The sequence below is a fragment of the Peromyscus leucopus genome, chromosome 16_21 (assembly GCF_004664715.2).
Source record: "Peromyscus leucopus breed LL Stock chromosome 16_21, UCI_PerLeu_2.1, whole genome shotgun sequence".
NCBI lineage: Eukaryota > Metazoa > Chordata > Mammalia > Rodentia > Cricetidae > Peromyscus > Peromyscus leucopus.
The window spans coordinates 34,847,615-34,908,562 of NC_051084.1; the positions used below are offsets into that span (position 1 = coordinate 34,847,615).

The window sequence follows — 60,948 nt, forward strand, 5'->3', positions numbered from 1 at the left end:
AGGTGTCGATTGACATATCAAAGCAGATGCTGGCTGCCGAGTTCTCAACAACTACCTGTTACAGGCTTCTCCTGGCTGGCATACCCCAGCCCCTACCCTAAACTCTCCAGCCCAGGGAATGGGCTGGACCCTTCCTCCAGCTTCTCTTTTCCTATATAACCCAGCCATCTTGCCTAAGCCCGTCTCTTCGTCTCTGGGCTCGCAGATACTCTCTTTGCTCCCCCACCTCCGGCCATGGCCATGTCCATTCTGGACCCTTCCAGCTGCCTCTGTCTGTGCTCTCCCTCATATCTACAACAAACCTCCTCAGCCATACCTAGGGAGCGTCATGTCCTCACTTCCATTTTTTCATTCAGGTTTGTCCAGGGCCTCAGGAGTCCAGATGGTAGACGGTGTTTACGTCTCCCCCCAGGGAAGGGATGTTAGGGGCACACATCTCTCTCTGGTCTGGACTGATGGTTTCTAGGCCAGTTTGTGAGCAGGAGGCTGGTTTGGGTTTTTGTTTTTTTCTCTTCCTTTTGCTTATTATATCAGCCTTGGGGTTTCTTTCCCCTGAGACGTTTCCGGTTTAGACTCTCTGTGGGTATCTGGTTTCTTGTTTGGGGACCAAGGGACTGCTTTGACTGAGGATGGTATCTCTGCCAGCACCTTCACCTCGGACCTTCAACCTCCAGAGCCGAGGGGAGTGAATGCCTCGTGTCCATAACGCCACCCTACCGTCTGTGCTCACAGCAGCTGGATGGGCTCAGCTGGCTTCTGGCCCTGAGCCGAGCTCACCAGGCTTCAGCCTCTTCCAACCCTGGCTTTCTAGTCTGCCTACAGGGACGTTCCCCATGGCTTTCCGCTGTGACCACTGCCTTGCCGCCCCCCCCCCCCCCCATCTCTTCGTTTGTCCGTTGTTACTGTTTCTGGAACGATGGGGCTCTCAAAGCAAGAATGCACAATTAATGTGACCAGGAGCTCCGCCCCTTCCCACTGTGTGGACTGGGGGTTAAGGGAGCCCTGCCACAAGCCAACATTTCTCCTGAGAGCGCTCCCTGAGGAGAGACTGTCAATGGATGCTGGGAGCAGGTAAGAGCAGGGAGCAGGTGGGAATAGCATACATATGCACACACAAACGTCTCTGTTTGGGCTTGCTGTCTAAGTGGGCACAGGAGGGAGATGATGCTAGCCGCTGCCCCTTCCAGATCTGGCATGGTGTCTGCTCCCCGTTGCTACCTGGCCAGCAACGCTGGAAGACGGAAACCAGACTTGTGTTGGGACCACGAGCCAAGAGCTCACTTCTGATGACTGTCCCAAAGCAAACAGTGTGCCCCGTTTGGGGAGAGGAAGTAGATGAAGAGAGGAATCTTGATTTCTCAAAGGTTTCGACGTTTGCTTTGAAGACTTGAAATGGATTCTGGTTTATTGACTATTGGGAGTGGCTGCCTGGGATTTGGTTTCTGACAGGGAGGAGCTGGCCAGGACTCCCAGGCTCTTCTTATCGTTGTGGCTCTAGGTAACTCTAGACTAGTGGTTCTCAAGCTGTGGGTCACAACCCCTTTGGGGGTGGGATGTCCCTTTCACAGGGGTCACCTAGGATCATTGGAAAACAGATTCCTTACAAAAACATTACAATTCATCACAGTAGCAAAATTACAGCTATGAAGTAGCAATGAAATAATGTTATGATTGGGGGTCACCGCAACATGAGGAACTGTTTTAAAGGGTCTCAGCGTTAGGAAGGTTGAAGACCACCGCTCTGGATCTCCCATCCCAGAGAGACCGCATCACCTTGGACAGAAAGTGAAACCTTCATCAGATGATTTGAGTTCACATTACCGGCTACCCAGGAGCTTCATCAAGGGTTAGGGATTGACTGTTACTGTTGTGTTGCCCCAAAATTCATGTTGGAATTCTGGATCCCAGGAGTTTAGGATGCTGCTCAGTAAATAGAGTATGGTCTAGCAAGCGTGGAGCTCTAGGTTCAATCCCTGGCACCGCATAAAACAGGCACGGTATAAACCAAACTCTGGGGAAGTAGAGGCAGGAGGATCAGAAAGTCAAGTTCAAGGTCATCCATGGCTACAAAGCAAATCTGGACTGGGCTAAAGGAGACCCTGTCAAAAAATAAAAATAAAAACAAAAACAAAAAAACAAACAAAAAAACCTCAGTGTGTCTGATACTGCCCTCCTGCACTGATGCATGGTCATGGTATGTTGTGCTTGTCAGCTGTCCCTCTTGAAGGGTCCCCTGGGTGGGATGTGGCCAGCTTGTCCTACCCTCCCCCCATGTGACTGGAGTGCCCCTCCCCCATGGTGAGGTCATTATTCCCACCATCTGCTCTTTGTTTTCTCACTTTTCCCATGGTGGCCTGCATCTCTCTGCTGCCAGGCCCCAGATGGAACAGGACCACTCTCTCTTTGAGCACCAAGGGGGATTTATGCTTATGCAGAGCTAGGGTCCAGTCCCTCCCAGAGCTGGCCTGCTGGGCAGAGGACTCTCAGACCCGGGGCTTTTCCGTGGACCAATGAAAGTGGCTTGCTTTGTGCTCAGTCCTAAGGAAGGCAAGAATTGGGGGACTTTGTGTGACATCTGTGATGGAACCTATTCTTTGAGAACCCGAGGGCCAGGGGAGGCACTGGAGAGAAACTTAGAGCATCAGGGCACAATGGTTCCGAGAGCTGAGAGCCAGGACAAGCGCTCAGGTCCAGAACTCAGTCAAGACTTGGAAAAGCGGAACACAGGGACGGCAGAACTCCTCAAAGCTGATGATGGACAGTCATAGAAAGAGGTATCTCTTGACGTAGGAAAGGGGCTGAGTTCAGGCCAAGGCTGAGAATAATCGGCTTAGTGAGGACTTGCCGGAGAACTAGACATCTGTGCTCAGTGCTGGGGCAAATGGCAGTCTAGCTTCACCCTTCCCAGGCCTTGGTAGATGGGCTGGGTGGTTTTATGTCAACTTGACATAAGCTAAAGTCATCTTAGGAAAGGGAACCTCAATTGAGACAATGCCTCCATCAGATCCTGCTGTAGGCATTTTCTTAGTTAGTGATGGATGGGGGAGGCCCGGTCCATGGAGGGTGGTGCTGTCCCTGGGCTGGTGGTCCTGGGTTCTGTAAGAAAGCAGGCTGAGCAAGCCAGAGGGAGCAAGCCAGTAAGCAGCACCCCTGCATGGCCTCTGCATCAGCCTCTGCTTTCAGGTTCCTGTCCTGCTTGAGTTCCTGCCCTCACTGCTTTTGATGAGGAACTGTTACATGGAGCTGTGAGTGAAATAAAACCTTTTTCTTCCCAAGTTGTTCTTGCTTGTGGTGTTTCATCATAGCAATAGTTACACTAACTGAAACAGTAATGGTAGCTGCGAACATTCTGGGAATTCTTTTTAGTTGTCTCTCCCCCCCCAGCCCCCCCCTTTTTGTTTTTGAGTCAACTCTCCCTATGTAGCCTAGGCTGGCCTGGACCTTGTGAGTCTCCTACTTTTGCCTCCTAAGTATTGGGGTTACGAGCATGTACCCACTACATCTTTCTCTCTGGATGCTTCTAAGCAACCCAAACCACGAACTCTGTTCCAGACCCACAGGGTCCCTCTCTGAGGACAAGGGGAAACGATGGGTTTCAAAGCTGGTCCAGAACCAGCTGTCTTAGTTCTCACAGTGCTAATATGGACCTGCTGGGCCAGAACCAACTGAGGTGGGCCCAGCAACCCCGGGTTTAACAAACCCCTGGGATAGGACAGTATGAGAGCCAGAGGGAGATCTGAACATCTATCTGGAGGGCAGGGGGCTGGAGAGATGGTTCAGCGCTTAAAAGCACTGGCTGCTCTTCCAAAGGACCCAGGTGTCAAACCCAGGTCCCACATGGCAGCTCACAACTGTCGGTAACGCCACTGTTAGGAAATCTGGTGCCCTCTACTGGCCTCCAAGGGCACCAGGCACACCTGTGGTGCACAGACACATATGCAGGCAAAATGCCCATACACATCAAAATAAAATAAGTAAGAAAAATTTTAAAATTAAAAACTAATGTATCCAGGGCTCGCAGACTGGCTCAGTAGTTAAAGGCAATCACTGCCAAGCTTGACAAACTGTGTTTGATCTCAGGGTCCATCCCACATGGTAAAAGGAAAAATTGATTCCTGTAAGTTATCCTCTGATCTACACACGGATGCCATGTTGCACACAACAACACATACACATGCACACAAACACAAATAAATAGCGAATAAACAAATCCTGGTTCAGAGGATTTTTTTGTTTTGTTTTTTAAACAGGGTCTCTCTGTACATAGACTAGCCCAGGCTAGCCTAGACCTTGCACTGACCCTCCTGCCTCTGCTCCCCAAGTGCTAGAATTGCAGATGGAGCCACCTTGGTTTTGTTTGGTTTCAGATGTAGTGAAAAGAAAAGCATTGAGTTTGACATCTTCTTCAGCAGCCCCCAGCTCATCTCCTCCTGAGCCCTGAAGGAACAGTATGGTCTTTGGACAGCGTTTCATACATAAGGGAGAGAGAGTCAATAGCTGCCATTCCATAAACATCTCCACACTGTTCTCAGCCTCAGCTCTGGAGGCCAGCTCCCATCTCCTGCCACGCCCACCCCCGCCCCCGCCCCGTTCGTGCACACACACACACACACACACACACACCCATCTTGCCAACAATTGTAAAACCCTGACAAAGCCCAGCTTTTGCCCTCAGCTGCATCTCAGTTCCATTCACATCATGTTCACGCCCTGCCAACCCTTTTCTTGGATTTTGGCGCCTTCCTGGTGCTAATTCAGGAGGAATTAATCTCTCATTTGGAGCAATAGACCAGTGATGGGATGTGGGTGGTGTGGGAACTTCTAGGAATCACAGCATTCCTTTTGTTGACTTCCTTTTAGCATCCTCACTCTAACGCTTTCCTCCGCCCTTCCTGGGGCTCCTGCCAGCTACTCAGCCCTGTCTTGGGTCACTAGAATGTTATGCTCACCCAGATGTTTCCAAGCAGATGGCTGCAATGTCAAACCAGCAGGGCTGTGAAGACGGCTGCTACTCTATGATTCTACTGCTTTTCCGGCATGTATGTACCTGTGTTGTATTCAGAGGCGACACCTGGCATCCCTGGTATCTATCTCAGTACACCCATCTCCACTTCCGTTCTTTTATTTTCAAATCTCTTTGAGATGGGATGTAGCCCAGGATGTTCTTGAACTCCCTATGTAGTCAAGATCCTCATGCCTCTGCCCCCTAAATGCTGGGGTTGTTGGTGTACGCCAACACACCTGGCTTCTTCAGTGATGGGTACTGAACCTGCAGTTTCAAGCATGCTAGGCAAACACTCTACCAACTGAGCTATATCCCCAGCCCGCATCTCCACTTCTGAACACATGTCACATGTCACCACGTGGGCCCTGGTCTTCCCTTGGTTATGAATCACCCTCCTCTTCTGCATCCAGCTCTTTGCCTCCCAGTGTCCCTGGTGACAGCACCACAGGCTTCCCCTTGGCTCCTTCCCAGTCTGTTGAGCTGAGAGAGATGCCTTGGATTTATTAAAATCAGCCCCGTATCGGAGCCAGATGTCCTCCATAAAAGAGGCCGCTGCCATGAGTGATGATCTCTGCTCAGCTTCCCCGAGTCCCTGTCTATTCTAATCTCATTCCTGGTTCAGCCTCTGCTCTGCCTCTCCTCCCGAACCAAGCATGAGGTTATGCATTGGTGCGGACTTCTGAGTCTCAGTGTTTGCTGGGCTGTTCTTCCAAGCCTTCTCTATGGAAACGCGAGAGGACTCTGGGATACCAAGGTCCTGGCGGGTGTGGGCCAAACCTCCTAGGAGGCCAGAGGCGGGTGCCAACCTTGCAGAGAGGAGAGCTGGTGGGGTCAACTTTCTTTGAGGCTGAGTGGGCAGAGGTGTAGGGTAAAGTCCACCCCAGCTGTAGTGGTTAGTAATCGTAACGGTAATTGGCCAGAATAGTGAAAGAAATGGTAAGGAGTGTCAGTTGGGCAGCATGGTGCAAAGACCTCTATGTGGGCACATTCACAGCTTCCTCTCACCCCATGAGACCATTGGGCTTCGTCAATATTGCCTTTAGTTTGTATTTCAGCTGAAGCCTTGGGAGGTCTCAGCTGTTGGAGGATGGCTTTGAACCTGGACAGTCAGGCCCTGGAGTTACACACTCTTATATTTTCCCCCCTCTTAAAAAACTAAGTGGCTTTTGAAACAGATCTTACTCTAGAGCCCACCCTACCTTGGAACACACTAAGTAGCCCAGGATAGCCTCAGACTTGCAGTGATCCTCCTGCCTCAGCATAAGCCCTAATGTATGTATGTATGTATGTATGTATGTATGTATGTATGTATGTATATATGTATGTATGTATGTCCCCCCCAACAAAGTCTCATTTCATTCTCTTTAAAACAAGGTCTCAAAGGGTTGGAGCAATGGCTTAGTGGCTAAGCACTTTATCCTCTGCCAGAGGATCTGAGTTCAGTTCCCCATACCCAAGTTAGGTGCCTCACAACTGCCTATAACTCCAGCTCCAAGGGATCCAAGGCCCTCTTCTGGCCTCAGTGGATCCTGAACACCTGTGGCATACATTCATATAGCTACATACACATAAACATGAATAAAAATAAATCTTTGAGCCAGGTGGTGGTGCACGCCTTTATTCCTAGCACTGGGGAGGCAGAGGCAGGCAGATCTCTGAGTTCAAGGCCAGCCTGGTCTACAGAGCAAGTTCCAGGACAGTTAGGGCTACACAGAGAAACCCTGTCTCAAAAAATGAAACAAACAAAAACATCTTTCAAGTTATTCTGCACAATGGTTTTATGGCTGCAGAGAATCCATCATGTGGAAAACCATAATTCATTTACCCATCCTATTATTCAACACATGGTCAGGCCCCAATTTCCCACCATTATAAATCTTTAATGTTTAACAACACATCTTAGTGCAAATTCCTGTGACCAGATCTGCTGGAGAGCTGGGAACACCCTTGTTTCCAAACTGCCCTTCAAAGTCTCCTGTCAGTGTGTGTGTGTGTGTGTGTGTGTGTGTGTGTGTGTGTGTGTGTGTGTGTTTCCCCACTCCTGGAGTTTACTTTTTTGCTTTGTTTTGTTTTTCGAGACAGGGTTTCTCTGTGTAGCCCTGGTTGTCCTGGAACTCACTCTGTAGACCAGACTGGCCTCAAACTCAGAGATCTACCTACCTCTGCCTCCTGAGTGCTGGGACTAATGGCATGTGCCACTATGTCCAGCTAAATCTTTGCCAATTTAAGAGGCCAGGGTAGTCTGACTTTACCCTTCTAATCTGTGCTTAGTTTCGGCTCTATTCCCACACTTGTTTCCAACTTGGGACAGGAGGAACTGCATCTCGGGTTCTTCTCATGTCTCCCCCCCTCCCATTTTGCTCTGGCTGGCTGGCATCAAAGCCAAATTCCAAGCACAGCCTCCCAGGGCCACTGTCTATTCATTGGTTGGCCGGGATCCCACCAGCACTGTTCACAGAGGCAGATGTCCGCAGGGAATCCACACAGCGGGGATGATGAACAAACTACTTTAATTGCCCCATCACCGAGGACAGGGACTGTATCCAGGGCACTGACACATCCATGCCCCCCCTCCAAGGAGCATCACAGCTATTCTGAGGGCAGGCTTGGGGACAGAAAGACCGCGGTTTGCAGCAGGGCTTCCATATCACCTCGCTCCTCCAACCAAGCTGTAGCGTCCTCGTCAGTGAAACGGGTTTGTCCAGTGTCTGCTTCCTGATGTGAGACCCTGGGCACGCTGATGTGGGTCAGATCACATTGGCTCTGGGGGTGGCAGTCAGTGGACATCCAGGCTCTGTGTTACAGCCCAGTCGTGGTTTTCAGTAACTACCTGCAGGGCAGGCATTCAGGCCTTTTCCACCCCGTGTGTGTGTGTGTGTGTGTTTGTGTGTTGTGTGTGTCTGTATGCACATTTGCATGTGTGAGAGCATATGTGTGCGCATGTGCACACACTCACATGAGTGCTCTTGAAAGGCTGCTGCTGTCCTGGTGGGGATGTTCTTTTCAGCCTGAACCCCTCCCTGTCGTCATTCTCCTGTACCCCCTCCCCCTTCCTTTCTCCCTTCCTGAGGCCTCTCCTGCTGAGGCTTTATGATTGTTCTTAGACTACGCTGTAAAGCCAAGGTCAGCAAAGGAGTAGGTGGTGATAGCCCGGCTCCTGAGAACATGCTCACTGTAACCTGCTCAGTTGTTTCAGCGAGGGCTCCTTTAAGGGCTATCTCAGACACCAGTTTCTCTGAAATAGCACCCTGACATGTTTATGCCCAGCCTACTCCAGAGTCCCCATGCTCTGTACTGCTTCTCACACATAGGAATTCACAAGCCAAGGACCAGGGGTTTTGGTGCCCACAGATTTTATGTGGCAGGGGTGTTGGTGTCATGAACTCTGACCTACAGTGTTTCACGGCTGCTCCCGTCTCTCAGCCTTCCCCCCATTCCTTGTCTGGGGCTTTGATGAGGCACAAGGATGGTGAGGCCCTTGAACGTGACCCTGGGGTTTTCTCCCCAGCCTCTTCCCCACCACCCTCTTATGTCTGTCTGCCTCTGTGTCTCTGAGACCTAATGCTTCTCTCTGTGGAGGCCATAGACTGTTCTAGAGAATGCCAGGGACTTAAAGTAGTTTTTAAATTTATTTATGTGTATGTCCATGACTGCTTATTGTATGTGCACCACAGGGGTGAAGATGCCTTCAGGGGCCAGAAGAGGGCATTGGAACACCTGGAACTAGAGTTACAGGAAGTAGGGAGCCACCTGATGTGGGTGCCGGCAGGGAGGGAGGGAGGGCCCAACCCAGGTCCTCTGCAAGAGCTCTTAACCACAGAGAAGAAAAATCATATGAAGATTTCACCCTTAAAAACGGTTCTTTAAGCTAGAATAAAGGGCCAGGCATGGTGATGCACGCCTTTAATCCCAACGCTGGAGAGGCAGAAGCAAGCAGATCTCTGTGAGTTCAAGGCCAGCTTGGTCTACAGTGAATTCCAAACCAGTCAGGGATACATAGTGAGTCTTCTCTCTCTCTCTCTCTCTCTCTCTCTCTCTCTCTCTCTCTCTCTCTCTCTCTCTCTCTCTCTCCTCTCCCCCGCCCTCTCCTTCAATTCTTTATGGGGGCTGTAGCTCATCTTATAGATCCCAGCATCACATAAACTAGGCATGGTGGCACATGCCTGTAATCCCAGCACTCAGAGGTGGAGACAGAAGGATCAGAAGTTCAAGGTCATCTTCTATGACTACACAACAAATGCAGAGCCAGCCTGGCCTATGTGAGATACCACCTTAAAAAGTTCAAAAGGGGTGTGAGCAGGCATAATTCTATGGAGGAATCATAATGTTGATCAAAGGAACCAAGCCTTTCTCAGTATCTTAGATAAACTAACACAGTCATTTCTCAAGAGCAGCTGGGACACATCTACTCTAAATGTACATGGGGACACACTGTTGCAGGCTCCAGGCTAGACAGGTCCCAGATGATCCAGTTGCTTCCTCAATGTTTGTAGGTAACTATCTCAGGACCTCATGGTACCCAAGTCCTCCCGGTGTTGATGGGTTGTGATGTAGGGCAAGAAGAGTCAGGAGCCCTGAATGGGGTGAGGGGAAGGGTGGGGGGGGTGCAGAAAGAGGCTTCTGGCCATGCTGGTGGCTGAGGGTGGTGGGTGGGTGGGTGTCCAGACCTCATTACTGTGATTAAGCCAATTTGTTTCCGTAGGGATCATTTGTGGCAGGAAGCCCAGCCTGGCGGGGTGGTGGTGGTGGTGGTGGTGGTGGTGAAGTTGACTGTATCCAGTTCCCAGAGCAGATGGGCCAGTGATAGCTGTCTTGGAGGGGGAATCTTCAGTTTTGGGTGTGATTGTGCAGGCTGGAACATTGAAGGCCAGGATGGAAATGGTTTAATTTGCTAAGGTTTGGACTGGGGAAAATAAGGAGACAGGAGATTGTGTTATGCCCAGATTGTGACCCCAAAGAGACCACCAAAGACCTTGGATGTCCAGAATGCGACAGTAAGGTTTAATTTGTAGATACAAGTCTAGACAGGGAACTCATTCCTACACCCAATACAGTGAGGCAGGGAGGAGTTGCTCTTTCTTTGTGAGGCTGGCTTTTTAAAGGCAAAACCACAAGCCCTTCAGGAGGGTTGGGGGCGGGGGTTGCACAGGTGCAACTCGAATTGGTTTATTTTTATCTCTGTTCTCTTTTAATTGGGTGAGGGTATGTAACCTTTGAATTTACTGGTTGTTGGTTACAATTATCACTTTGGGGGCAGTCCAGCACAAGTCCCAGGCTTTGTCCTTGAGCCTCCATGGGGGCTGGCTGGCCAAGCACGTACTGACTGTGGGGGCTGGCTCAGTGGTCTAGGCTCTGTCCTTGACTCATGCATATAACTCTAAGTTGGTGAGGAGTCCCAGACAGTAAACATCTGGCTGAACTTTGAGAAGTCAGAGTACGTGCAGAAAGGGAGCTACTGCAAGGACTATGTCTTTTGTTCATGGCCCTCCCAGAGACTGCTTGCTCAGTCTCAGGAAACTGAAATTGAGGCCTGATCTCTGAGAGAAGACTGAGCAGCCTGCTATGGCGTCTGCTCAGTCCTTTCAATTGAGTTTTGGGAGGCAGGGAGGTCCCGTCCATTCATGTTGTATCTCACCATCGTCACTCTTCTGGAGCCACTGTCCTGGGGTTCAGCGCCCTTTCACCTCTCCACAGCTGCCCCCAAGCTCCTAGACCCCCAACCCCCCCCCCCAGGTTGCTCTTCCTGTGTCCCAACATGAACTTGCCCTTCTCTCTGGGGAAACATCTGTTTCATCCAGGAGCATCTCGGGAGGCAAGAGGGCTTGCCAGTCGCTGCGTCCAGAACGCCCTCGGATGCCCAGGAGTTGGTCACTACTTGGAATGTGGGACTGGGAAGAGGTGGGACCTTTAAGAGGTGGGACCCGGTGGGAGGTCTTTAGGTCATTGAGAGTGCACTTGAAGGGGACAGTGGGTCCCAGCCCCTTCTTCTTCTTTTATTTTCATGTTCTGACCATGATGTAAATGGTTTGGCCCACAGACTAAAATGTCCCAAGCTTATGAACCAAAACAAACCTTACAAAGTAGTCACTTCATAAGCTGACCACCTTAGGTGTGTGTTCTAGTAACAGAAAACCGACTTGCATAGGGCTGACATCTAAGTCACACCAAGGTCATTATGGCAGAGACACTCAGCTGCAACTTGAAGGGACTCCATTACATTCCTCAGACGAAACGGTTTTTTAGGCATCTTCTCCCGGGGTTGTTGAAGTTTTGTTGAAGGCAGAATGAAGCCTTAAGTAGTCTCTTGGCATGTTAAGAGGGCGAATCAATCCTTTAACTGACTTTTAAATCCCTAACAGGGCTTTTGGTGACAGGGTTTGTGGGCAGTTACACATTTCAGCCCTAAAGGAAAGTGAACCCCGATAAGAGAGGTGACTTGTCCCAGGTCAGGCTGTGGCAAAGCTGGACCTTGTCACCAGGTCCTCTGATAGTGGGTCAATGCTCCTGTCCCCACCCCATAATATCTGAGTGTCTCAGATGTCATGATTCCATCTGGCGCCACCCGCCAAGCAGGGTCACCAGACCCACCCTCCTGGGGCCATAAATAACATTCTTCAGGCCCTGACACCTATGTTTACCCATACTCCTCTTGGGCCATTGGCCCTTGGGAGTGGGTGGGGGAAAGCTTCATAACATACGTCACCGCTTTCTCCTTGCTCTGAATGGTTTTTCTTCTGTTCATTTTTATGACTCAGTTACCGCTGAGAACAAAAGGCAAGAATCGCTACGGAATTCACTGCATGTTCGTTTTTATTTAAATAAGTCAGGCAGGCCACCAGGAGGAGAGTTTCACATTCTAGTCCATGTTGCAGACTCTGCACACAGGGTTGTCAGCTCTCTGACAGAATGGGGCATTGGAGGGTTATCTGTGGCCACAAGGAGAACATCTGGGTCAATGACAGAGAGAGACTGTGGCTGAGTGTGGACTCACTGGAGGCAGAACAGAATGTACCCCCAACCCTGCCAGCCACACACACACACATGCATATTCTCCTGAACACACATGTATATGCCAAGACCATTCAGGCTGGGAAGGAGATGTCCTGTACGATGTCGTCATGGGACAGGACACTGTGTCCAGGTACACGGGCACAAAAGGCAGCCTTCGTAGGACCCACCAGGAAGTGGAGAATGATGGTGAGACACAGGAAAAGTTCAAGCCCAAATAGAGTGGAATTTGGTGACACGGACCTACTGTTTGCTTAGTAAGAAGCCGGTCTACAGCATGAGCAAGGCTGTGAAATAGCACCATATCTCTGTCTTTAGGAATACCTAAGGAGTCCATCCCCGATTCCCCACAAGGACACAGGTCAAAGGATCTTGACGCTCTTAAGACACTGGAATATGTTATAAGCTCTGCCTTGTACTTTTGAGGTAAGGCATGGGTCCACTGTTTCAGAGAATGTTTGGAGTCGGGAGGGGATGTGGTTACGCTCCGGAAACTCACCTCCTTCTGGCCGTCTACTTGAGCCACGCCGCCGCCGGATCTTCACAGACACCAGCCCCGGGCCCCGATTTTAGTGAGGTTCCCTTTCTTCCCATGTATCAGGTTGGGAGGACCCATTTGGCTTCTTGGAGGTCTGGTCCCTACCCCTTTCTCTCCCTGTCTCAGAACCATCCCTCTGCCTTTGTGGTGGGACTAACAAGAGACTGGCCTTGGGGGATGCTCCTGGCCTGCAAAGTCCAGGACCTCTCAAGGGACAAGCTCATGGTCATCTGAAACAGGCTCCAGTGTGGAAGAGGACAGAGGGATTTGGGGCATGGGACTGAACCATCTGCTGCTCCTAACTCTTCCTACCCCCTTATGGCTAGAGAGCCAATGACTTTCAGTGGGTGCATTGACCGCCTGGATGCCCTTGGATCTTTGGAGCCAGATCAGCAGTTGACCATCCTACCAGCAGGGCCATTTTCTCCATCTAGCCCTATGCTAAGGGCCCCTAAGCACAATCCTAGCACATCACCCGAAAAGATGCCCGGCAGTTTTCCCCGACCCTGTCCCTCTCCAAACCTGAGGGTTTGCCCTGGATGCCTGGGCCTCACGGGAAGTTTCAAGGCTATGTCCACCCACCCATCCACCCGCCTGAGCTGTCCTGTTGCAGACATCTGAGCAAAGGTGATACAGCAGAGAGCCCTCATATTGTACTTCTGATCGATAATAGGCCCACAGAATCTCTTTAGCATCCTGGGCTTCCATGAGCTGGTCCTGTCTCATCTTCTGCGTGGTCCTCAGGTGTCCTGATGTGTGTGTGGCATGAGAATCGTTCCTATTATTAATGCCACTATTATTTGTACTTCTTGACCAGGGTACAGTTTTGGGTCCTGTTTGTTCTTTCCACAAGATAAAGTTGTAGTGCACACAATATTGTCAATGTCCTGAGAAGTCCCAAAGGTCCATGGTGGGGGATCTGTCCTCAGAGAGCTGAGACGCGGAGGCTTTGGCCCCTGGGACAGGGAGAAAGAAGGAAACTCCCAGCTCAGCCCCTCCCACCTCACATGTGGTGCAGAGAAGGGAACGTGGCCTGCATGGGGGGCATGGAGAGAGGATAACTGCAACCCTGAGCCTGCCCACAACACCCTGTCCCCACCAAGGACCAAGAGCTGGCGTCCCTTCCACCCCAGTCTTCTACACACTTGTTCTCAGATTGTCAGAATCCAGAGCAGAGGCTCGACTGACTCTGAAGTCCACCTCTGCTTGGGACCCAGCAGCTGAGCAGGCAGATAACCCCCACCTATGGGGAGTGTCCTGCCACTGTCCCTTCCCCACATCAGAGCCCGCCTGCTTCCATGCTACACATCCGGTGTCTGTCATACTCCGTCACCGGCTCAGCCCTGGGCCCTGACAGGGCTAGATGCAGCAACTGTCCAGGAAAATCAGTGGCAACCAACCCCCACTGCAGAAGTTCCAAGGCTAGCCTGGGGTCTATACCTCGGCTTGCACAGGGAAGGAAGAGCTTCTGCCCTGGGGAACCTAACTGCTTCGTCAAGAGGGTTCTGCACCCACCTCCCTTCCCATGGTGGGGCTTACAGGGGATTTTCAGACAACCAGTTCTGAGCAGGAGTACAGGCTGCTCTGGACACTCAGACCCTAGGCTGGGGCTTTAGGTGTTTTCTTTATAGAGTCTGACCTCTGAATCCATATGTAGCCGCACCTTGAACTTCTGGTCTCCAGCCTGTTTCCTGAGTGCCGTCACGCCGAGCTGATGTGCAGGGAACTTAAACCAGGCCTTCGTACACAAGAGGCAAACACTGTAGAATCTGGGCTACGGACCTAGGGCCCACAGCAGCTTCCGAGAGTCATTCCACATGGAGTTCACACAGAAAAGCAGTGAGGTCCCTGGGGGCTCTGAGTGACTCTGATTCTCCTAGGAGAGGTCCCCTCCTTCTGGTCTACCCCTTCACCAAGAGCCAAGGGCTCCCTGCCGGTATCAGCCTCAATCAGCACTGAACAGGGCTTCTACAGAAACAAAGCCCCAAACAGCCATAAAACAAAAACAGCACTAAGCCATAAATAACTTAGAAAATCCCAATAAAATACCCACCTATCTCGAGATGAGCATGCCTCTTCCCAGAGCCCTAAAGTGGACATTCCTTTCGGACACTAGCTGTAACCATGGCAACCTGAGGGCTGACCTGGGGCACCTAGGAGGGAAATGGCGGGCTGCTCAGGGAAGTTGAGTCCTGGTGAGACTTTCCCCTGCAGAGCACTCTGAACCTTGGCTGGCTCTTGATGAGGCCTGGCTGGAAACAGTAGGCCTATGAGCTGTCTTTTGCTTTCAGCAATGGAAGCTGGGGCCTGCTGGTTAGGCCTCAGGCGGCCTTCAAGGAGTGAGCAGGATGGGGTCTTTGGACTGCAGTCATGGGAAGGTAGGCCATGCCATCTCTAAATATTCTGCCTCCCAGCTGTGGCGTGTGGATGGATCGGAGGAGGTAGCCATGGCAACCCCAGATGCTCAGCGGTGGTTCACAGACCCATCATTCCCTTCCAGCTCTGGGCAAAGGGTCCTTGTCCTTACATATACTCTCGCACCACGGAACCCTAAAAATGTAATTTAGGGCTCCTGTTTAGATAGGTGGTAGAGAAAAAAAAAAAAAAAAAGCAAAAACAAACAATAAAAAAAACCCATTGTGGCCGGGCGGTGGTGGCGCATGCCTTTAATCCCAGCACTCGGGAGGCAGAGCCAGGCGGATCTCTGTGAGTTCGAGGCCAGCCTGGGCCACCAAGTGAGTTCCAGGAAAGGCGCAAAGGTACACAGAGAAACCCTGTCTCGAAAAACCAAAAACCAAAAAAACATTGTGAGCAAAAACAAAGACAATGGGGAAACTTTTCTATATCAGCGTGTGTGTGTGTGTGTGTGTGTGTGTGTGTGTGTGTGTGTGTGAGACTATGTGTGTGTATGACTGTGTGTGAGTCTGTGTGTATGAGTGTGTGTGTGTGTCTGTGTGTATGAGTGTGTGTGTGAGTGTGTGAGTGTGTATGTGAGTGTGTGTGTGTATGACTGTGTGTGAGTGTGAGTATGTATATGTGTGCGTGCATGTGTGTGTGTGTGTGTGTGTGAGAGAGAGAGAGACAGAGAGAGAGAGAGAGAGAGAGAGTTTAAGATGCTTTTCTGTCTCTCTCAATGCTGTACACACATGTATATCTTATTTTTCCTTATTTTTGTAGTGCTGGGATCAAACCCAGGGCCTTGGGCATGAGAGCTCTGCAAGGGCTTTACCACTGAGGCACACCCCCAGCCTTGCATGGTCTCTATGTGCACTCTCTGTGTCTTGTTCTACACAAGCTGATACCCATGAGGAACCAGAAAGGCTAATCAGACCATTTTGTATCCGTTGGTAAACAGCCGTTGTTCCCGCAGGAGCTTTCAGATGTCCCCTTCCTCATCCCAGGCTGCCCTCCTCCTGCCAAGGACTCAGTCAGATCCCCAGGCTCTTCTGACTCAGAGAGGAAAAGGTTAAACACTCAATATAGGAGGAGATCTGCGTGACTGGAGAGGGCCGACGCCCTCTGGTTGTTAAATATTTGGACTCTGGCCCACACAGCCTACATGCCTTTGTGTGTTCCATGTATGTTTCTGTGACAGTGTGAGACAGAGCCCGGGAAGTGTGCCCATCCGTACACAAGAACCTGCCTGGGCCTGCTTGGGACACTGTAGGTCATAAGGTGTGTGGGAATGACCGGTACCACCAAGGAGACGGGGTATTGCTGTTCTCAGAGGAGCCCCCAGGGTCCTAGCTGTGGCTGTGTTGGGGAAACCACCTGGCCGGAGGCCTACAGCTACAGCCAGGGCCTATGTTCCCATCACGGCTGCCCATTTTGACTCTCGGCCAGGGCTGTGTCTCACTGCCAGGCCGGGTGTAAGGGAAGCAGGGCCAGCGTTTCACGAGAAGGGATTCCCAGGGTCCCCGCGCATCCCCCACTACGTGACCCAGAAGGTGCCCCGCTCCTCCAGCAGGCTGATGGAGCGGTTGGTGAGCGAGGCGGCATCCCTGGCCAGCTTGTAGCCGAAGAGGCGCATGGCCGGGCCGCAGGCAGCCTGCACCACCTGTGCCAGCTTGAAGGGCATGCTGAAGCGCCACTTCTCGAACTGCTCCGAGGAGTTCTTCTGGGTGGAATAGACGTCGCTGCTGTCGCGGGCCGCTTGTGTGTTCTTCTGGATCCAGTCCTCCACCTGTGGAGTCAGGGGGATGCCCGCGAAGCTGTACATCTCTCTGGCCTTTTGCAGCGGCCTGCGCGCCACGTCCTCGTAGCGGACCAGCATGTAGCGACCACGCAGCCAGGCGGGCTGCTGCAAGCCCAGCTCTGCAGACAGGCGGATGCTCTCACAGTTGCCCCGCAACCGCTGCACTTCATCCTCGCTCAGCCGGTCCTGCCCCTCTGCCAGCCACTTCTTCCAGCTCTCGTACTTGCCCGCGAAGGCCACTATGCGTGAGGCCAGCACGGCCCGAGGGTCGCGCACTAGCTGGATGACTCGCAAGTCCAGCCTCGGGTCCTCGGCCAGCGGCTGCAGGAACTCCAGCTGCCGGATGCGCACGGCCTTGAGGGCCATGTGGTCCTTACGCCGGCAGGCCTCTGCCGCCAAGGTCACATTGAGGGGCCCGCAGCGACGGTTCCTGCAGTGGTACTTCTCGAAGACCTTCTTGACGAAGGGCGTGCACACTGGATCCTCGCAGAGCGAGCGGCTGGATCCCCGGCGGAACAGGAACCGAGTCAAGTGGTCCTCGGGCGGCGGGCTGATGAAGGGCTCCAGCACATACAGGTCACACAGCAACAGCTGCTTGAGGACATCCCGGTAGACCAGCGCAGAGCCCGCCGCGCTGGCGCCCCCCTGCTGGAAGAACACGGTCCGCTCGATGTGCCACAGCGGTTCGAAGAGGTAGAAGATGTTGCCTTGCTGGTTGAAGAACTCGCCCACGAACGAGGAGCCCGTGCGCGTGGTGGCCATGAGGAGCACGTGGCGCCGGTGCCCTGCTCCAGCCTGCTGGGAGGGCTTCTCCGCTGCAGCCTCCTCTGGCCCCTGGGCCTCCATCACTGGCTCCACGCCCAGCTGCAGGCTGAGGTTGCGCAGTCGGCTCTGCAGCTCGGAGAAGGCGGCATCCAACTCGCTCAGGGACAAGAGAGATGCATTTTCCGATAAGAGCAAGGCTGGGTCGGTGCTGTTGGCATCTGCCACAAATTGAGGGATCTGCTTCAGCTTGTCTGAGACCCTGAGTGGGGGTAAAGGGACAAACAACAAGGTCTGTGACTGATTTGGGAGGCCAGCCCCTGTGCTAGTCTAAATAGCCTTAGCTGGGTCTCTCCTGAGCAGGCCCAGAGGCTAAGGACTGAGTGTGGTTTCTTTGGCACAAACCCAGGAGTGACTCAGTGGAAAAAGGAAAGCAGTTCATGATGGCTACACACGGGCCCACTTTCACTAAAGAACTCCCTTTGCCCTCTGGCAGGTCTGGCTTGTCTGGTACAAGTCAGAAGCAGTTTTCATGAGAGTTACAAGGCATGCAACAGGCACGAGCTGATGTATCTCCAGTCCTCAATCTACCCTTCTTGGCCTAGGCAGGGCTTTGAATCCGGGAGGTCAGGACTAAGAAAGGGTTCTGTGTCTAGCAGGTCTATTTCACGCAGCAATACACTACCAAGTCAGGGAGTATGTAGCCTGTTGAGGGTCACTCCCCTGGGGCTGAATGATACACCATCTGGGCAGTTGGACATGTTGGGAAGGGACCATATGGGGGTGGGGGAGGTGCCAGTCTAGGCTGCCCAGGTCTCAGTACTGTACACATGACGTCAGCCTGAGACACAGGAGGGGCCTGGTGACCACTTGTAGAAGGGACGTGCTTCTTGATCTCCCGAAAACTCTAATGTCACCTCTGTCCTCAGGCCCCTCGCCTTGATATAGGAGACCTGTGGTGGAGTTCCTTACCTGGATATGATTTTATTTTCCTTTTCAATGAAGACAAAAACCATGACCACAAATGCCAGGAACAGGGCGTATTTGCCCCGAATCTTCAGGCTGTGTACAAAGTCCTGGGGCAAAGTGAATCCTTTCTCCATGGGGACAGGCGGTGCCATGCGGGCTCCTCAGGCTGGCCGTGGCACTCAGCTCAGGGGCATGGCTTGGCACCCAACTCGTCCTCTTCAGGTGGGGGACACCCTCATCCTGCGGAGAGACAGGTACTCAGGGCATCCTTGTCTGTAAACAGGGAACAGAGATGTCTTCCCACCAACTTTTGAGGAGAGACCCCAGGTCCACTCTCAGAACCAGACTTGGGGTGATCTCACCTCTCTTTTGAGACAGGCCCTCTCTACGTAGTCCAGGCTGGTCTGCACCTCTTTATCCATCTGCTCCAACCTCCTAAGAGCTGAGATTGCAGGTGTACTCCACCACACCTGGTTGGGGTTTCTTTAATAGGTCATTTAAAGGTCAGAGGCCAGCACTCTGGAGGGAAGGCGGGAAGGTCAGGCATTCGAGGCCTGCTTCAACTACACAGTGCCTTTGAGACCAGCCTTTTGATTCTGCCTCAAAACAAACACCAAAAATTAGGGGCTGGAGAGCTGGCTCAATGATGAAGAACACTTGATGTTCTTGCAGAGGACCCAGGTTCAGTTCCCAGCACTTTTAAGGCAGTTCACATCCATCTATAACTCCAGTTCCAAGGGATGTGATGTTCCATGGTCACGGCATGCATATGGTTCACAGACAGACAAGCAGGCAGAACACTCACACATAAAATAAATCTTAAGAAGTCCCCTGGTAAATAAACAAACAAAAACAAAACAAAAAAAACCCCACAGCTTCCAGCAGCTGTTACACTACCCAATAAACTTCGCCTGCTTTCCCTTAAAAACAAACAAAACAGCAGTAAAACACCCAACATGCTAACAAGGAGCCAAGATGTGATGATACAGACCTGTAATCCCAGCACCTAGGAAGCTGAGGAAGGAACTTTTTTTTTTTTTTTAATTCAATGCTCATTTGAGCTACAGAGTTCTGTTGGGCTAGCCAACTGCATAACGAGACCTGAATGAACGAAGGAATAATAGACCCTTTTGTCTACCCCATCTCCCCGAGTTTCTCTGTTGACCTCACGGGCTAAAAGCATGCACAGTCAAGCATCACAGGGGCCATCTAGACAAAGGAGAGCTCAAGCCACCGGTCCCCACAGATATCACCGAGCTGTGGAGCTGCAGAGTCCTGACCCGCGAATGACGTCACGGCTGCCAGCGTCGCATGCTGTGGTGATACTCATGTAAACTAACCTGCTGAGCTACCTGCTGTGCCAAAGTGTAACACAGACTGTGGCTCAGTTGGGACAGTGCTGACCTAACGTGCACAAAGGCCTGGGTTCGATCCCTAGCCCTGAGTAAAACCAGAAGTGGTGGCCCATAACCTGTCATCCCAGCATCCAGGAGCTGGAGGGTTGGAAGTTCAAGGTTATCTTCAGCTACAAGACACACAGGACGCTGTGCTGGGATAGCCTGTTGGTCTTGTGTTTCCGAGAGTCTCTGGGCTGCCCAAAGAGGTCAAAAGGAGTTGAGGATTGTGGCCCAGTGGCAGAGCACTATGGGAAGGGTTCATTATAAAGGGCACAAGCAGGGGACATGACCCAGCTGTCCTCTCACTCTGGGGTCTAACACCCTTGGCAAGATTTACAAATTGACTGGACTTAATGCCCGTAAGTCTGTAATCCCAGCTACTCAGTTGGCGGGGGGCAAGAGGATTGCATGTTCAAGGCCTGTCTGGGCAACTTGGTAAGACCACGTCTCAAAAAAACAAAAAGTAAAAAGAGGACAAGAAATGAAGCCCAGTGACAAAGTGAGTGTCTGGCATGCTGGAGCCCCAGGTTCGATCCCAGGCACAAACAGAAACACAGTCAGGCTTAGGAGTTGGGCGGCTCTGATGACAAGCGTCTAGCCCTGTCTTCCCCCCTTTTCCAGGGCCTTTTTCTACTTTGGAGTTGCTGACCCAGCCTCCTCACCCTCACGGCAATGCAGTGTTGCTAGGAGCTTTCTGGCACTGCCAGGAAGAAGGAAGGCCCACGGGAGCAGAAATGAACAGGCTGGCGGTTCCTTCGCCCACCCCTGGCAGGCTGTGCCCTGTGTAGCCTTGAAGGCCCAAGGGCCAGGTGGCTAGCCAGGAGAGGGAAGGATGTAGGATTTGGGGGTTAGTTGAGAGGACCCCAAAGCCAGGAGTTCACAGGGTCATGAGGGGGAGAAAGTGAGCCCAGACTGGGACTCACTCAGAAAAGACCCGGACAGAGCTTGCCCTGCAGGATGCTCCATGTAAGAAGAGGGTTGTAAAATGGATGACATGTTATGCCACCTCCCTTCTGGGGTTGATAAGCACATTTGGGTCCTGTGTCCTTACGAGGCTGGAAGCCTTTGTTGTCTCCTCTCTTGTTGGCCTTCCCAGCATCTCCTACTCCATGGCTCTCAACTCTCACATCTCCCTGCCAAGGTGCCACTACACACCATCCCTCCCGTGTGTCAGGGACAGTGGTGAAAGATGCCAGGACCCCATGCCCAGCCCAGCTCTGCCTGGGCACAGCTGATGAAGGGACAGCATCCTCTACCCAGATGGACCAGCTCTCTGCCTGCTGGGTACAAACAGGAACAGTAAGAGATGGAGTGCGGAGTTCCTCCATAGTGGCTCCCATTTGGTGAGGGCCATTGTGCGCCAGGCCCTAGTGATGTTGGGAGTCTCCTGAGGGAGCAGAACCCAGCCTTGGCGCGTGGGAGATGGCAGTGGGTATCGACTGGGACACATTCTCATTCACCACTCATGCCAATCAGCCACACAGTTCTCAAGAGCATCATCCTCCTGCCTCATACCTTCTCTTGGCCATTGTCTCTCAGCCCTCTCCTGCAATGTTCTTTTTCCCCCTTAAATAACACCATGGGAGCGTCCTCAGTCACCTCCAATGAGAGGGTGGCCTTTGCTGCATTTCATCCTGGGGGCTGCGCTGCCTGCCCCTCCCTCCAGCCCATCTCTCTTCCCCCCCTGCCCTCTGGCCATTCTCTGTTGAAGCGTCCTCTGGGTTGCTTGGGCGCACTCTTCCTTCACTCTTTACTCTCTCCTTAGGCAACCCCCATTCCAGCATCCCTCTCCTCTCTTCTGGACCCTGAGCACGGCTGTCTTCCAGTTCGTTTCCGGTCCACATTCCTCTCTCAGACTCTGCCCGCCTCCGACACACGGGGGCGCCTACGAGCACCCGGACACACCTGGGTGGACACAGCTGAGAAGTGGCGAACATCTCAGACACCCAGCCCAGTACTCGGGGTAACTCTAGCTGCTGAAAACCCTCTGTGCACAACTCAGAGCAGAACACTAGCCCCCCCGAGGCCCTGAGGATAGGAGCCACATCTCAGTCCCAGCCTCCGAGCGCACCATCTGGCCCCAGCCCTTCCTGCTACTCCCCACCTGGGGGCGCACCCTATCTGGTCTCTTCAACGGTGTTCGTTCTTAATGTGTGCCCCAAGACCATTCTTCTTCCTCCAACATGGCCCAGAGAAGCAAAAAACCCTATTCCTTCTCGGCTGACTTAGCATCCGGGACTCGCTGCAACGATACCTCATCCAAGTCTTTACCTGCCGCCCCCCCCCCCCCGACCCCCTCCATCACTCTCCGTTTTTTCGTATGCTTTCTTTCTTTCCGGGATGCAAACATTCTCTTTCCACTGGGATGTCTCTAGTGCCCTTTGTGTTCCGGGTGAGGCTGGACAGAGAGACAGAAGAGCCAAGACAGCAGTGTGGGAAGAGGAAGGAGTTCCTCCCCCACGGGATCTAGTTTAGGGTTCTCATTCACGCTGCTGACAAAATCAGTAAAGACTGCTACAGGCTCAAGACTCGTTTTTCTAAGATATCTCAAAAGAGGAGTTTTAAACAACAAACGAGCCACACTTGATTAGAAACACAGGACTGAAGACCTTTGCAACTTGATCCTCCACATACCCAAGGAATGCACTTCAGTTACATCTTACGATCACATTTCATTTACAAATGAAAATTGTTTAAAATTAAAAAAAAAAAAAAAAGCCCGCCAGGCATGGCAGTGCACGCCTTTAATCCTAGCACTTGAGAGGCAGAGGCAAGTGGATCTCTGAGTTCGAGGCTAGACTGAGCTACAGAGCTAGTTCCAGGACAGCCAGGGCTACACAGAGAAATCCTGTCTTGAAAAGTCAAAAGAAGAAGGAGAAGGAGGAGGAGGAGGGAGGAGGGAAAAGAGGGAGAAGGAGGAGGAGAAGAAAAGAAAAGAAAGAAATATAAAGAGAAAGAAAAGAAAAATCTATCTTTTGGACATAAACCTATGAAGTCACACTAATTATTGATAAGGCACTGAACCCAGTCTCTTTCTGACCACCCATGCTTAGATTTAATGTGGGCACTCACCTGTTTTTTCACATCTCCATAATAAACCTTGTTCTGTTCCCCATAGACTTGTCCTGAAATTATTTTTCTGAAGTGTAGTCAATATCCAAGTTTCACCCTGGTGGAGGTCTCTGGGGAAGGGGAGGGGAATGGATGGATGGATGGATGGATGGATGGATGGATGCCCATCCAACAATGCTTAGCCCAGTGTAGGATGCTTGACATTCTATGTTGACAGACAGACAGTACCAGTGGAAAGAAGAATGCTCACTAGTTCCATGCATGAGTGAACCGTGTGTGTGAGAGAACACACTGGGCATGTGCAGTGGGCATGGGCTCAGGACTCTAACAGCTGTGTGTTTATGAGGGAAAGCCCCCGTGGCAACTGGTGGTTCAGAAAGGGAGGGAGACGGCTGAGGTGGGCGAGCCTTGCCAAGCAGGGCACCAGCTTCTCTCTCCTCAGGGGTCTTCCCGCTCAGGCGTCTCCCATGACTTGGCAAATGGCCTCACTGGAGAACTGGTTCCTCACTGGATGGCCTCCAGCCAGGCTCTTCCACTGAGATCCCTGACGGGTTGCAGTCCAGCCCTGCCTCTGTCCTTCGGGAGGGGTCCCAGCAAGGAGGCTGAGAGGGAAGTTCCGATAAGGGACTGTGCTTTGCCAGACATTGCATCCGGCGCCAAAACTCCACTTGGGACCCAGAGCACGGCAGAGACAGCCTCAGCTGTTACATGCCTGTATGCACAGCTTTTCCAAGTAGAAGAAAGGGGCCCCGCAGGCCAAGAGGAAGGATTGGCCCCTGTGAGAAAGTTGTGAGTCCACTTATAGAGGCCAAAGGCTGATCCCTCTGTGTGGCCCAATCGGAAGCAGGCTTCTGTGAGAACTTTCCCTGAATCCCTAGAGAGTAGAGATAAGGGGTGGGTGCTGGGACTCTGCCCATCCACTGGTCAATCAGGATGGGGAAAAGAAATACTCAAGTTACCTGTTTCAGATCAGCTGGGTTTGACCATGCACTGACCTGTCCAGGCTAGACTCTGTTTCACACGGAAGCATCTAGAGATGGCCTGGGAAGGGCACACCCCTTCCTAGCCTGCCCCGGTATCATGACTTTAGTTCTGACAGAACAGTGCATGGATGACTGTTGGTGGCAAAGTGGGTGAAGGAAGAAGAAGAGGAGGAACGAGAGGGTGAGGATGTGAGGGCGGATGCGGCTGGTGCTCCACATCTCAGTATCATGGTATTGAAGCATCCCAGCATCCCCTCCAGTATGCCAGCAACCCAGAACCTCAGCAACCTGGCCTCCCAGGTCTCCGACTTCCTTCTCCAAAATGAACACACGTTCCCCAGGCACAGTGCATGCCTACAATCCCAGCACGTGGGAAGTGGAGGCAGGATGACCAGGAGGTCAAGTGCACCCCCAACACACACACAATAAACCAATGTTAAAGGAAAAAAAAAAAAGACAAAAAGAATGAGTCCTTTTACTGTGGTGATATATTGTGTACCCTAATAAAATTTGCTTGAAGATCAGAGGACAGAACAAGTCACCACATTAAACATAGATGTCAGGCCGTGGTGGCACACACTTTAATCCTAGCACTGGGGAGGCAGAGATCCATCTGGATTTCTGAGTTCAAAGCCACCCTGGATTACATGAGATTGATTCAGTCTAGGAGAGAAACAGAGCCAGGTAGTAGTGGGACACACCTTTAATTCCAGCACTTGAGATCTCACACCTTTGCTTGGGAAGCACACACGCCTTTAATCCCAGCACTAAGAAGGAAGTGATGGGCAGAGAAAGGTATAACAGGTGTGAGGAGACAGGAACTGAAGGCTTTTCAGGCTGAGGAGTCATGGAGGTGAGACATGGCAGCGGCTTGTTCCTTTATCTCTCTGATCTTTCAGCATTTACCCCAATATCTGGTCCAGATTTTTATTTAAAAAAAAAAAACACATTTAGTGCCAGGTGGTGGCGGTACATGCCTTTAATCCCAGTACTCGGGAGGCAGAGGCAGGAGAATCTCTGTGAGTTCCAGACCAGCCTGGTCTACAGAACGAGATCTAGGACAGGCACCAAAACTACACAGAGAAACCCTGTCTTGCAAACAAACAAACAAACAAACAAACAAACAAGCAAACAAACAAACAAATAAAACATTTAGCAATTCATGTTACAATTTCTTGTGTATATCCAACCACAGCCAAAGCCAAGACAGAAGAGCAGGAACAGTCAAAGGCAAAGGTGCTCACGTACTTACAAAGAGTACGGGCCTGAGCCCTGGTGGACTATGGAGCTAAGGGCTAGCCTGATGGAGCTATGAGGTAACCCTGGCAAAAAATCAGCCCAAGGCACCCCTCCGTCTCTCACGCTGGTGCATGGACATGGGAAGCACCCCTTCTACACCTCCACCCGACAGTCACAGTTGCTTGATGTGCAAGGCCTAGAAAGCAGTACCCTGCCCCACCCCGTTAGACCCAGCAACTTGCCATGAGCTAGCCCGTGAGGTGTGGTGGTGACTGGTGCCCAGGCTGCCTTCAGCCGCACAGCAGGCAGCCTGGGGAGCAGTCTGCTCTATTCGAAACTAGCCCTGGATGCCAGCCAGGCAAAGCAGTGAAATGTTCCACTAGAGGGAATCAGCGGCCACCCCTGGGGCTCAGAGTGCTGAGGCAGCTACAGAGATGCTGTTGACAATTCTCATACCTTTCGATGGTGCTAACAGTTTGACAGTCACGTGCTTGCCTCCCTTTGAAAAATAAAGGCATGGAGCATCCTAGGAGTGGTATAAGAAATACAGGGACTGGGGTGGGGATATGGCTCAGCTGGTAGGGTGCTTATCTAACATGTATGAAGCCCTGGGTTCCATCCATAGTGCCCCCATACAACTGGGCATTTGTGGCACACGCATGCTATCCTAGCACTCGGAAAGTGGAGGCAGGAGGATCAAACGTTCAAGATTATCAGGCTGCATAATGAATTTGAGGCTGGCCTGCGATATAGGAGACTTTATAAACAAAACAAAACAAAAACAACCAATCAAACAAAACAGATGCCGAGTGTGGTGACGCCATTGGTAGCTCTTGCTACCCAGGAGGCGGAGGCAGAAGGATCACTTCTGTCTGTGCACAGAGCATCCATCTGGGAAGACAGAAGAGGTTCTGGCAAAGGATGGTGGTGGTGGTGGGGTGACTGCTCTTAATGCCAGGAAACTGGGCATTTAAAGTGGCGGTTGTTTGTTTGAGAGGATTTATCTGTGGGTTTTTTTTTTTGTTGTTGTTGTTGTTGTTTTTTTTTTTATGTGCACGAATGTTTTGCTTACGTATATGTATGCGCATCGGGTGCATGCCTAGTACCTGCAGAGGTCAGAAGAGAGTGTCATCGTCCCTGGAACTGGAGTTACAGGTGGTTGTGGGGTACTGTGTGGGTAGTAAGGACTGAATCCGGGCCCTACAAGAGCAGCCAATGCTTCTCCTCCAGCCCCTTCAAGGGGTGAGTTTTACGTTATGCCATGCACGTTTTGTTCGGCTAAATAAACCTATGGGCAAAGGCGTAAGAAGAACTGAGGACTCTGGGAGGGTCCCTACTCTTTCCTTGGATGGTCACCGTGGCTTCTGATGCCCTACAGCAGTAAGCACAGCTCCTGGCCTGTGGCACAATCAATAAATATCTGTGGAATGAATGCGTAGACATGTGTAGTGTATGGAATGTCAGCTCTTGCTTTTGGTGTTCATCCTTTCTCCCCAGTGTGGACAGAGTACTGGGCACCTATAAGATGCTTGGTTTGGAACTGGGGATGTAGCTCAGTTGGCAGAGTGCCTAGTGTGCATAAAGCCCTGGGTTTGACCGCTGGCACCTCATAAAACCAGGTGTGGTGGTGCACAGCTGTAATTTTTAGCACTTGGGAGGTAGAGGCAGGAGGATTAGAAATTGAAAGTCATCCTCCTCGGCATAGTGAATTGAAACCCAGCCTGGGCTACATGAAATGCTGTTTTTAAAAAAGAACTTGATTTAACTCTCCTGCAAGGAGAATATTGGTATAAAGCTCAGTGGAAGATGCTCATATGAGGTCACTGAAACAGGGACCTAAGGGTCTACCAGTGGCCACAACTACAGCCATTTATCTTTGTTTCTTTGGTTGGTTTTTGTTTTATTTTGGTTTTGTTTTTTAAAGAGTCATAGTGAATGTCATCTGTCATCCTAGCTCCCAAGAGACTGAGGCAGGGGGATTTTTGTGAATATAAGGCCAGCCGAGGCTACATGGTGAGATCCTATCTTAGAGCAAATATCATGAGCTCTCTCTCTCTCTCTCTCTCTCTCTCTCTCTCTCTCTCTCTCTCTCTCACACACACACACACACACACACACACAGTGCTGTGATGCTGTGGGGGTGCTTTGGGATTCTTGCTTTTGTTTGCTATCTTCTGGGTGCAGAGCCAGTCCACTAAAGGTGACCCGGAAGGTGACCCGGAAGGTGACCCGGAAGGTGACCTGGAAGGCAGAGCTCATTTGCTTTCCCAGCTGTAGACATTTCCCTCTGGTTAGCAAACAGAGCTTTCCCATCCTTGAGCTCTGCATCCTGCTTCAGGACACTCTGCCATGACACCAGACCAAATTCCAACGGTCCTCTTGTTCCTGTGTGCAAATCTTCCATCCGAGAACATATACTCTCCATACTCAGCTCCAAGCTTTTAAGACTATAAGGCCCACACCATCACACTAACCTCAAGGTTAAGAACGGTCAAAAAGGGTTGGGGATTTAGCTCAGTGGTAGAGCGCTTGCCTAGCAAGTGCAAGGCCCTGGGTTCAGTCCTCAGCTGAAAAAAAAAAAAACAAAACAAAACAGTCAAAGCCCAGAAGTTTGCAAAAGTTGGGGCAGACACCAGTGGACACGAGGCTCACTTTATCCCTCTCCTTATCCTTACCCACTTCTGGCCCTCACTTGGTACATGGTTCCCTGAAGGAGGGAGGAGGTGGACAGAGACAGCGCCTCAGAACTGCAAGGAAGATTCTTGCCAAGCCAGGCCGCAGTACAGCTGGCAGAGATCTCGACACGGCTAATTTTACATTGCCACTCACATGCCTTTATATGCTGTTATGAATAACAGCCAACATTTTTTAAAAGTCTTGAGGCTTTCCCACAAATGGATTTTTGGGTTTGGGGAAGTTTGGGGGCAAAGCCACCGGGGTGTGTCCTGATCATGAACACAATCTGCTCTGAATATTACAGCAGAGAACCGCGGTGTGGTGTGCAGCTGCTAGAGAAAGCATGGGAGGGAAAATTGGAGGCACGCCTGTATTAGTCAGGATTCTCTAGAGGAACAGTACATACATACATACATACATACATACATACACACACATATAACATACATATACATACATACATACATACATACATACACATATATAACATACACATACATATATACATACGTATATACATACATATATACATATACACACATACATATACACATACATGCATACACACATACATATAGCATACATATATACATATACATATACATATAACATACATATACGTATGTTATATGTATGTGTGTGTATGTATGTATGTATGTGTGTATGTATGTATGTGTATGTATGGGGTTTATATTAAAGTGGCTTACAGGCGGTCCAGCTCATCCAACAATGGCTGCCTACCAACGGAAAGTCCAAGAATCCAGTAGTTGTTCAGCCCACAAGTCTGGATGTCTCAGCTGGTCTTCAACACACACTGAAATCTTGAAGTCTCTGATGCCAGCGAAGGAACAGACTTGTCAGTGAGAGCGAGAGCAAGCAGGCAAAGAGCAAGAGCTTCCTCCTTCCACGTCCTTTACACACCCTGCCACCGGAAGGTGTGGCCCAGACTAAAGATGGAGCTTCCTGCCTCAAAAGATCCAGATTAAAGGTGGGTCTTCCCCCTTCAAATTATTTAATTAAAACAAATCCCTCATAAGTGTTCGCTTGGGCTTTAGTTGATTCCAGATGTAGTCAAGTTGACAACCAAGAATAGCCATCACAGTCCCCGCTCGATGCCATTTCTTGGAATAGTCAGCAAAGAATGAGACATCCTGGAGAACTCTGTGAGGGAAGTTCCAGGAGACCCACAGACACCGCCACAGCATTCACCCAGTGCCTGTGAATCCCCATGGCCCTGCTTTAGGCAGTGAAGTGAAGACCACGTGGCTGGCTCTGGTCTGTGGGACATGGGCGAAAGTGATGCAGGCCACTTCAAGGCCTGGTCCTCAAAATAATTCCACACATTCCCCAGAGACTGTGTTAAATGGTCAGCCACATGTTTGGATGGGCTTAGTTCAAGATGGAAGCATCTGGATTCACGCTGTTGTGGGAGAGCCAAATGTGATATGTGAGAAAGACAAGCTTTTGCTGTGTCAAGGTACTCAGATTTAGGGTCTGATTGTTTCAGCAGCAGACCTTGTCCCTTTCCTGGCTAATACAATGCTGATGGGGGTATTCTTCTGGAAGAACTGTTTGGCCAAAACTACATTATTTATACCATTATTATTGTAGTTTATTTATTTATTGTTATTATTATTGGAGATGAGAACAGAACCCAGGGCTTTGCACTTGCTAGACAAGCACTCTACCACTAAACTAACACCCAGCTCCCTTACTATGATGATGATGATGATGATGATGATGATGATGATGATGATGAGCTAGGGTCTCATATATGTATTCCAGGCTGACTTAAAACTAGAAATATAGCCAAGGATGACCTTGAACTTCTGATCTTCTTGCTTCCACCTCCTAAGCGCTATGATTCCAACTGTGAGGCACCATACTCAATTTTATTAGTTTGTTGTGCTGGATATCTGTTTTAGTTAGGGTTTCTATTGCTGGGCAGAGACACCATGACCATGGCAACTCTTATAAAGGAAAACATTCAATTGGAGCTGGCTTCCAGTTCAGAAGGTTAGTTCATTATCTTCATGGCAGGAAGCATGGTGGCGTGCAGGCAGACATGATGCTGGAGAGGTAGCTGGGAGTTCTGTCTCTATATCTGCAGGTAGCAGGAAGTGACAGTGATACACTGGCCAGGCTTGAGCTTCTGAGACCTCAAAGCCCACCCCCTAGTGACACACCTACTCCAGCAAGGACACACAGTGCCGGCCCCTAAGAGCATATGGGGCCACTTTCATTCAAACTACCACAGCATCTTGAGTACCTTTTTGTTATCATGAAGAGACATTGTGACCAAGGCAACTTATAAAAGAAAAGTGTTTAATCTGGGAGCTTGCTTACAGGTTCAGAGGGGGAGTCCATAAACATCATGGCCGGGAGCGTGGTATCGGGCAGGCATGGTGTGGAGCAGTATCTGAGAGTTCACATTTTATCTGAAAGTTGGAGGCAGAGAGGGAGAGTCTGACTGGGAATGGCATACCTCCTCCAACAAGCCCCCTCCCCCCCAGTTTCACCAACTGTAGGCAAGACATCCGGATATATGAGTCTTTGGGAGCCGTATTCATTCAAACCACCACACTGAGTATTAAATCCAGGGCTCCATGCATGTTAGGCAAGCACTCTACCAGCTGATCTACATCCCCAATCTCTATTATTATTATTATTATTATTATTATTATTATTATTATATGTCTTCTTCTTTTTTTTTTTTCCGAGACAGGGTTTCTCTGTGTAGTTTTGCGCCTCTTCTGGAACTCACTTGGTAGCCCAGGCTGGCCTCGAACTCACAGAGATCCGCCTGGCTCTGCCTCCCGAGTGCTGGGATTAAAGGCGTGCGCCACCACCGCCCGGCCCTATTATTTCTAAAGACAATGTCTCACTATACAGCCCAGGGTGATCTTGAGTGCCACAGTTCAGAATATAGATACTCTTCACTGTAGCTTAAATGTTGGTGTCCCTCCTAAATTCTCACGTTGAAGTTGAATTCCTGGTGTGCCAGGGCGAGAGGTGACACCTTCAGACTAAAGTGACTAGAGTGTCTAGGTCCAGAAGGCAGCATCCTTGTGAGTAAAACTAGTGTCCTTGTAAAAGAGGTGTGAGGGACCTTAGTCACCTCTTCCACTATGTGAGGATATGGCGTGAAGGTGTCATCTTGGATGTTAGAGAATGAGCCCTTTACTACTCCCTGGATGTGCTGGCACTTTGATTTTAAATTTTCCAACCTCCGGAACCATGTTTGACAACTTTCTGTTATTTGTAAATCTCCCAAGCAATGACACTGTGTTGGCTGCCCCACCAGACTAAGATGCTCTCTGGCCCAGAAATTCCTGGTCTAGGAATTAACTTACAGCCACACTCTTACAGGTGACAATAAGGATACACGTGACAAGAAACAGCTTGCAATTGTGAAAGGCTCACTGATACCTTTACACGTGTTAGTCCCCTCTCTAATGCCCTCCTTCTTTGTCGGTTCTGGAGCTTTTCACAGTTTTCTTCATTAGCAACTTTTCAACCAGAGCTGTGTCTATTGCAACGGCCATATTGAAGGTGCACATGCTCGGGAGGCTCATGGAGGGAGGAGGTCAAGGGCTGGCCTTCTGTGGGGACACGGCTCTTCTTTTTCTGTTCCTCACCTCCACAGAGACAGCTCTGCTATAGGATTTTGAGGTAACTGCTCTGATGGTCAATTTTGATTGACAGCTTTGTGGAGGGAGGGATTTGGAGTCACCAGGTCCGTGAAGGATTTTCCAGATTATGCTAATTGAGGTGGGAAGTCCTACCCTGCAGGCTGGTAACACCATTCTGTGGGAGTCCTGACTAAATAAAAAGAAGTAAGTGACTCAGGCATGGTGGCTCATAGCTTTAATCCCAGCACTCAGGAGGAGGCAGAGGCTAAAGGATCTCTGTGAAACTGAGGCGAGCCTGGTCTACATAATGAGTTCCAAGATGGCTCTGGCTATATAATGAGACCCTGTCTTTAAAAAACAGGAAGGAGAAAGTGAGTTAAGCGCGAAGATTCATCACTTTCTGCTTCTTGACTGCAGATGCAAAAAGACCACAGTGACCAACCGTCTCCTGCTCCTGCTGCTGCTGCGCCTTCCCTGCAAGGACAGACTGACCCTGGGATTGTAAACACAGACAGCCTCCCTGCTTCCTTTGGTTGCTTCTGTCAGACATTTTGTCTCTGCAGTGAGACAAGTAACCGACAACAGAGCTGCCCTGAGAACTGGTAAAGTGTGTATGAGGCTCTCAGTGGAGAGGAACCTGTACCCACTCGGTTGTTATTGCTGGTCTAGACAAATGTCAGCCAGAGCCTGTCTGTCCTATGGCACCATTAGCTTGCATTCCTTGGTGTATGTCTCCTAGCTGGGCAATTTACTGCAGCAGACAGACACTAGCTGACTCACTCTGGCTATTCCTAACCAGTCCAAACAATCTTTATATAACTGTAGCAGTTACTATTTCTGGTCAGGGGCTCGATGTTATTATTTCTACCATTATTTTGGTCTAGATACCGCTGGACATATGCATGGCTCTAGCCAGACAGTTTAAAGCTTCTCAGCTAGGAGGGCAAGTTGATTTCAACTCCTCACTGAGGCTGATTGGTGAGAAAATGTTTCCTGTAATGCTGAATTTGAACAGGGACATCCCATTGGGAGAAGGGAACTGGGATTGATTAGTGATGTCTGCACAGGTGGAGGAGACGCATCACTGTTTTGAATGTGTAGAGCCTGCTCTGGAGTGATGGGTTTCAATCCTGATAGCATGTATGAACCATCTAGAGAGCTTAAAAAAACTCCTGATGGCCAAGTCCCACCTTGTGAGATTATGACTATATTGGTCTCGGCACAGTCTGGGCATCAGGACTGCCGAAAGATACTTAGATGATTCTAACCCAGCCTTAGTAAAGACCAAGAGCTGCTATCTGAGAACATTGAACCTCACTAGCCCAGGACAACTGGGAGACGGCAGAAGCTGCCGGCTGCTACCTGCCACACACCAGCTCACCAGCAAGGCTACACTGACAGGAAGTGCTAATTTTACCCTCTTTCCATTTCATCCTTCTTTTGACTAAGGGTCAGACTATTAACTCTAGATCTGAGCTCTCAGAAATCTTCCTGCCTCAGCCTCCCCAGGGCTGGGATTATAAGCAAGGACCATGGTGTCCGCCGTGGGGCAGAGTCTCTGGCTGACTAAACACAGAAGCTAGAAAGAATTGGTCTGTGTACCCTGTGCTGACTAGGACCGGGTGCTTGGGGAACTTCTAAGACTGTAGGTGTAGGATTCAGTCAAAACCAGCCCCCCAGATGGACATGAGCAGAGCCGACAAAGTGCTTGTTTAGCAGATGCAAAAACCTGGGTTTGATGCATAGTGATGTCCTCTGTAGCTAAGTTTCCCTCTGCCTCCCTTTTCTAAGGACTGTTTTGTTCTATTTGGGGTGACTCAGCTAATCCAGGGCACTCTGCCTTCCCCAAACCCTTAAACGACACCCACAAAATCCCTTCTACCACATAAAGTAACACATCCACAGAGGTTCAGATACAGACAAAAATATGTGGTGCTGAGCCTTCCACAAACACCTGCCTCTTCGAGTGGGGGGTACTGTGGTGAGGTGCTAAACACAGTCAGTTAGGAGGCCCAGGGGTGTCTAATCCCAGCTGAGTATGAGATCCCTTAGATGGCAAAGCCTGAAACTGTCAGTGCCCCGAAGATCCACTGTGAGGAAGGGGTTAACATTAGCTCCCTGAAGCCTGTGGGGTTACCAGAGTAGGCTAACTGTAAAAGCTCCAAATTCAAGGGCCATCTATGCCCGTTATCCCACACCTGTTAGCACCAAACCTCAGGACCCAGGAGTCTGTCCATGAATGCTTGTTGAGGTGGGTGAACTGAACCATTCCAAGGGACCCCCCAAGAGGGGGATGAATGAGAAGGGTCAGAACCCAGAGAATGAAGAAGAAAGAGATCCTGTGGGCAGACAGAGGGTAAGGCCTCTGAGTTAACCTCACACCCAGCATTGACTGCCTAGGGGTGGGGGCAGGGCTGGTATCCTTCTCCTCCCCCAAGTCCAATAGGAGTGAGGGGACCCGATCTAGCCATCAAGGGGCCATTGTTACTGGAACAGAGGAGGCTCTGTGCCCACTAACACTCTCCTCCTAGCTGATCTGCTCCCAGCTGAGCTGGCTGCTAGCTTAGGGAATGAGGCTAGGGAGGGGCTCAGGGGACCCAAAGCTACTCAGGACAATCAGTGTTGGCACTGAGAGTCCCACAAACCAGTCTCAGAAGCAGACAGGCTTCAGTGCTGGGAGAGCTCTCCAGGTAAAACTGGAAAGCCAGGGATGGCCAGTGAACCCCCGCAGACCCCAGTGGAGACAGAGGGAGCACCTCCCCACTGGGAAGTTATGCCTGACCTACCATCTCCCCCTAGAAAATTAGAAATGTGAAATCACTGAGTAAATGGCGCCTTTCATAGCCTCTAGAAGTGTTTTCAGAAGGCTGGGTGGGGGGCTTTATGTTCTGTGGGTTGGGGATTCCAGAGGCAGGTCATTCAGCCAGGGCTGGGCACAAGTGCCCTTTGCTTGGAGCTTTGAACACTCTGCACTCTATATAAACAGTGTAAGCTAGATTTTAGGAGGACGGTGCTCAAGATGCCCAAAGATACCAGGTAGGGCCACCAGGGACCACCTTGACAATCCAAGATCATCGTTCCCTCTTGTGCTAGCCATCAGCCATTCTCAGCTGTTCCATAAAGCAAACCCAAAGGAGTCTGCTGGCTAAAATCAGTCCAGGAGAAAGCTGGGCATGATGGCATACATCTACAAGCCCAAGATGGAGACCAGCCTAGGCTATATACATACAGCGAGTTTGAAGCCAACCTGAGTTACATAACAAAACCATCTCAAAAGGGCTACCAGGCCTCAGCCGCAGTGGTACCTCCGAATTCTGTGGTATGCAAATCTTTGGGCCAGGCCAGCATCACCAGCAGAACTCTGGAGGTGGAATCTGGCAGGCTACTCCCATAGGTCCGAGGCGGACCCGACATACACTAATGATCAAGATCCTATCTCCTGCTCTCTCCCGCCAGGAGTCATCATGTTTCAAACGGAAGGATGCACAATCTATTTAGTAACTCAGGTAAGCTCTTGTCCTCCTTTTTTGTCTTTTTCCACAGAACGATCTTGTATAAAACAGAAAAGAGCAGAGCGCGTCATATGTGTGTCAGAAGGATACATACATGGTTCCGAAGACTTTCAGTTATGTGTATCTGTGCTGAGGTTTCAGTTTGAAAAACCTTGAAAGCCAGTGTTTTACCCTGAGTGCTCGTCAAGACTGGCTCCTCTTTTGCGGTTTCCCTGAACGTGGTTTTTAAGGCGGTGGCGTGAGAGTCCCTCTAGTCCCACACAGCACAGCCATGTCCCTTCAGTCCCACACAACACAGTGGGCGGTACACAAACGAAGACTACTTTCAGGATAGACAGCTCTTTGCAACATTGTCCCAAATTTAGATCAAACTGTGTACTTACGCTCATCCTGGGGTTGTGCCACAGATCTGTTATCCTAACTCTCTGAAGGCTGAGGCAGGAAAGCCAGGAATTGAAGGCTAGCCTGGGCTACATTGCGAGACTCTGTCTCAAAACAACAAGGGTTTTTTTGTTGTTGCTATTTTTTGTTTTGTTTTTCAAGACAGGGCTTCTCTGTGTTGCTTTGCACCTTTCCTGGAACTCGCTTTGGAGACCAGGCTGGCTTCGAACTCACACAGATCCAACTGCTTGAAACATGACTCCTGGCGGGAGAGAGCAGGAGATAGGATCTTGATCATTCAAAGTTTGAAACATGACTCCTGGTGGGAGAGAGCAGGAGATAGGATCTTGATCATTAAAGGTGTGCACCACCACCACCCGGCTGTTGTTTGTTTCTGAGGGCCAGTGAGACCTGTTCAGTGGGTACAGGAGCTTGCTGCTAAACCTGACAACCTGAATTTGAGTTCCAGAACCCACATGGGTGGAAAGAAAGAGCCAACATGTTGTCTCTGACCTTCACACCTGAGTCCGTGCATCTGTATGGATGCATATCACCTTCCCATACACAAAATACATAAGTAAATGTAAAAAAAAAAATCACAACAAATTTGGTTTAAAAAAAAATCATAGCCGGGCAGCGGTGGCATACGCCTTTAATCTCAGCACTCAGGAGGCAGAGCCAGGTGGATGTCTATGAGTTCAAGGCCAACCTGGTCTACAGAGAGAGATTCAGGACAGGCACCAAAAACTACACAGGGAAACCCTGTCCCGAAAAACCCAAATAAATAAATAAAACCATACTTTTCCTCATGCACGTAAAACTTTCTGTCCCCTGCCACCTGTCCCTGTGTGGTTTGCTGGTGCTGGACCAAATAGTTAATCAGCCACATGGGGTGGAGGAAGTGGGGTGAATGGATTATACTGGTTTCTGTCTGTTGCTGTTGAACTGTGTGCCAGGCCTCTGCCATTATGATCAAGCGAATAAAATAACCACTCTCAAAACACTTGTAAGGAGCTGCACAGGGAAACTGTCCTCAAAGGAGAGCAGGCAGGCGTTAACCCCGGGTGGGTGCAGCCATTCAAGCGGAGCCCAAACCTTGCCTACATGTCTTCAGAGCCGTCCGGCACCCGGCTCCACAGCCAGAGCCAGCCCCCCAGGGACTAGCACCAAGCCCCTCCACTCCTCTGTCACCTTCAGGCCTCTGGCACTGCCCAGTTGTCACAGCAGCTGGCTGGACAGGCTGGACCCTTCCCGCCACCCTGCCCTTCGTCGTCTGGACAAGAAACATTGGTTCAGAGAAGTTAAGTGATCTGCCCAAGGTCGCCTAGCTGAAGAGTCAAGGCCACACCATGAAGGGCCAGGCCCCCTGGCTCTGGCTGGACATTCCTTCCTGGCATGTTTATCTCCAGGTCCTCTGCACTTATCATTGTCACTCTTAGAGGTGACATGCATGTGCTGTCACCACACAGACGGGACATGTAGGTGAGTAAGGACAGAAAGTAACAAGGAAGGAGGCCGGGAGGGAAAATGTGTCTGGTATGCTGTTGAACTTCACCTTGACACTCTGTCCCCTGTAGTGGGTAGCCATTCCAGCTTTGATCTGGAAGTTCCAACCCCCACTGAGGCTTCGGTAATGGTCACGCCTACAAGGCAGGGCCAAGAGAGGACCCGAAGACCCGAGATCCAGATGCGCCAACTCTCTTGGTTCCTGGACTCTGGACGCTGGAGGTAGACCAAGCAGAGTTCTCCAGAGAACACCGCTGGACTGTGCTACGTCTTTCCCAGACCCTGCAACCTACCTATCCCTTCATTTGTAAGTTACGCCACTAAATAAACCTCCCTTTTAACTACGTGGAGTGGCCTTAATAATTTTGCCAATAGTCCCCAAGATCAGACATGAGGAGGGGGAGAGCCTGGGGGAGGGGGGTCCAGACATCACTTTCCTGTGCCTTGAGTGCTCCTGATTTTGCCCCACTGAAGAGCCCCCTTTGCCTCCCCCCATCCCCCAACAGGCCACCTCTAAAGGCTCCAAGGAGAAGTGTGTTTCCCCATCTCACAGACTGCCCCTTAAACTTGAGGGAGCTCACCTCAGAACTCTGAAGCTTCAGCCACACATGAAAAAAAAAAAAAAAAGGAAAAACTCTGGCCAAGGCCCCAGGAATAATGATGGCCGAGTGGGGGGGGGGGGCAGCCACACAGTTACCCAGGCACTGCTGGGAAAGCTGTGGGGGATAAGGTCGTCCATAGCCGAAGTGACTGAACAGAGCACCAGGCCAACCCACCTGCGAAGCCTGCTCACTTGGGTTAGGAAGCCATGGCTGAGCCTGGAGGGTGCGAAGGTCCTACTCTGTGGACTCGTTCCTCTTCTATCCACTGGAGATGGCAATGTCCACATCAACCGGCCTCTTCCCATGTGTATCTACTGTTTGCTTTTCCTGAACACTCTGTCTTTGCATGTAGCTCCCCCAGGACGGGAGGGGCTTCCGGACTTGTGGCTAACTTTTTCATGCTAAATTTTATGTTTTTTTCCTCTCCTCAGATGCAGCTGGACACCTGAGTTTGAGAGCACCTTTCTCTGGGGCAAGAGAAAGGATCTCGTTTCCCTTGTGGGGATGGGTCGCCATTTTCCTGTAGCATTTTTACTTATATTTACATGTGTGTGTGTGGAAGTCAGGAAAACTTTTGGAAGCTGGTTCTCTCCTCCAGATGTGGGTTCCAAGGGTCAAACTCACACCCCATGGACTTTTACTCTCTGGGTCATTAAAAGCCCTCCTGGAGCAGTTTGTAGCTTTAAAGGCCCTCTATAGATACCTAGGGCAGATCTCTTCTTCACCCAGGCTGCCTGCTAACCCAGCCCTGACTCTCTTTCTCTACAGAAGGGCTTGGAAATAAATTGCCTTCACAAACGGCCTAACGATGATTACCCAGAATGCAGCACAGGACCATGGCACACTCACCCAGGGGTCTGCAGGCCTGAAGCCTTTTGTGGTGTCCCATCCTCTTCAGTGCCCAGGTCACCGTACCCCAAATCCAATTCTGTGCAATTGGCCCAATTCCAGTGACCCTTCTTCGGGGAATTCTGGGAAGTGTCCCCCTTCCCAACCACACCAAGAAGCCTGGACTGGCAGGGGCCTCTCGTGTCTCCATCCTCCCCACCCCCTAGTCCTTGTGGGATTCGGCGTGGTAAAACCACCCAGGCCCGTGTCTCCCCTCCTCTCTGCCTCTGCTCAGTCACCACATTGGAATTTCTGGAGAGTCCTTGCTTCTCTGCGCTGTGCTGAAGGCTGGCTTTCGTTAGTTATCGGGGCAGCTTCCGTTTGTCCCCTAATCTTCCCCGTTGGCGTCCGATTCTAGGGTATCTCCTCATAAATTCAAGGCCTATTTAAATGGCTTTTCTGAGAGCCAGGCATGGTGGTGCGAGCCTGTGATCTCAGCACTTCGGAGGTGGAGGTAGGAGGATCAGGAATTCAAGGTCATCTTTGGCTTCACGGCTTTTGAGGCTAGCCTGGGCTCTGTGAGATTCATTTAAAAACAAGAAAGGCTTGTAAAACAGGAGAGTTGGACTTTAGAGAGACATGCCGTCCCCTTAGTAGGCAGGCAGGAACTGGTCTTGCTTTTTATTTTATTGTTTGTTCTTTTAACTTTTATGACAAGTAAGAGTTGTCCCTGGTACAATGTTGAAAAGGTTACATGGTGAATTCCCATTCCTATGCCTGGCTGGGGCATTCAGGACGGTCTACACAGGCAACCAATAATATCGGGGATTTTTGTTTGGTTTGGTTTTGGTTTTAGTTCTTCATTTTTTTTTAAATTTACTTGGTAGCTCTGGGATCAAACTTAGGGTTTTACCTATGCTCTGCAGGCCCAAGTCCCCAGCCCCAGCCACCTGTCCCCTTGGAAGGCAACTCAAATTCTACTCCACAGAGCTTCCTGTTTTTAATGGAGGTACAACCTGGAAAATAGTTGGGACCAGAGTTAGCATGGGGGTGCTGCAGAATCCCACTCTGTCATATACTTATCATCTATGATCGTTGCTAAGTGGGAATCTGCTGGGGGAGGGTCTGTATGTCAAATGCTCTGATTGGTCAATAAATAAAACACTGATTGGCCAGTGGCCAGGCAGGAAGTATTGGCAGGACTAACAGAGAGGAGAATTGAGAGAACAGGAAGGTGAGAGGAGTCACTGCCAGCTGCCACCATGACAAGCAGCATGTGAAGATGCCCGTAAGCCACAAGCCACGTGGCAAGGTATAGATTTATAGAAATGGGTTAATTTAAGCTATAAGAACAGTTAGCAAGAAGCCTGCCACGGCCATACAGTTTGTAAGCAATATAAGTCTCTGTGTTTACTTGGTTGGGTCTGAGCGGCTGTGGGACTGGCGGGTGACAGAGATTTGTCCTGACTGTGGGCCAGGCAGGAAAACTCTAGCTACAGGAATCTACAGTTTGGCCCGTACAAGCCAAGGGTCAGGGGCTCCTGCAGCCCAGTATTCTTCGAGTTTCAAACCTCTCCCAACTCTCTGACCCATTTCCACTTTCAGGAGTCTCTCTCTCTCTCTCTCTCTCTCTCTCTCTCTCTCTCTCTCTCTCTCTCTCTCTCTCATTTGTTTGTTTTTCAAGACAGAGTTTCACTATGCAGCCCTGGCTGTCCTGGAACTCACTCTGTAGCCCAGGCTGGCCTGGAACACAGAGATCCGCCTGCCTCTGCCTCCCGAGTGCTGGGATTAAAGGTGTGCACTGCCGCCGCCACCTGGTACCTTTCTCTTTTTAAATAAATCATCTCTGTCTCCTCTGTTCATGTAGTTCTGCTTCAGTTCTTTGTCCCTGGACACAAGTACCTGCGAATTCCAGCAGGTGCTCTCTGGACTCACACCTGTATGGGTGACTAAAGAATAAAGTGTAAAGGAGAGAGGACCAAAGAGCCCATCACTGCCCTTTGTCAGAGGGCCATGCTGGCCCCTGCCTCCAGGAAGAAAGTGACCCTCGGTCCTTGTGTATACAGGGAGGGGACTCAGGTCTCCTTCCTCCTTCTCCTTCCAGCTATGGGGGCTCAGTCAGAAACGCCTCCCTGCCTCGGTGTTCTCAAATGGAAAACCAGGCTAACTGGGTCTCCCCTGCAAGGTGGTTGGAGGGTGTAAAGGTGCCATTCTGTATGGAGCTGGCACAGACCCCTTTCCCGCCTCTGGCTGAGGGCAGCAGGAACGGAGCTTTGAGTTCCAGCAGCAGCTGCAGCAGCCTGGCATCCTATACCCACAGCCTGGGCCGAGGAAGCTGGCACTCCGCCCCAGCCTGACTCATATTCTTTTTCCAGGTCTGACCCACCAAACCCTGGACAGGCTTCCCTCTGACACATGGAGAATGTGCCTTCCTGATGGAAGAATCAGCAAGGGTTTAAACAAATCCGTCGCCCAACTCTCGTATCCACAGACTTCCCATGATCAGAGAAGCCGCGGCTCTGTGCCACCTCCTGCCTGGGTCCACAGTCTCTAGGGAAGTGAACAGCGGCCCATCCAGACATGGGAACTACCCTGGGTCTCATTGTTGGCATCCGCAAAATGCTATTAGATTGAGGCACATAAAGCAGTTGGCCAAAGATGCTGAAACAAAAGTCTCTCAGACACTCAGCTGCATCCTTGGAAACAGGGGCTTGATTATCAAATTCTCACTCCCATCTAGGACACAGCTTACTGTTGGGCACAAGGCCCACCAGCTTCACTTTCTTAACACTGACCCCTAGGTTAGACATGTAGTTCAGTGGGTAGAGATATACCTAGCATGTACAAGGCTCTGGGTTCAATACCCAGCAGCCCATAAAACCAGGCATGGTGACCCACACTTGTAATCCCAACATTTAGGAGATGGAATAAAAAAATTCAAGGCCATTCTTGGCTAGATAGTGCTTGAGGCCAGCCTGGTGTCTCCAAAAACAAACAAACAAACAAACAAACAAGAAAACACGGACTCTAATAGGAGACCAGACAGCTTTCTCAAGGAAGAGAGACTCTGAAAATTCAGCACACAAGTTGGGCACCATGATGCTGGCCTGGACTCCTCACAGAACAATAGGAAAGGTGGGAAGGTGGGAGACCGAGGCTGGGAAGGAGAATGCAAGGCAGGTTGTGGCCCCTGCCACCCGGGGGTGGAAACCCGCCCTCCCACCCTGGTAGGACTATGGACACTGAGGTCTCCAGGAAACCCAAGAAGGGCAGACAGGCAGGTAGGCAGCAGACAGAGGGATGTAGTGATGTCAGATTTTCCACCCAATGACTCAATGGTTTGCCCTGGGCTATGAATAGCGAGCTTTATACTGTGGCCTCCAGGCTATCCTGCTCTGAGTCCTCCGGGCTCCTCTCTCTTGTCACCTTCCATCCTCCCTGCTCTGGGGACTCACAACCCTAGTCTCTATACACTGGTCCTGGGCACAGCCTCCGGCTGTCTCAGCTAGCCTTTCTAAGCTCCACTGTGAGGAGAGACCTAAACCCAGATAAACCCAGGGAGTCAGGCCTGGCTCTGAGTCCCTACGGCTTGGTAGCCTCAGGCAGGGCTACTCTGTCTCCCTCTGCGCTGTGGTTTGCTCATCTGAGAAACGACACACTGCTGTCAACCTTGATAGGTTGAACAGGGCTCAGTGAGGACATCAAGCATGTAGCATGCTGCAAAGGATGTCGTGCCAAGGATGACATCTAATGGGAGGTAAGATACAGACTCAGTTTACTTCCTAACTGTTTTAAAAAATTCATACCCAGGCATAGTGGCACATACCTATAATCTCAGCACTTAGAAGGCCAAGGCAGGAGGATGGCCATATGTTGGAGACCAAGCTGGTCTACATAGAAGGCTTCTAGCCTAGCTAGGACTTCATAGCTATTTCAAAACACCCAAAGAAAAAAAATATATGTGCATATTACATATCTATAAATGTACACACACACACACACACACACACATCTGTATATAAAACAGCTCACCTTGCTTGATGCTGTGTACTAGGCTCAACTCTAGGCACTTGTATAAAAATGTTTTAGAGTTGGTGAGAAATGGCTCAGGTGCCTGGGGCCAGGCCTGGCACCCGGGTTCAATCTCCAAGACACACAAGTCCTGCCTGACTCCTGCAAGTTCTTCTCTGGCACACACACACACACACACCACACACACACACACACACACACACACACACACACACACACACACACACACACACAGAGTAAATAAATAAATGCAATAAGAAAAAGCCTTACAGCTTATTCTCACATAACCCCTATATGCTGAGTTCCATTAGTGGGGAAACTGAGGCACAGAAAAGTTCAGCAATTTGGCCCTGGCCACACTGCCAGTAAGGGTGAGCAGGACTTCCCAGGCAGGCAGATTGACTGTAGAGTCTGTGTGTATAGACACTATCCTGTTTTGTCTTTTCTTCTTGCATCCTGTGAACAGGTCAGCCTGGCGGCACTCCTCTCTGGCCCTGCAGGCAGCCCATCTGAATGTCCTCATCTCTGTGTTTCTCTAGGGCTTCCTGCATGAGGAAAGCCTTCTTGAGTCCTTAGCACACATGATGCCCCTCTCATCTCTTTCCCAGAAAGAAGGACCTTCCATGATCACCAGTCCACCTTATGCAAGTGTTGGGTAAGACAAGTTGTGAGATCCCTGAACCCCAAAATCCAGCCCCACAACTTCTAAAAGAACAAACTGGGAACTACATGTGCAACCACAAAGCAAGTGGCTCCTCCCCACCCTATGCCTCAGTTTCCTCAAAGAAACAACAGCCCCAGAGGCCTGCATTGCCTGGAGATCAGGATTAGACCATGCAAAGGTTGAATGAGCACCTACAGAGAGGACAGGACTGGGTACTGAGGGCTTATGGGGCTGAGCAGAGCCTAGTGAGCACCCATTCATGAACCAGCAGCATAGCACAAAGAGGTATCCTGGGCAGGCAGGCAGAGATGGATGGGTGGATGGATAGGTGGATGGATGGGTGGGTGGATGGATGGGTGGATGGATGGATGGGTGGGTGGATGGATGGGTGGATGGATGGATGGGTGGGTGGGTGGATGGATGGATGGATGGATGGATGGATGGATGGATGGATGGATGGATAGATAGGTGGATGGATGGGTGGGTGGATGGATAGATGGGTGGATGGATGGGTGGATGGATAGATGGGTGGATGGGTGGATGGGTGGATGGGTGGATGGAGAAACCTCTCAAGGGTTTCAGGTCTATCCTCAGGATCCTCGCCCAGGTCTCACTGAGTAATAAATAGACAGGTCATATATTCCCCCTGCCATTCCCTGTCACTCCCATTTACCATGACTACCCTTTGCCTACTCCCTAGCAGGATCATCCTGGCCTGGAGCGGCCTACCATCTCTGGCAGCTGCTTCCCTCCGAATCCTGCTTCACATCTACAGCCTGTCCATTCTGTACTCAGACACCACACAGTATGCTCCCAGCATGCCATGGGACAATGCTCTCAGCACAGGAGACACAGATGAGTAGGGCAGGACCATCCTGTTGTCAAGAGTCACTACCCAGCTGAGACCACTGGCCACAGAACTAACAGCCACCCATGCGATGGGGGCTACCCAGCCGGGCTTCCACGAGAGAGTGGCATGCATGCCAAGGGGAAGCATGCCAAGGGGAAGGAGAGCCGGAGGGGGTGTCCTGGGCAGCCAAAAGGGGCTGTGGAGTGCAGGCTGTGTGCCCAGGGAATGAGGGGAGGCTTGGAAGTCTAGACGGGAGATCAGGTGCAGACAGAAGAGGAAGTGTTCCACAGATCACAAGCCATGGAAGCCACCCAGGGCTCTGCATTATTGGAATGGCCATGGGGAAACTGAGACCTTGGCTGGCCCTCTCCTCTTGGCTTATTAAGTCACTGATGCAGATAGTAGGCTTGATAGAGATTGCTGTATGATCTGAAAATGCCAACTGGGGCTGGCCAATGGATGCCAGGTCAGACCCAGGGAGCCAGAACTATACCTCCTCCTGAGGTGCCCACAGTGACATGTGACACCAACCCCCTGGAGCTGGTTCCTCAGTTGGATCCTCAGGCACGTTCCGACCCCTTCCTCTAGGTACAGCCACATCAGGACAAATACACACTGGTGGCGTCATGGTAGGGTAAAGATCTGCTAGCTTGCCAGCCGTGGATGTGGGCGGCACAGCCTGAAAATGGTGGTGGTGCCGGTGACCAGCTCGGGAGCTTCCTGGGAAGTCAGTGAGGGCATGTGGAATGGATCTGGCATAGCAACTATTGCAGCTTCTAGTTCCTGTGGACCCTGCCGTCAGACATCAAAGCAAGCTGCAGAAGGAGTTGGCAACCCAGGGAGTTAGCATTTGCGAATGGGCCAGAGGAGGTCCACTCATTCTCTGAGGAGATGATCTCCCTCTTGGGTCAAATGGCTCCCTGGAGTTTCTTCAGACTTGGGCATCTGCCCTTAGCACTCAGGCCTTTGGCTGTCTCCAGAGGGGAGCTGAAGACCACAGCCAGCCCAGCCAGGCCAGCCAGCCCGGAGTGGTGTGCTTCGAGCTGTGAAATTCTTTGCTGAAAATTAGCGCAGTTGCAGCTGCGGGGGTGGGGAACATTTATTTGCAAAATGTTTCCTCAGCTAGCATTGCTTTGGCTCAGCCACACTAGCGCTTTCCAGGATCCTGCAGATGGCGAGACAGCTGGAGAGGAAGGGAGACTGGGCAGCAGTGAGGGGAGGGGAGCGTATGGGTGGGGCCAGCTCCCAGGTAGAGTGGAGCTGGCACAGGCACCTGGATGTGAACACCAGGTGCATACCAGAAGCCCATCATCCCGCAGAGGCACTGGTACTATCTAGGCTGTGATCTGTGATATCTCTGTGTGTGTGTGTGTGTGTGTGTGTGTGTGTGTGTGTGTGTGTGTGTGTCCCTATCTATCTATCTGTCTGTCTATCTATCCATCCATCCATCCACCCACCCACCCATCCACCCATCTCTCTCTGTCTCCAGGGTCTCATAGCCCAAACTGGCTTCAAAGTCTCCTTGTAGCCAAGAATGGCCTTGAACGCCTGATTCTCCTGCGTTTCCCCCCAGAGTGCTGGGATTACCGGCATGCCCCACTATACCCAGCTGTGACCCAGAACTGTGCTCAGAAGTTCACTACGTAGATGAGATCCAGGGGAACAGGGTCTGCAGCCCCACCTGCCTCTGGCCTTGCAGGCTTCCCTGGCTAAACTGGGAATTCCATGTAACCCCGTTTTTAAACTGCCGCTGAAGGAATTCCACTAACTCTCGGAGGGGTTTGCTCCTGCATTGTTGGAGCTGCCCGTGGGTAGACAAGGCAGTCTTCCTAATAGATTCTAGTTGATAGTCTAACACAAGGAGATGCTCCTATCCCGGAGACCCAGGGTTCATCAGTGGATCATGTCATCACTGACATGTGGGGATCGCTGGGATGCCCTGTACCCTCAGCTCTATAGACAGATGGCACAGGGGTGTGCCAGGAGGATGCCAGTAATAACATATCTAGCATTCACTGTGTCCAGTTCTAACCTCTATATACACTGGGACTCACAACAGTCAGCCACACCAGGGCACTGTTCCCGGTCCCTTCTTATAGACCGAGAAAGGATGAAAGGATTAAATAGCTCGCCAAAAACTGTTCTTAAGTATCACATAGTTTACCTGAAAAATGAATATGGCATTGAATTTGGGGGCCTGGGTTTGTAGACATTTGTGCCTATAAATGTTTTTGGAGTCTATCTACACGTTTTGTGTTTACTTAATATTTTTTTGTGTGAAGGCATACGTGTGTGTGTGTGTGTGTGTGTGTGTGTGTGTGTGTGTGTACATGCATTTTTGCCCAGTGTGAAATGGTTTATATGAGGTTGTGGGCCTGACCAGCCCTTCCTCTCCACCAAGTCTGCAGGGTGGGTCTGGGGAGGGGGCTCACTGGTAGAGAGTTTGCCCAGTGAGTGTGTAAGGCCCTGAGTTCCACCCCCAACACCAAAGGAGGAAAAGCCTGCAGAATATGGAACCCACCCTATGACTCCCTTCTCCAGCAGCCTGGTGGCGGCAGTACTGAGCACCCTCAGGCAATGCCCTTCTCCCAGGCTCCCGAAATGTCTATAGACTTAGTCCTTAGTCTATAGACTAAGCTCACACAGTCACACAGGAGAAGGCTCTGGAACTCTTCTTGGCCCTGAGTTGGATATCCTGGGCACTGGGAACCTGCCTTCACCTAGAGCCCACCTCCATTTCTTATGGTGTGTGAACTTTCAGTTCACTGATAAGTTGCAGTTACCATCAGAGGGTCAGCTACCTGTCTCAAAGACCCAGAAAGTCCACTTAGTGCTTGCTCTCCGTGAAGCCGTGGGTGACCTCCCACCACCACCCAGCCCCAACGGACCCAATTCTGGGACAGTTTTGTCAATCCAGGACATATACAAAGGAAATGAGTACATGGTCCCTAAAAGTCTTTTCACAAGTGGGCCCCACCTCGGAGAAAGATGTGACCTGAAAATTAACTTTGGTCCACCCACCCTGAAGCGATGTGTGAAATGCCCCAAAGCTGGCAAAGAGCCCGGGTGTTCTCCACCCTCCAAAGTAGCCGCCTTCCTCCCAGACTACAGACGTACTCACCCAGACAGAGCTGAGCTGCTCTAGGCTGTCCTTTCTCGCCCAAGTTCTGCCTGACCCCGACCACCAGCATCTAGTCCAGCAGCTCAAGAATGAGCCTGGCCAAGATGCTCTCCCCAGCTTTTGAAGTGAAGGGGATGGGGCGGGGCAGGGAAAGGCAGGCATAACCCTCCGGCAGTCCAGGCTGGCCCCAGAAGTGGCTATTTACTTGTGGCCACCAGGGGTGGCTAAGTGGGAAATTGGTTTTGTTGGTTTTCCACACTTCCTCCAGACTTCCCACAGACTTCCCTGGTGATGAATTGCCCGGAGTTTAGAGAAACCCTCTGCAGCACACAGCCATCTTTGTGAGAAGGTAGCAGCACTCGGGAGGAGCCAGGCCGATGCTAGAAACGGACGGAGGGGATCCCCCTGGCCAGCTCCTCCCTCCACACTGGCTGGGGACCAGGAATAAGCAGCTAGAGTTGGGACAATGGAGGCGGAAGGTGCCTGAGCCTGCAGAGACCAACACCCTGTTCCCCACCCCCCACACCCAGCTGTGGAATCCATGCATTTGGAGCAGGGCAGGCGGCTTCTCATCCTCTCCTCAGGCCTCAGAGAAGAAAGGGTGATAAAAATCGGTCCTGTTAAAGCGCTGCTGAAATGTGGCTTCCTGAGACTGGAGGTTACTCTACCTCTCTGAGCCATCTCCAGCAGAGAAGATGCCCTCGGGGAAGCTTCCCAGCAACGGCATGGTCATGGTCCTTCTCCGCTTGACCCATCACTTGATAACATTCCCAACTCCCAGCTCCCTCACGTGCCAGGCCCCAAGATGGGGGATGAAGGGACAAAGATGGCCAGCCCCTGTCCTCGGTGGGATGGTCTTCATTCCCAGTCCTCCTTTCTCCATCCAACATGTCCACTCTGCCAAGTTGGGGCAGAAGGCTCCTGGTGCCCTACATTCACCCAAGGCCTCTTGCATCCTTTTAAGGCTACCTACTTTTCTCATACCGTGGATGCCACATCAGAGGCTCTGGGTAGACAAAAATCCTGCCCCTGAAGGAGTGATCCTAACCCTCAGAAATTGGAGGAACAGGATATTAGATATTCTAAAACCCCAGATGCCCAGCCTAGGCATCTGCAGGGGGGCGGGTACTGAGTCAGTGTGGCAACAGGTCCCCAGCTCATGAGTTTAGACATCCACTCTCGGTCCTCATGTCCTCTTGTGCCCAATGGGATCAGAGAGCGGATGTTCTGTGGACCCTGTGCACACAATCACAGCTGGGGACAAGGTGAGCCATTGCTATCCCCCCCCCACCCCCACCCCAGCTGCCTGGCTCTGCCCCACCTATCCCTTCTGACGGTCTGAAGACTCCAGCTCCGCAAGGCACACGGTATAGTCGTTAGGACAGCCACGACCAGGACCCCTTATGTTCACCACCAGGGAAGTGGCAGGGTGAGGAATAACTTCCTCAGATAAAACTTTATGCTCTCAAGGGGCAAAGGGGGTGGGGGAAGGAGGATAGGGGACCCACTTAAGGGCAGGTGACTGACAGTTCAACCAAAGGACAGTCGTGAGGGACAGTTCTTGTCTCTATTCTCAGTTGAGTTGGGAGTTGCCTTTCATGGAGTTACTATACCATGCCCCATGCACTCACACCCAGACCTCCAGCTTCCAGAGCCACATGGAAGGCTCCAAGAGCTAGGTACCACCCAGTCTTTGATTTCCATGGCTCCACAGAGACTGTGGGAAGAGATAGGCAGTCAGAGGCCACAGAACCAGGTTAGAAAGGATCACCGGTGTTTCTCCCTTGATGCTATGGAGGCCAATACAGACAGGCTGGCATGGTGTAAGCCAGCACAATTCTGAAGTCAGACTTCCCAGGTTCAAATCCTGGCTTGGTCTCTTACTAGCTGGGTGACTTTGAGGGCTATTTAATTTTTCTGAGGCTCAGTTTCCCATCTGTAAAAAGGAAGAGATGGAAGCGCTGGAAGAATGTAATGGCTTAAGGGGACAGTATCTGTGAGGCTCCAGAAGCCATGACAAAGGGCGCATGGGGGATGAGAGGGGACCGGCTACTGTAATCTACCCAGAATTGGGGTAGCCATGCACAATCCCCTCCTCTTTCCTCTGCGACCACAGGCCTGGCACTATGCGGGCATCTTACTAATCCTGGCATTTAGAGCCCTGGAGTGTACATTGCTGCTACTCAATAGTCTTCAGGAACAGGATCGGGGACTGACATATTTCTTCCCAGTGACAGGCCGAGACCACCCCCCCATCTTTGTGAACTGTCCGTCCCAAACTGCTGGCAGCCCCAGTTCCAGGAAAAAAGGAATGTTTCTGCCCCCGTGGGCAGCTCACACCCACTGTCACAGAAGAACAGACACGGATACACAGTACAGGGATCGTGGTCACCCCTCACCACCACTGTCACGTGCTACCACCAAGCCAAGCCCCTGCTGGAAGACGCTTGTAGCCACCTCTCTCCAGCCAGGCTAGCAGGAGCCAGCAGGGGTAGATGACCCAAATTCCGCGTGTCCCGGGGACTCCATCCCAGCATGTGCCCACTAGCCTCTTTCCCACGAACTCACCTGCCCCCATGGCGAGGGCATGGGGCCACTCATGGAACGACTCATAACTGTCCAGAGCTCCCTGTGTCTGCCAAACGGCTTACAACCTCTCCAGTCCCATCCCATCCCCACATAGCCAGATGCTGAAATGGAACCTTCCTCTTGTTCTGGGGAGGGAGAGGTGACCATGAGGCATGGCGGGACATACCACTTGGGTCTGTCTCTTCCCAGAAGAGACCAGGTGGGGCTTCCTTCAGCCAGCCAGGCCTTTTCCTCATTCAGCTGAGGCTGACCGGGCTCCGCTCACACCAAATCCACAATGCATTCATTACCGGTGCCATCAGCCGTCTGGCAGGCACGGACTAAGACTGTGCCCTGGACTGCACTAGGCTCAAGAAGATCCGTGGGACACGACAGGATACTAGTATCCTGGTGTAAGGAACAATCGTCTTCCCAACAGGCTTGACTTTTGATCTCAGCTCAATCCATGGCCCCACATATATGGCCCATTGCTGGGACCCCCCCCTCCCCTGGAAATCCCTCCTAGGAAGTACATCCGCCGTGGGGGGAGGGTCTCTGCTTCTTTGCTAGGCCCTGTCACGGCCACCACGCAGATGTCAAGCGCAGCACCAGCACGCAGCCTTTTCCTCACAGCCCAAAGACCCCAGCCCAGAAGAACTCCTGAAAAGTTTCTGAATCACTGGCTCGGGTCACCCCACCTCGGCTCCGGAAGGGCTGCGCACACCCAGACACCGAATTTCCACACCAAATCCGCCCTTGCTAGCCCCGGAGACGGCGGTGTCTGCTTCTGACCTCCCCGTTCATGGGCCTCAGTGGGTCCCAGTCACGACTTTCCAAAGCACAGAGAGTTAGTGGTCCCCTGATGTGGCGTTTGGTGGGGGGCGGGGAGAGGGGCGGGAGCTCCCTTTCATGGTGGAAGGAGCTGCGGGGACAGCCAAGAACCCAACCTGGTTTAAAAGTCCCAACCCTGCGCTCCCAGAAGTGTGCATTTTGGAGTGTGCAGGGTGGTCCGTGTGACGGTGCTGAGATCCTCGCCTGTGGCTCGTGCCGTGACCCGGGTGTGGGTACCAGGCAGATGGGAATCTGGCAGCAGGGGGTTTTCCTCGCTCAGGGAACTCCCCTCCCGCCCTCCGCCGGTCCCCTTCTTCTCCCAAAGTTTGGCGCGCGCTCCGGGATGCGGTCGGCTCCCGGCTGGGGCCCAGGAGGCGGTGCCGGGACGCGGGCGCCCCACTTACCCCAGCCGAGCCTCCTCCTCTCGGCGGGCGGATCCGATGCTCCGGAGGCCCGCGTCCAGCGCGGGCAGCATCCGCCCCCGACTGCGCCCTCCGCTCGGAAGATGCTGGGGCCGCGCTCCCTACAGCGCCCACTCTGCGTCCCGGGCGAGTGCCGGGAGGGAGGCGCGGCCGGGCCGGTCCCCTGGCTGGGCGGGAAGCGGCGCCAGGCGGGCGGTGTCCTAGCCGGCGAGCGATCGGTCCTGCCCAGGACCCCGATCCCGCTAGCGGTCGGCGGCGGCCTCCTGTATGGCAGCCAAGGCTCTGGGAGCCCCGCGCCCCTCCACCGCGCTCCCCGCCTCACTCCACACGCGCACCCGGCAACTTTGGGGCGTTCAGTGAAGTTGGCGCGGCCGCCCACCCGGCCTCTCCAAGAGGATGGAGGAGGCGGAGGACGCAGGGAGGAGGGAGGAGCCGGGAGGAAGGGCAGTAGCCCCCGCCTCGCCCCCCGGGAGCCTCGCGCTCCACGACCCCTCTGCGGGCCTTTGTTCCCGACGAGGCCGCGTCCCCGGAGACTCGCCCGGGCTGCTCCGATCTCTACCCTTGAGGACCAGGCAGGGTGGAGCTCTGAGCCCCAGGGAAGCAGTTCAGGGAGAGCTACCCTGCTGCACCCCCAAGCTGTTGCCCACTCTCAGGGCTGAATGTAAGGATCTTCCTGTCCCTCTGTGGCAGAGGACGCTAAAGGACGCTCCCAGGGATTTCAGAAAGTCGCCGCACTCCTTCCCTGGGCAGCAACAGGTCACTGAAGTGCCCTTAGTGCTTTCTCACATACCCCCTGGGGTAAGATGCAGGAATGGTCCCAGCCAAGGTGCGCAGAGGGCGCTGGAGCTACTTGGCATTATCTTAAGATCCCCTTGGACTGCTGGCACCCCTGAGGTGGGGGGCATGTCACCTCTGTGTAGAGAGAAGTGCTGGGTCTGTACAAAGGCCCATTTCGCTAAGACAGCTGTAAAGGGCTCAGAATTGGAACACAGGCAGACTCTCAAGTTATGTGTTCCAATCCTGGTGACTTAGTCTGTCCATGATGCTGCCCTGCCCAACTTTCTTCCCCGGACTTCATAGCCCTCTGCCTCCAGCTAAACTCAGGCCTAAGGCAGCCTTCCTGACATTTCATGGGCTCTTGTAAGGTTTGGATAGAATGGGCAATTTTCTATAAAGGAGAAGTGAGAAAAAAAAATTTAAAAGTAAATACATAAATAAAAAGAACCTTACAAATCTGTCCTTGGTTCCCCTTTGTCATGCTGACCATTTATGTCAGAAAATGAAGTTCACAGCCTTGAGGCAGCAGATAAAGAGACAGAACGGAGTGGGACCCAGGCCAGTCCGGGACCGTCTTCTCAGGTCCCTGATTAGAAGGCTGGTAGACTCTGCCAACCTGCTGGATAGCAGGGGCCTGATCAAAGTGCCCTTCACTATGAGGTGAGACCTCCAGTTTGCTCTCTACAGAAAACCCTCACTGGGGGCTGCCTGTGTTCTGCAGCCTGTCGGAGAGACCGGAAGTGGAGGAAATTCAGACCCAGCTCACTTCTGGGGATCTCCCTAGCTTCCTCTCTCTGCATTGATCCCTGATTAGACTCTGCCCGAAAGTCAGTCACCAAGCTCTTCTATGGGGCTGTGTGCGCGCGCGCGCGCGCACACACACACACACACACACACACACACACACACACAGACACACACAGCCCTACTATGTCTTTTAGGTTAGCCCACCACCCTTAAGAAACTGTCAATGAGATCCACTAAACCCTATCTGCTGGCCTCATACAGAAAGCTTTCCCTTGGGGAACACGGGGAATCTTGGGAGTTTATCAGCCAGAAATTTGAGAGTACACAAAAGGTCAAAAGTTAGAACTGTCAGGCTGGAAATGTAGCTTAGTTGATAGAGTGCTTGTTTAGTACACCCAAAGCTATGGGTTCGATCTCCAGTACCACAAAAACTTGAGTGTACACCTGTAATCCCAGAACTTGGGGGATGGAGGCAAGAGAATCAGAAGTTCAAGGTCATGCTCTGCTATAGGGAGTTCAAGGCCAGCCTCGAATATATGAGACCCTGTCTCAAAATAATTTTTAAAAGACAGAACTACGTCATCAGCTTATTACAGACACTAGTGAAAACAGAGATATATATCCAAACCAGTGGTTCTCAACCTGTGGGATGACCCTTTCACAAATGACCTTTTCACAGGGCTTGCCTAAGACCATCAGACATATCAGATATTTACACAATGATTCATAACAGCAGAAAAATTACAGTTATGAAGTAGCAACGAAAATAACTTTATGGTTGGGGGTCACCACAACATGAGGAGCTGTATTAAAAGGTCACAGAGTTAGGAGGGCTGAGGACCACTGCTCTAAACAAATGAAGTGAGAAAGCATGGTACCCACTCCAGGCTGAGGGAAAGTATCAAGACCACAGAGGACACCAGAGGCGCACAATGTGTGACAGCTGCCTCTCTGACCCCACCCTGCTCTTTGAGCTGAAGCCCTGATCTGGAATGCTCAGGAGGTATGGGAAACACTCATTCACCAGGCTTTGGGATAGCGGGGCAGCTGGGACTTCAGTGAAGGCATCTGACTTGCCAGTGAGTGCAAAGGTCAAAGCCAAGCACTCCACTGAAAGAACTTCCATCCTAAAATACTCTCCAAGATCAGTGAACAGCATCACTCAACTAAGGAGTGGCTCCCCACTCTTCCTCCCCTCCCCCCTCCCACCCCACTATCTGAAAAACGGAAAGAACTAGCCAGGCATGGTGGCTCACATCTGTAACCCCAGCCCTCAGAAGGCTGAGGCAGGAGCATTGCAGTAAGTTACAGGCCAGCCAGGGATATATAGCAAGGCCTTGTATCAAATTAATTATAAATAACCATCATAATATTATAATGTATATTATATATACAATAATTATAAATGTCTCAAATTAATCTATAAATAAATGCTTCAAAACAAGTGGCACACACCTTTAGTTGTAGCACTTGTGAGGCAGAGACAGGATCTCTGTGAGTTTGAGGCCAGCCTGGCCTACATAGTAAGTTCCAGGACAGCCAAGGCTATATAGGGAGATCTTGCAGGTGGGTTCTGTTTCACGCAGGGAATGGCAGAACTTGGGACAAACCGGATCTCTGGGTGAGTTCCGGTCTCTTTTGCATAGATCCACATTCTGCATGTAACTGCACTGGTATGTGCTCTTCTCAAAATAGATAAAAAGAGCAGAAGATACATGAGAAAACACACACACACACACACTCACTGAACGCTTCTGCCTGTGTCTGGCTAAAGTAAACCCCATGGCCACACCTAACATGACATCCCTAACCCTGAGGTATCGTCTGTCCAGCCAGGCATAAGTGGATAGCACAAGGGGCAAAGGAGCGAGAGCAGTGGTCCAGGCTACCATAGAAAAAGGAGGAACGGGGGAGGGTGGGGTGGAAAAAGAGGAGGAAGAGGGTAATCGAGGTGGAGGAGCAAGATACCTCATTAACCCTGTTAATTTAAGAAAACACAAGATGGGCTGGGCATGGCAGCACGCACCTTAAATTCCAGCAAGAGGTAGGTGTATCTCTGTGAGTTCCGGGCCAGTCAGGGTTACAAACTAAGATTGCCAAGGAAGGAAGGAAGGAAGGAAGGAAGGAAGGAAGGAAGGAAGGAAGGAAGGAAGGAAGGAAATACAAGGTACAGAAAAACATTGTATTTGGTGGTGGTAAGTAGCGTGGCTCGTTTGCATGCTTGGATTTTCTTGTTCATGTTTGCTTGCTTGTACTTTGAGACAGGGTTTTTCTGTGCAGCTCTGGCTAGCCTGGAACACTATGTAGATAGACTAAGCTGGCCTTGAACTCACAGGGATCCACCTGCTTTACCTGGAGTGCTGGGATTAAAGGTATATGCTACCATCCCAGCTCCGCGCCTTCTAGTTTTAAAATTTGTTTGTTGGCTTTTTTTTTTTTTTTTTTTTGAGACAGGGCTGGAACTCACCATGTAGACCAGGCTGGCCTCAAGCTCATAGAGACCTCCCTGCCTCTGCTTTCCTAGTGACCCTTTAAATAAATAAATAAAAGCAGAAATAGGGGGACTTTATTCCGAAAAGAAATCAACCCCTGACAGTGGAAATGGGCTGGTGAGCAGGGAAAAGCACATGCTTTGGAAGCATTTGTGAGAGAGTTTCTAGCCCAGGTTAACCTCAAATTTGCTATGTTGCTGAGGCTGGCCATGAACTCTTCCTGCTCTCCCTCCCATGTACCAACATGCCTAGCTCTTGTTTGTTTCTGGAGACAAGGTCTCACTATGCTGTCCTAGCTGATCCTACACTTGTGACAATTCTTCTGCCTCAGTCTCTCGAGTGCTGGTGCTACAGGACATCTCCCACCACAGCCTGGCTAACATTAAAAGATTGACATCATCCAGTCTCTGGAAAATTCTATGGAAGACAGACTCGGGCTTCACAACCACCACCAAATAAAAAATTGCAGAGGCGAGAGGAGGGGGGGGGATGGGATTAGAGAGAGGGAAACAGGAAACAGATGAAAAGAAACAGGAAAGGAAGTTTCCAGGCATTGTGTTGGGAAGGTTATCTTTGTTTGTTTGATTGATTTCAGCGTGAGGTCTCTCACAGGTCAGCCAGGTACGCTGTCACCAATCTACCTCCCCTTTATTTTTCACTTTTTTTTCCCTTTGGTTTTTCGATACACGGTTCCTTTGTGTAGCTTTGGAGCCTGTCCTGGAACTCACTCTGTAGCCCAGGCTGGTCTTGAACTCACAGAGATCCGCCTGTCTCTGCCTCCCGAGTGCTGGGATTAAAAGTATGTGCCACCACCACCCGGTGCCTATTTTTCACTTTTTAAATTTAAAAAAAAATTTTTTTTTTGTTTTTGTTTTTTCTGGACAGGAGTGATGCATACCTTTAATCCCAGCACTCGGGCCGACAGAGGCAGGCGGATCTCTGTGAGTTCGAGGCCAGCCATGTCTCCAAAGTGAGTTCCAGGAAAGGCGCAAAGCTACACAGAGAAACCCTGTCTCAAAAAACAAACAAACAAAAAAAAAACTTTAAACATTTTTTTATTTATGTGTGTATGCCACACGTGGGTGCATGTTCCCAAGGAGGGTACCAGATCCCCTAGATCTGAAGTTACGGCCCATCCGATGAGCTGTCTCTCCAGCCCCTCCACCAGACTTTAAAAAATAATAATACTAATTCTTGCAGAGGTTTGGAGTTCAGTTCCCAGCACCCACTCCAGGCAGCTCACCACTTCCTGAAACTCCTGTTCCCCAGGATCGGACACCCTCTTCTGGCCTTTGTGGGCTCCCGCATGCATGTGGAACACACAAACTCACACAGGCACACACACACAAATAAAAATAAATAAATCTTTAAAGGTCTGGTAGAGTTCTCTTATTTAGAGTTTCAATTTTTTTCAAATAACATTCATGTATTTAGGGTGCATGCACACACAAGCCACACCACGAGTGTAGAGGTCAGAAGACAACTTATGGCGGTCAGTTTTCTTCTTCCATATGTGAGTCCTAGGGATCCAACTGAGGTCATCAGGTTTGGTGGCAAGTGCCTTAAACCACTGAGCCATCTTGCTGACTTACCCAGCCCCCACCTTCTTTAATTTTGGAGACAGGCTGTCACTATGTTGCTCGGACTGGCTTTGAATTTCGAACTCTACCTGTGATCCAGGCAGGCCTTGGCTGTGTGGTCCTCTTGCCTCAGCCACCCTGGAGTTACGGTCCATGCCCTGCTGGACTGGATTGATTTCAGGCTTTATAGCTGTCTGTTCCCTCGGTGTCCTCATGAGCAGATCTGAACACCCTGCCCAGGCAGCAGGTGCCGGATGGGAAAAGGATGTGCTTCTGTGTCAGGGTTGGAATGATCTGAAAAGACACACACACACACACACACACACACACACACACACACACACACCCCTCCCAAGAGGGACTCACTGCCCTATTCACTACATTTTAACTTTTTTTTTCACTTTTGAAAGTCTTTAATTTTAATTTTATTTATTTATTTATTTATTTATTTTATTTATTTAATGAAACTGAAACCCAGTGGTTTCATTTTTTTTTAATTAAAAAAAATCTTTTCACCCTACAATTAACACAATTTCCCATATCAGCCACGGACACCCCCACCCCCCCTGCCCCACCCCCCCAGCCTTCCCCCCCCAATCCACCCCCTTTCCCACCTCCCCCAAGGCAAGGTCTCCCCTGGGGAATCAGCGCAGCCCGGCAGACTCAGCCGAGGCAGGTCCAGTCCCCTCCTCCCTACACCAAGGCTGAGCAAAGTGTCCCAGCATAGACTCCAGGCTCCAAAAAGCCAGCTCATGCACCAAGGACAGGTCCTGGCTCCACTGCCCGGGGGCCTCCCAAACAGTCCAAGCTGATCAACTGTCCCACTCATCCGGAGTTTTAACTTTTAACCACATACTGGTTAAATGACTCAAGAACAAAAACTTACTTTTAAAGATCGATAGGATGATTTGGTGGGCTATGACATCTGATGGAGTTTTCAACCATTTCAGGATAGATTACGAAATGGATGGGTGTGATAGTGCATGCTGACTCTGGTTTGGTAAAGAGTCCTTATCTTAGCCAGGCGGCCATGGCGCATGACTTTAATCCCAGCACTCGGGAGGCAGAGTCAGGAGGATCTCTGTGAGTTCGAGGCCAGCGTGGTCTACAGAGCAAGATCTAGGACAGGCACCAAAACTACACAGAGAAACCCTGTCTTGGAAAAACCAAAAAAAAAAAAAAAAAAAAAAAAAAAAAGGAGTTCTTATCTTAGGCATTAGATCCTGAAACACAGTTGAAGTGATGCACGCGGCAGGCCAGGGGTTCTTCCAAACACTTGTTGGGGAGCAGTGGGTATGTGTGGCTGAAATTCGACAGGCCATGAGGTGATAACTGAAGCTGAGGAAAGGTCCACTATGCTCACTGGACCACTCTGTATGTGTTTGAAGTTTTCTTTAAGGATCCTAGACATGCTGGGTGGTGGTGGCGGCGGCGGCGGCGGCGGCGGCGGCGGCGGCGGCGGCGGGCGCACGCCTTTGATCCCAGCACTCGGGAGGCAGAGCCAGGTGGATGTCTGAGAGTTCGAGGCCAGCCTGGTCTACAGAGCGAGATCCAGGACAGGCACCAAGACTGCACAGAGAAACCTTGTCTGAAAAAAAGAAGAAGAAGAAGAAGAAGAAGAAGAAGAAGAAGAAGAAGAAGAAGAAGAAGAAGAAGAAGAAGAAGAAGAAGGATCCTAGACATGATATGCTGTGGGATGTTTTTCCATATGCTGTGAATATGCGTTGCTCTGATTGGTTGATGAATAAAGCTGCATTGGCCTATATGGCAAGGCAGCTTAGAGGCAGGCGGGAAATCCAAGCAGATATACGGAGAGAAGAAAGGAGAGGAGAGAGAGACACCAGACTGCCATCCTAGGAGCAACATGTAATGGGATGCAGGTAAAGCCACGGAACACGTGACCATACATAGATTAATAGTGATGGGCTGAGTTAAACTATGAGAGCTAGCTAGCAAGAGGCCTGCCATAAGCCATACAGTTGATAATTAATATCAAGCCTCTGAATGATTATTTTATAAGTGGCTGAGGGACCACCGGGGTGGAGGCAGGGGAGGACAAGACTGGAGGAAGTCAGGGACTGCGGGCCAAGTGGGACCTGAGCCTCAGTGATATCCCAAACCTGTAATCCTAGCACTCTAGTAGAGATAGGAGGATCGGGAGTTCAAGATCAACCTTGACTACACAGAAAGTTCGATGTTAGCCTGGACTACCTGAGACCTTGGCTCAAAAAAAAAAGTTCTTCAAGGGCTGGAGGTACAGATCAGCAGTAGAGTACTCGTCTGCATGCATGATGCCCTGCATTCAGTCTCCAGAACCTCAAAACCTAAATGTGCAGCTGAGAATACAGCTCAGTTGGTAGAGTGTTTGCCTAGCATGCCAAAGCCCTGGGCTCAACCCCCAGAACCACATAAACTGGGTATACTGGTGTACCCCTGAGATGCTAGCACCTGGGAAGATGAGATGCTAAGAGTTCAAGGTCAGCCTTGGCACGTGAGACTCCATCGTCGTCGTCTTCTCCTCCTCCTCCTCCTCCTCCTCCTCCTCTTCCTCCTCCTTCTTCTTCTTCTTTTTTTTGGGGGGGGAGGGGGGTTTCAAGACAGGGTTTCTCTGTAGCTTTGGAGCCTGTCCTGGACTTGCTCTGTAGACCACGCTGGCCTTGAACTCACAGAGATCCACCTGCCTCTGCCTCCCGAGTGCTGGGATTACAGGCATGAGCCACCACCGCCCAGCTGAGACTCTTTTTCAAAGCAAAATAAGCAAGCTCAAGTTGCCCTCAAGACGACCTGTTTGGGCTGAAGTGTGACATTAGCCGAACCAAGAGGGAGATGTAATGGAGGAGGAGGGTGTGGTTCTGTTATATCTTCAGAGGATCCAGAATCCTTTTTTTTTTTTTTTAAATCCAAATATCTTTACTTGTGTTCTTTGCAATGAGTCATTGGTCTGGTTCGAGGTCTCTGGCGTCTGCTACACCATTGATACTGGGCCCTCACTGAGACTCCCCTCGGATACCCTAGTGCTGCCCTGTGTTGTGGAGATCCTGCAGCTTTGAGTCTGCAGGACTGGACCCCTTCCTGTGCGCCAGCAGATCACAGGTGGGGTGGATGTTGGGGTGGGCCAACACTTAACCCTGGGCCTGGGCCTGGGTAGTTGCAGGGTTGGGCAGCCTGCCAGCTCTCCCCTGTCCTCACTACCAGGGTGAGCTCTCCAGCATTGCCCTGGCGAGTTCACCCCTTGCAGCGATGAGCAAGGGGCGGGGCCAGTTCTCCTGCTTTCACATCCCCAGGGTCCGCTCTCCCACACCTGCACCTTCAGGGCCAGCTCTACTGTGTTGCCCATGAGAGATGTAGAGGCCACTCTCCCAAGGGCTGTAGCTGGTGAGGGACAGGGACAGGTTTCCTACCTGCTACAGGTAGCAAGGGGTGGGGGGAGGGGGAAGGGCATTTCTCCCCTGCCCACACCACAAGGTAGATGAGGGGCGGGGCCAGATCTCCCTTGCTCACGTTCTGGGGGGGAGGGGTTACCCGCATCCGTCAATAGGGCCAGCTCTACTGTGCTGCCCAGGCGAGGTACAGGGCCCACTTTCCCAAGTGCTGCAGCTGGTAAGGGGGAGGGCCAGCTCCCATGCCCACCACAGGTGGCAGGGGCAAGATAGGGAAGGTCCGGAATCCTTTCTAAGCAGCTCTGGAAAGAACAGGGACACAGCTATCTGCCTCTAGCAAATTCACTGTGAGTGCAGAGTACAGAACTGGGGTGAGTGGGGTTAGGGACCAGCTGGGGTCCCTTGGGCTGGAGGGCGTGCCCGTGGGAAAGGTGAGAGATGGAGTCATCAGAGCCTGGGCTGGGTTGGATATAGGGAAGAAGAGGGAGAGGATGATTCGGAAAAGACCGGAAGCCCAGCACTGGGCCAGCTCCTTTTCAAAAAAGTAATATAGTTTACACTTTGAAAGTTCCAAGCTGGATGGGGTGGCCTACGCCTTTCACAGCTGAACTTGGGTCACCTTCAAGTGCAGTTCACGCTCTTTACTACTGAACCATCTCCATGGCCTCTCTGGTCTTTTGAGACAGGGTGTCATGTAGACCAGGCTGGCCTCAAACTCCCTGTGTAACCAGGACAGCGTTGAACTCCTACGTTCTTGCCCCGATCTCTCAGGTGCTGAGAGTACAGGCCTGGGCCGCCAGGCCCAGCTTCCAAGGGCATATCCTTAGCCCTAGATACTCTGAGCTTTTGCTGGAGGAAAGTGGACCTAAGGATTCCCAAAGCCTTTGACGTTCGTGGGAAATGGAGCCTCCAGGATGGGCTTCGTTACCGAGGAGCCAAGAGATGGGTGGGGTGGGGGAGGGGTTGTCATGGGGTTTCTGTTGCTGTGATTGAAACACCATGATCAAAGCAACTTGGGGGAGGAAAGTTTATTTGGCTCACACTTCCATATCACACCGTTCATCATTTAAGGAAGTCAAGACAGGAACTCAAACAGGGCAGGGACCTGGAGGCAGGAGCTGATGCCGAGGCCATGGAGGGGTGCTGCTTCCTGGCTTGCTGGATGTCTCAGCTGGTCTT

General features: G+C 51.2%; 1 protein-coding gene across 2 annotated transcripts; it reads right to left on the reverse strand.

The window, feature by feature from the left end:
* Positions 1–15,682: 15,682 nt before the first annotated feature.
* Positions 15,683–50,857, reverse strand: Chst3 (carbohydrate sulfotransferase 3). 2 transcript variants are annotated; one of them, XM_028886146.2, is made up of 3 exons: positions 50,776–50,857; positions 18,481–18,717; positions 15,683–17,770 (listed from the first exon to the last, which is right to left on the reverse strand). In XM_028886146.2, the coding sequence occupies exons 2-3, from the start codon at positions 18,627–18,629 to the stop codon at positions 16,483–16,485; spliced, it is 1,437 nt and encodes a 478-aa protein (XP_028741979.1). In that variant the 5' UTR covers positions 18,630–18,717; positions 50,776–50,857; the 3' UTR covers positions 15,683–16,482. The 2 variants fall into 2 exon arrangements, with proteins under 2 accessions (XP_028741979.1, XP_028741980.1); XM_028886147.2 differs by lacking the exon at positions 50,776–50,857 and having other exon boundaries at positions 18,481–19,134.
* Between the last annotated feature and the right edge of the window lie 10,091 nt (positions 50,858–60,948).

Coding starts and splice junctions, on each gene's coding strand:
- Chst3 (XM_028886146.2), bottom strand. CDS start 18,629: ATGGCACCGCCTGTCCCCATGGAGAAAGGATTCACTTTGCCCCAGGAC. Junction 17,771..18,480: donor GAAAATAAAATCATATCCAG/GTAAGGAACTCC, acceptor ACCCCCACTCAG/GGTCTCAGACAAGCTGAAGC.